The sequence below is a fragment of the Prionailurus bengalensis genome, chromosome B3 (genome assembly GCF_016509475.1).
Source record: "Prionailurus bengalensis isolate Pbe53 chromosome B3, Fcat_Pben_1.1_paternal_pri, whole genome shotgun sequence".
Taxonomy (NCBI): Eukaryota; Metazoa; Chordata; class Mammalia; order Carnivora; family Felidae; genus Prionailurus; species Prionailurus bengalensis.
This window is the reverse complement of record NC_057355.1, coordinates 136,431,282-136,486,752: the sequence shown is the minus strand read 5'-3', so window position 1 is coordinate 136,486,752 and position 55,471 is coordinate 136,431,282. Positions and strand designations below refer to the sequence as shown.

At 47.6% G+C, this 55,471-nt stretch overlaps 1 protein-coding gene across 1 annotated transcript; it reads left to right on the top strand.

The window, feature by feature from the left end:
- Positions 1–10,617: 10,617 nt before the first annotated feature.
- On the top strand, positions 10,618–46,669 carry LGMN (legumain). Its single transcript, XM_043556880.1, has 14 exons — positions 10,618–10,749; positions 20,900–21,065; positions 32,149–32,246; positions 33,498–33,579; positions 35,269–35,354; positions 36,649–36,724; positions 37,421–37,483; positions 38,270–38,336; positions 39,182–39,300; positions 39,387–39,476; positions 41,419–41,619; positions 42,712–42,882; positions 45,794–45,861; positions 46,130–46,669. The coding sequence occupies exons 2-14, from the start codon at positions 20,928–20,930 to the stop codon at positions 46,170–46,172; spliced, it is 1,302 nt and encodes a 433-aa protein (XP_043412815.1). The 5' UTR covers positions 10,618–10,749; positions 20,900–20,927; the 3' UTR covers positions 46,173–46,669.
- The last annotated feature ends 8,802 nt before the right edge of the window (positions 46,670–55,471 follow it).

Genomic DNA, 55,471 nt, shown 5'->3' with positions numbered 1-55,471 from the left:
GTGAAAATAATGCGTCAGCATAGGTTCTCTGATTGTCGTAAATGGACCAAGATGTTGATAGTTGGGGAGGCTCTGTGCACGTGGGTGATAGGGGACATATATGGAAACTCCCTGTACTTTCTGCTCAATTTTGCTGTGAATCTAAAACTGCTCTAAAAGGGGCGCCTGGGTGCCTCAGTCGTTTGAGCCTCCGGCTCTTGATTTTGGCTCAGGACTTGATCCCAGGGTCGTGGGATCAAGCCCTCTGTTGGGCTCCATGCTGAGCATGGAGCCTGCTTGGGATTCTCTCTCTCTCCCTCTGCCCCTCTACCTGGCTCACACTCTACCTCTCTAAAATAAAACAAAGCAAAATAAAAACCTGCTCTAAAAAAAAGAAAGTCTATCAAAAACAAATAACGAGAAAACTATCATATACACCTGACTTGAGCGTCACATGTAAGTTGTGATGGTTTCAGTATAAGGAATGTTCTTGGTGCCCTGCTCAGTTCCCACCCTGCCAATGGGCTAAAGGAAGCTGTCCCCTGCCAGGAGATGCCTGGGAAGTAACACTCTCTCTTCATGGCCAGTGACTGGCTGATGTGGGAATTGACAGCTCAGCCCTCTTGCCTCTGGGTAGAAACACCTCTATGGTAAAACTGTACTTCAGAGTCTTCATGGGATCGGACTGAGGCCCACTTCTTCCTGACCCTTTTCCCTTGCCCTGTCCCCTTCCAACACTCCCCTCCAGGTCTGTACCACGAGCAAGCCCTCTGCAGCTCACTAGCGCTAGAATCATCTCTCAGGCTTTGCTTCTAGGGACCTGATCTATGACAATTCCTAGAGGACATCTGGCACTGTCTGGAGACATTTGAAGTGTCACAGCTGGGGGAGGGGAGGCTGCTAAACATCCTGTAATACACACATGCAACAGTCTCCTACACAAAGAATTATCCAGCTGAAGATGTCAATAGTGCTGAGGCTACGTAGCCTGGCTTAGCCTTCATCGAGGAAGCACTCTAAGGCAATATGATTTGCAGGGAATGAGAACTAGATTTAATCATCTCTCCACTACAATTCTCTTTTTTTGTTGTTTAATTTTTTAATGTTTATTTATTTAATTGTTTTTATTAACTTTTGAAAAATGTTTATTTATTTTCGAGAGACAGAGAGACAGAGCATGAGCGGGAGAGGAGCAGAGTGAGAGGGAGACAGAGAATCCAAAGCAGGCTCCAGGCTCCCAGCTGTCCGCACAGAGCCTGACGTGGGGCTCGAACTCATGGACCACAAGATCATGGCCCAAGCTGAAGTTGGATGCCTAACTGACTGAGCCACCCAGCTGCCCCTAATGTTTATTATTTTTGAGAGAGAGAGAGAGAGAGAGAGAGAGAGAGAGAGAGAAGGTGAGTGGGGGAGGGGCAGAGAGAGACAGGGAGGCACAGAATCTGAATGAAGCAGGATCCAGACTCCGAGCTGATGCGGGGCTCCAACCCACAAGCTGTGAGATCACAACCTGAGCTGAAGTCGGCCTCCACTACAATTCTGAAGATCAATCTCAGATACCACATCCAGCCTTTAAAAAGAACTTAGAGCAGGGCTTTTCCAAGGCTAGTCAACAAGCACATATTGAGCACTTCCTGTTTACCAGGCATTATCTGAGCACCAGTGGTACTAAGATAAGCAAAACGTGCACAGCTTTTGTCTTTCTGGAGCTCACATTCTAGAGGAGAACCATACAAAAGCCAGGGAACCCCTGCATTATTGCCTGGCTCTGCCACTTATTGCTGTGTGACCTTCGGCATGTTAGTTAATCTCTCCAGCCTCAGTCTCTTCATCTATAGAATGGGCTAATAATAGTATCTGCCATATAGGACTGCTCCTCATGGGATTATTGTAAGGATTAAAAGAATATATGCAAAAAAAAAAAAAAAAAAAAAAAGAATGCATGCAAAGCCTTTAGACCACAGCTGGTATCTGTTAAGAAGAGAAATATCACTCAACCAAATAAATATCACATACAGTGTCAGAAGAAAAATAAATACAGAATACAATGTTGGAAGTTAAGAAAAAGAAAACTAGGGGCACCTGGGTGGCTCAGTCAGTTAAGCGTCCAACCTCGGCTCAGGTCATGATCTCACAGTTTGTGAGTTCAAGCCCCACATCAGGCTCTGTGCTGACAGCTCAGAGCCTGGAGCCGGCTTCAGATTCTGTGTCTCCCTCTCTCTCTGCCCCTCCCCTGCTCATGCTCTGTTTCTCTCTGTCTCTCAAAAACAAAAAACATTAAAATAAAAAAACAAAGAAAAGAAAACCAGGGGCTCCTGGGTGGCCCAGTTGGTTAAAGCATCTGACTTTGGCTCCAGTTATGATCTCACGGTTTGTGGTTCAAGCCCCCTTTGGGCTCTCTGCTGTCAGTGTGGAGCCTGCTTTGGATCCTCTCTCTCCCTCTCTCTCTGCCCCTCCCCTGTGCTAGCTCTCTCTCAAAAATAAATAAGCATTAAAATAAATACATACATACATACATAAAATCTTAAAAAAAAAGAAAAAAGAAAAAGAAAACCAGGTAAGAGGATGGTGAGTGATAGATGGAAGGAACCCTAGAGGGAGGGTGCGGGGTAGGGGTAGGGATGTCTATGTTATTTAATATTTGGGAAGGCCTTTCTGAGAAAATGACATTTGAAACTGAATTAAGTGAGGAAATACCTCGATCAATATACAAAAATCAGTTCCAAGTGGATTAAAGATCCCAAACGAAGTGCCATCATAAACCTACGAGATTGGTAAAAAGTCTGACAGTACTAAGTGTGGGTGGGGTCGTGGAGGAAATGAGAATTGCATACATGGCTAGTGGGAATGTGAAGTGGGACAACCCACTTGGAAACAGGTTTGGGTTTGTGAAGAAAAGTTGAAATGTCACTTATCCCTCGTACTCCTAAGAGAAACTCACGCATAGTGTGCACCAGGACACGGAAATAATAATATTCATGTCAGCATCGCTCCGACTTGGAACCAGCCCAGATGTTCACTGACAGCAGAAAGATGATTCCTCGTGAAATGATACTGGGTAAGATGCTGCCATGAGAACGAACGGGCTACTTCTATAAGCGGCCACGGGGAAGACTGTCCTCCACGTAACATTTACCAAAAGAAGTAAGTCATTGCAAAAGTGAAATAAGTCAGACGGAGGGAGACAAGTACCATATGATTTTGCTTATGTGTGGAATCTAAAAAACAAAACAAATGAACAACGAAACAAAAACAACAACAAAAAACCCAAAGAGACTCTTAAAATACGAGGGATGGTTCCCAGAAGGCAGGGGAGTGGAGGGCTGGGCCCGATAGATACAGGGGATTCAGAGGTACAAACTTTCAGTTATAAAATAAATAAATCACAGAGACGAAAAGTACGGCATAGGGAATATGGTCACTATTATTGTAATAACGTACAGTGATGACATTTATCATGGTGAGCACTGAATAATGTGGAGAATTGTTGATTCAATGTGCTGTATACCTGAAACTAACATAAAATTGTATGTTAATTATACTTCAATAAAAAAAGTTAGAGCATTATGTACCGTACAGAATTGTCGAACCTCTGTGTTGTATACCTGAAGCTAATATAACATTTTATTTCAACTGTACTTCAATAATAAACATTAAAAAATTTTTTTAATGTTTATTTTTGAGAGAGAGAGACAGAGACAGAGTGTGAGTGGGGGAGGAGCATAGAGGGAGGGAGATAGAGAATCCGAAGTAGGCTCCAGGACCTGAGCTGTCCGCACAGAGCCTGACGTGGGGCTTGAACTCATGAAACGCGAGATCATGACTTGAGCTGAAGTTGGATGCTTAACCGACTGAGCCACCCAGATGCCCCAGTAATAAAAATTTTTAAATAAAGGGGCGCCTGGGTGGCTCAGTCAGTTAAGCGTCTGACTCTTGGTTTTGGCTCAGGTCATGATCTCACGGTTCATGAGATTGAGCCCCGCATTGGGCTCTGTGCTGGCAGTGCAGGGCTTGCTTTGGATTCTCTCTCTCTCCCTCTCTCTCTTCTCAAACAAACATTAAAAGTATTTTTAAATAAAGAAACAAGGCATAAAAGAACAGTATGATCCCAATTGTGTAAATTCAACGACTCACCTCTCTTGGAGGGCAAGGAGGTGAAATCAAATTATATTGTTTAAAGTTACAAACTTAGATATTAACTGTAAAAAGAAATGCAAAGAAATAATGGTCATCACTGATGAGAGAGCATAAGGCAAGCTGACACCCCAGAAATGTGCCCTCCTCCCTGCAGGTGGGAAATGTATAAAATTCTTCAGGCTCTCCCAGCTGCCCAAGAACAAAGAAAAGGACAGAAAACAAATGGTTAAACTGATCGAGTCTCCATCAGTTTACAAATATCTTAGTAATATTAGGAGAAAAGGGCAATCTTATGAATAGCCTATTCTCCAGGACCTCCCTACTGTCTTAATGCTAATGCTTTGCTAGAGAGAAAAACAACCTTAGCTTGACAATAGCTAAGCCTCCAGTATTCTATGAGTCTTCTTTCGCATATGGAAATCACTTTAAGAAATTTCCTCTTGACTTTACCTCCCCCAACTCCACACTATATAACCAGTCACTCTTTGCAACCCCAGTGCAGCTCTTTCTGCCCACGGGTCCTGTCCCTGTGCCTTAATAAAATCATCTTTTTGCACCAAAAATGTCTTCAAGAATTCTTTCTTGGCTGTCAGCTCTGAGCCCCATCACTCCAAAACCCCATCCATAATGACAGGATCAGTCTCTGGAGGGTGGGGAAGGAATTTTGGCCAGGTTGGGGCATACGGTGGCGGTGGGGGGGGGGGGCTACTGAGGTGCTGGTGACGTTTTATTTCTTGACCTGGGTGGTGCATGGGTGATTTTGTTTTACAATTATTCATTCAACTACATTTTATGCACTTTTCTGTGCACTTGCTATATTTCACAATACAAATAAAAAAATAAATAAGTCTTGGAAATTCAGTGGGAAGAGCCCTTCAGGCAGAGGAAAAAGCCAATGGAAGAGTCTGTGGTAGGAATGAAATGGGCATGTCTCAGGGTCACCAAGAGGCCAATGTGGCTGGGAAGGAGGGAGGGAGGGGGCAGGTGGTAAGTTGAGGTCAGAGAGGGAGCAGGGGAGCCAGGTCACGGAGGGCCTTGTAGGCCACAGTAAGGTTTGGTTAGGACAGAGAAGAGATCTTCTTTCTAGAAGTGTAAGATCTAAAAGTGTCAGTTGTCAGGCTGCTGTGTAGGGGGCAGGTTGCAAAATGGTGGTAAGACTCATCTAGAAAGTGCAGTGGGGATGAATGAAGATGAAAATGAACAACTATTGAGTAATTACTATGATGTGGCTTCATCTCTATCAGCAATGAATCTTTACCACCAACCGGAGGCAATTGCTTTTGAAGGGCTCTCATGATTAGAGTAGGCTCACCTGCCCAGATAATCTCCCTTTGCCACATAACATAATCATGGGAGCGATATGTAATCTGTTAAAAAGGCAAAAATTCAACTGTATAAATTTGAAGATCAAATTGGCTTTATTCAACGATTCACGAATCAGACAGCACCCCGTTAGCAAGTAGAAAGAGGCTCAGAAGAGCTGTATAAAATGGAAGACTTACAGGCAGAAATGGGTGGGACAAGGAAGTTATCGGTAAAAGACAAGACAGGACTGTTTCAGGCAAGGTCGCTTTTCCTGGAGGGCAGGAGGCCATGGGGGTGGGAAGGGTAGGCATCTATCATGCAGATTATCTCCTTAGTGTAGATCAGGAAATTCCAGGCTGATTGATTTAGAATTCCACTCTTGGGAAAGGCTGAAACTGCAATTAGGTTAGGCACGAAGCCTTGGTTTGGTACGTGGGGCTTAGCATAAGCGACTCCATTTTGGATCTGCCATTTCTTTTTTAACACATCATATTGAGAGGTTTCACCCACCCTGAAGGAGGAGGAGATTATACCTGAGTAAGGGTTACTTGGGCAGGCCATTCTAAGAACACTGTCTACCACAGAGTTAAATAAATGTTTACTGATTGCTTGGAAGTCTTTCAAAAACAACCAGGAATAGACGGCACCCCCCACCCCCATGTGTTCAGGACCACAGCAACCTGCATGTGCCTTTATCTTGCCATTTAATTCAACTGATATTTATTGACCGACATGGCAGCTACTATTTGGGGCACTGGGGTATAGAAATAAATAAGAGGGACTCGGCCTCTGCTCTTCAATTTTATTGGGGCACTAGGGTAGGAAATTAAGAAACGTATAAAGAGAGATGGTAAAGCAGGGTGAAAGGCTATAGAGTAAACGGGCTTTTCTGTGCTATCTTAGGTCAGCTGGCCCAGGATGTCATCTCTCAGGAGCAGGAGCCAGCTGTGTGACTGGAAGGGGAAGGGCATTCCAGGAAGAGGGAACTGCATAGGCAAAGACCGGACTCACTCACCGGAGTGAGTCCGGTGGCAAGAAACGAGGTCATGGGAATAAGCAGGAGTCAGATGATATTAGCCAGGTAGGATTTTATTCAAGGAAGAGGGGGACAGTTTTTAAGCTGATGAAAAGTTTCAGAAGTGGATAGGCCACACGGCCATGTGAATGTGACTAATGCCACTGAACTGTACGTGTAAGAATGGTTTAAATGGCAAATTTTATGTTATATACATTTTACTAGGTCAGGGAGCAAGAATTCTGGCCCCCTCAAAGGTCCTTCTAGCTGGACTAAGAATCAAATTGACATAAGACAAGTTGACAGGAGAAAATCAAGTTTCATGGTGTATTATGTACTGGGAATCCACACGGACATGGAAATTCTAAACACAAGCAAAACGTAAGTCATGCTGAACTAAGGAAAAGGGATAGGGGTCTGGAATTCAGAGAAACCTATGCACTTCACGTAGCGCCTGGGTGGCTCAGTTGGTTGAGCGACCGACTTCGGCTCAGGTCATGATCTCGCGGTTTGTGGGTTTGAGCCCCGCGTTGGGCTCTGGGCTGACAGCTCAGAGCCTGGAGCCTACTTCAGATTCTGTGTCTCCCTCTCTCTCTTTCCGTCTCCCACTCCCACTCTGTCTCTCTCTCTCTCAAAAATAAGTAAACGTTAAAAAAAAAAAAGTGGCACATTCTGGGAGGGTGGGGGCTGTCCTGAACCCCTTCATTTTCAAAACTGGTCTCCATTTGAGTTTGATTCTAATTAACTTCTAGCTGAACTTTCCCCTGCCCCCAAATACAACCTACCCCAAACCCTCAATGGACTCCCCTGTAGCTTGGGACAGTTTGCTTGTCTCAAATTGCAATTCCTCTGCTATTCCCAAATAAACTCATCTTTTTTGCACTTGCCTCCGTTTACCCCTTTATTTAGATCAACAATATTACATACTTCAGTTGAAATAGTTACATTTAAAAAAAGGTCAGTCTTGGGGCGCCTGGGTGGCGCAGTCGGTTAAGCGTCCGACTTCGGCTCAGGTCACCATCTCGCGGTCCGTGAGTTCGAGCCCCGTGTCAGGCTCTGGGCTGATGGCTCAGAGCCTGGAGCCTGTTTCCGATTCTGTGTCTCCCTCTCTCTCTGCCCCTCCCCCGTTCATGCTCTGTCTCTCTCTGTCCCAAAAATAAATAAATGTTGAAAAAAAAAATTAAAAAAAAAAAAAAGGTCAGTCTCTCTGCAGTGGGGACAATTGACTGTAGGAATCCTCAGGGCTCAGGCTAATGCCTGACACTTTACCATGCACTCAATAAATAGCTGGCACTTGGCTAGACTCTGTTCTGAGTTTTTTTCACTTTGCGTATCAAGTCACTTGAACTTAACGACAACCCTACAAAACACAGAGAAGTGAAGGGATGGTCCAGGACCCCCCCCCCCCCCCCCCCCCCCCCCCCCCCCCCCCCCCCCCCCCCCCCCCCCCCCCCCCCCCCCCCCCCCCCCCCCGGCCAGGAGAAACCCAGGAAGTCTGGATCCAGAGTCCATGCCTTTAACCTTCACATCGAACAGAATGACTGACTGACTGAGTGACTGACTGACTGAATGGTATGTTGAGCCCTCTCTCTCTCTGAACCAGTGGTTCTCAAGGTGGAGGGAGGTGTGTGTGCACAGATTTTGCCCCTCCCCTCCCCGCCCCCTCCCCGGGGAGACTTTAGGCAACCTCTGGAGATGTTTTTGGTTCTCACAACTTGAAGGGAGGGTGCTCCGGATCGCCGATGCTGCTGAACATCATTCAAGGCGCGGGACAGCCCCCCAACCTCCCCCACAGGGCAGAGAATTACCCGGCCCCAACGTCAGTCGTGCTCAGGTGAAGGAACCTTCCTCTAAACTTAACCAATTTCTTTCATGCTCTCTCCAACTCTTATTGCTTTATAATCTTAATCTTGCACATAGTCTCCCACTAGTAGATTAAAAAAAAAAAAGGACCGAATGTGAAATGGCTCCTCAATGCTCTTATCTCTGGTGACTGGGTTATCTGCCGCATTCTTGCGGTATCACATATTTATATCTGGTTTGAGCCTCGCTAAGCCCTGAGTTTCACACTGTGACTTTCCTTGTGAGAATTCTTCTGGGGACATTTGAGGGGGTGTCCCCATGCCTATATGTTTACAGGAAGCCTGCCACCCTCCTGCCACCCTGGAATTGTTTTGCGCCTCCCTCTTCCCTCCTGGTGCACCCCACTGGTGCTGCCCTTCCCACACCATCCGCTAATGCACGTACAGGTATCAGAGCACACGCGGTGCCCAAGGTCAGAGATTCCCATCTTCTTGTTCTCATCATGCTCTTCACCCGGCGGGGGGGGGGGGGGAGCTAATATTCGTGGGGCATGTAATTTACAAAGAGACCTTACAAAGTAGGTGCTGTTCTTCCATTTTACAGTTGAGGAAACCCAGGCACCGAGAAGCTAAGTAACTTGCTCATGTCACACGGCTCTTAAGTGCTGGAGTTGGGATTGGAATCCAGGTAGCTGGACGGCCGAGCGTGAACCCGGTTCTCACTCCAGGCCCCTCTCCTCTCAGCCTCCTCGCTGCGACTGGGCTCAGCTGGCCGCCTTGCAGTCTCTTCTGAGGTTCGCCCGGCCGTTACCATGGCAAACCCCGGCAGCTCATGAGTCCTCCCTCAACTTTCAGCCATCTTCTCTTGTCCCACACTCTGAGCTCAGAGTTGCTGAGGGAGACGGAGGGGACTCTCCCTGGCCCCTCATTTGCCTAAACATGTCTGGCATCAGGCCACCACTTCTTTTCCCTTTCACCTGTGAAAACCTAACCGGCCAAATGTCACCATTTATTCTGGGTGACTTGAGGGAGTGGTTGAGGACACGCTCTTCCTCTTTTACTAGACAGTGAATTTCCAAGGGGGAAGGCACAGACTCCCATTTCTCTCAAGGCTCAGCTACACTTGGCACATAAGGGAAATCCACTAAATGTGCCCTTGAATAAATGATTGAATGACCTCCCAACACTCCCCTCGGAGGAAGACTGTGAAAGCATAGCGGTCTTGAGAATTGGTTTTGGACTCGGACAGAGCCAGGCTTAAAGATCACGGTCACTTTGAAGCTATGAGTGTGGAGGAGTACTTAACTCAGGGTAGGCAAACTTTTTCCGTAAATGGTCAGACAGCAAATATTTTTGATTTTGTGGGGCACGTGGTCTCTTGGGTAACTACTCAACTCTGCAGTGTTTGCAAAACCAGCCAGAGATAATACCTAAGCCAGTAGGAGTGGCTCCGTTCTCACAGACCTTTATTTACAAAAATAGGGAGCAGGCCCAGGGCCTGCTGACACAGGACTTACAGTAAGAAAAGATTAAAAAATAAGATCAAATGAGGCAACCCATGAGTGTGGCCCTAGATCTTACACTTGATGTCCTTGGGTAGGACTGCACTTATTCCCTCCCATCAATTCCATTCAGTTCAATTTACTGTGCCACATGGCACTGGCATGCATAGTATTTCTTCTTTTTCCCATTTCCTTGTGAGATAATACCAAACATTTGAGAAACAGCATTGCATAGGGATTAAGAGGATAGGAGTCTGGAACTTAGACTGCCTGGGTGTGAGTTCTGGCCCCACCACTTCACAGCTATGTGATCACAAGATTAACTTACCTTCCGTGAGTGACCGAACCTCCCTCAGTCGTCCTACCTGCAAAGCCAGGGCCACAATAACAGTGCCTATCGCTCATAGGGTTGTCTCGAGGATTAAACGGATCTGCATATCCGAATCTCCGGGGGATCTTTAAAGATTCCAAAACCCAGGACACGTGCAGACCAAGGAACTCACAACATGTCTGGGGTGACACAGGGCCATTCAGTACTTTTGAAACTTCCCTAGATGATTCCAAAGTGCGACGAGTTTGGAAGCCACTGGGTTAAAGTGCTCCGCGCGCTGGTTTTGATCCTTTGGTGGACACTTCTGGAATTACTGCATCACCAGGAGGTCCCGCGCACCCCGGGACCCCCCAACCCTACTTCGTTGCTAACCCTGTTCCCCAGGCTTAGCGAGACCCTGGCTTAGAAGCCCCGGCCGGTGCATGCTGGGACTTGTAGTCCCTTTGGTTTGCCGGCCCCGCCTCGCCCCGCCTTTTATTGGCTTTCTCAGACGCCCACCCCGAAGTTCCACCAATCACCGCAGCGCGGCTGGCCATTAAAGTCTGGAGCCGGCGGTCGCTCCGCAATCACTGCAGGGCGGACATCACGAGGCGGCTCGTCTGAGGCTGCGCGCCGCGAGGAGTTCCCACGGTCCTGCCGCCCGCCGCTGCCGCCGCCTCCGCGGTCGGTCTGCTGCAGGTAATTACAAGCCCCATCCGGGGACCCGGGCTAGGCCGCACGTCCCGGGCCAGGGTTGCGTCTCTGCTCACGTCCCGGGTCAGGGTTGCTTCTCTGCCGCGGCTCTGGGTCTCATGGCCGCGATTTTCAGTTTCCCCGACCCTTTTTGAATAATCCTTTTCTCACCCCGGGAAAGAGGATTTCGGGAAGCGGTGAATCCCAAGGGAAATGCGGCGACCTCTCAGCCCGCCCTCCCGGAGGGTGGTCGTGGGCTGATGGGGGCCCTCTGTTGCTCGAGCTCTGGCTGGAAGCCCAGGCTCTTCCCAGGCGCAGGGAGAAGCGGGCGCGCGGAGAGAGTATTTTGCTCTGGTCCCACAGGCAGGGCGTGCCGGGCAGGGTCTGGGGCTTGGTTCCGACCTTCAGGATCTAGGAGCAGTTCAGCTTCTTGGTGCCTTTTTTTTTTTTTTTTTTTTTAATGTTTATTTTTTGAGAGAGAGATTGAGCGAGCGCGCACGAGCGGGGGAGGGGCGGTGAGAGAGGGAGACGCAGGATCCCCAGCAGGCTTCGGGCTCTGAGCTGTCAGCACCCAGCCGGAGGGCGGCTGGAACTCACCAACGGTGAGATCGTGACCTGAGCCGAAGTCGGACACTGAACCGACTGGGCCACCCAGGCGCCCCAGCTTCTTGGTGTTTTTAATGCGGAGGGTTGCATCCATTTCCACCCACTTAATTACCACAACAGAAATACCCAAACGTGTAAAAACATCCCTTCCCAGAAGTTAGAGGTGCCCTAGTTCCCAGAGGCTTGAGCTGGTGGGACTCATAGGATGATTCACTTCAAGCATGAAAGTGAAAGCTTGGTTTGGTCCCCTGCCCCTAACTATTAGAGGTGAGGTTGTACCGACGTGGGTCATTCCAGGCCAAGAATTGTAGGATCCGGGAGTTGGAAAAAGGAACTTTTACCACGTGCTTCGTTTTGTAGATGCAAATAAATGCCTGGGTTTGAGACTTGCACTGTGTACGTGGTGAGTGGCGTAGCTCAGCTCTTTTACTGTAGGGTTCCATTAGTTAGCAAACGTTTATTGAGCCTTACTAAGCTCTTTGAGCAGGGGGCATTTGTAAAGGGGAGAGGCAGCCTATAGAGAACCAGTCCGGTGTTAAAAGGGTTTGCCCAGGGGCAGCCCATTGGCAAATCGAGCCCAAATCTAGATTTGTGGGAAGAGGTAGAACTTAGTTTGAGGGATGCGCAAGAGCTACTGTGATGGAGAAGAACGTTTCACCTGATAAACAGTGGGTGAAGGCATAGAGCAAGGATTTTGGACTCGAATCTTGAAGCCTGGTTGGAACAAGGGATTTCATGCGGGTGGTGGATTTCATGAGCTCTGTTTCCTGAGAAGATAGCGGTATATCTTGCAAGGCGTCCTGTGCTGCTGTAAGAGGTTTAGATCTTGGCCTGGAAGCTTGGGAAGCTGAATTCAGTAGGTGTGTACGTTAGGTAGTCTGTAGTGTGGACAAACATTGGAGAGAGGTCGCAGCAGGGAGCACAGGCAGTAATTCCCAGGAGAATTGGTGAGGCTTTTTGAAAAACAGTTGCAGTTGGGAAGGAGAAGAAAAGGGAAAATGTTCTGAACTGTTAAGGAGGTGAAATACACCATACCCAATATTGTTCAGTAAAAGTATATTGAAGTGAGTGCTGTTTCTTGAGTTTTCCAACCTATACACTATCTCGAGAAGAACCACCCAGCACTTCTTTTTTTAACTGCAGAAGTTGCTTTGTAGACCATAATTCACATCCCAGTTAATGATGGGGAAATTGTCACATGTATCAAAGATGTTGAAATCTGAAAGGGTAAGCTGATGATAACACTTACATTTTCTTGTAATCCAGAAAATGCAAATTAAACCTATAATGAGATCACTTTATGTCCATCAGATTAGGAATTATAAAGCTCAGTGCAGTTAAGAAATGATAGGTATTTAAAAAAAAAAGAAATGATAGGTATTTGAGGGAAAGATTCACTACTGATAGAAGGGTATCTTAGAACAGTATAACTACTAGCGAAATGAGTATACCTGAAGACCTAGTGGTTCCACTTCTGGAAAGTAGCCTAAAGAAATATACATTTGTATGCAAGGAGAGGAGTATTAGGATGTTTGTTGCAACTTTGTTTATAGTGATAATGTTTTGAAACTGCCTAAAAGTCCTTTAGAAGGGAATGTTTATAAAGCGCACATATGTGTTTTTATTTTATTTTATTTATTTTATTTTTTTTCAACGTTTATTTATTTTTGGGACAGAGAGAGACAAAGCATGAACGGGGGAGGGGCAGAGAGAGAGGGAGACACAGAATCGGAAACAGGCTCCAGGCTCTGAGCCATCAGCCCAGAGCCCGACGCGGGGCTCGAACTCACAGACCGCGAGATCGTGACCTGGCTGAAGTCGGACGCTTAACCGACTGCGCCACCCAGGCACCCCACATATGTGTTTTTAAAGGTATAATAAAGTGAATGAAAAGAAATGCTGACTTACGATTGTGGCTATCTTGTGGTGTGGGAAGAATAGAACAGGATATGGAAACAAATTTCATCTGTAACATTTTATTAGTTTTATGGGGAAAGACTCTTCACAGATTTGCAAAATATTAACAGTTCATGGGCTTAATGATAAGTTAACAGTTCTTTTACATTATACTTTGTACATTTCTGTAATTTAACGTTTACCCTTCAGTTTCTTTTTTTACAGTTTATTTATTTGAGAGAGAGAAAGAGAGAGAGCAAGCAAGGGAGGGGGAAGATAGAAAGAGAGAATCCCAAGCAGCCTCCTCACTGCCAGTGCAGAACGCAATGAGGGGCTTGAACTCATGAACCGAAAGATCATGACCTGAGCCGAAACTAAGAGTCAGACACTTAACTGAATGAACCAGCCAGGTGCCCCTACCCTTCAATTTCTTGAAGTATAAATTAACAAAATTTAAGTTAAGAATTAACATCTAACTGTAAAAGTCTTTCAGTCATTTTGGTAAAATTCTACAAACTAAACTGATATCAGGTTTCAAAAATAGTAATTTTGGTAAAAGGAATTCAAGTGTCAGATGGCTGTGAAAATAAAAATTTGGATAAACTTAACCATTGGGCAAATTTTACTTTGCTAAATTCCAAAATTATTCTAACCGTTAGGAGATTTTAAAAGTGTTTATCGACTGTCCATTTTGAAATGTGTTTCAATTGCTCAGACTTTTTGTAATGTTAAAAAATAATTTTTAAAAAGATAAAGTCGTCACTCTATAGATACAAGGGTGAACAAGTAGTAAAGATTACATTTAGCTTATATTGAGGAAACTTAGTGTGATGGTTACAACCAGTTCAAAGGCGACTCCATGGTATGGATATATTTGTAGATCAGAAATAATGAAAGAAATATGCAAATGGCAGGCAAAACTGGCTTCTTTCTACAACCAGAAATCAACTGAACCTCAGCTTGATAGAATTCATTTGTATATCTTTAGGTAAGAATTGTTTGGGGTGCCTGGGTGGCTCAGTCAGTTAAGGGGCTGACTTTGGCTCAGGTCGTGATCTCACGGCTCAAGAGTTGGAGCCCTGCATCAGGCTCTGTACTAACAGCTCAGAGCCTGGATCCTGCTTCAGATTCTGTGTCTTCCTCTCTCTCTGCCCCTTCCCCGCTTGTGCTCGCTCGCTCGCTCTCTCTCTCTCTCTCTCCCTCCCTCCCTCTCTCTCTCTCTCTCAAAAGTAAAGTAAACATTAAAAAAAAGAATTGTTTGCATTGCTGTTAATCCAGTTTACAGAGATGTGAAGAAAAAGTTCCATAGAGTCAGAATTAGGTAACCTTGAAGGACGTACTCTAATCTAGAATCCAGTTTGCCATGGACTCAGAAATTTTCCCTATAGGAAAAATATTGATTACCCTGAATAAGATACAGTTTTCAATTGAGATTTAAGATACGATCCAGTTGGGTTTGTTTTAATCTCACTCTTCAGACAGGAAGTTTAAAGGTTTGAGAGCTGAATCTGCCCTAAATAATTTAGTTCTACTATCATTGTACAGATAGACAATTCCCTAGAGACGGAAGCTTCTCCTGTGAGTTAGTAGCTGTGTGTCCTATGTTAGAACTTGGCACTACACGCTTGTTAAAAACAGCAAGACAGGTTTTATTCCAGCAGTTTTATTAGGGACAGGTGCTTGAGTGTAGATCTGAGCTCAACTCAGAATACAGCAAGGATAGCTAGGATTTATAGGTGGACGGGGTCAGTGGACGGAAAATTACTAAGTCGAACTTGATTAGATATCAAAGGGGGGGCTTTGATTCTTGCTAAACTGAGCTCACCAGGCCAAGACCTAGTGAGAAGGGGGCTCAGAGGGACTTGACTCCAGTTCGGTCAAGGATGGGTCCTTATCATCTCTCCCTGTGTCTTGCATACTGTCAGTCAGGGTCCACTGATGTTGATCTTATTGTAAGCCCCAGGAGAGTAGCGAGCAGGATCAAAGACCTTCAGGATCGGAAGGTTCTTTTCAGATGTCCTTGACTAGCTAGCTGCTTTGCTTGGCTTTGATGGTTCCCTGTTTCTAAAGAGTCAGTGGCAAATTGGGGACTGGCATTGAGGTCACACCCAGTGGTGGTTAAGGTGTGGGCTTTGGTGTCAGACGTTGGTTTGAACTTGACTGTGCTACTTGGGGTAGTTCTGTGATTGGGGCCTCCTCATTACTTGTATTGCTGGTGACAGTTTATCTAGAATGGGCACTCTGTCCCACACCTAGCAAATGAATGGAACCTTACTTGCTAGTATACTTCAAGTCAAGTGGAGTCCTTTGATGGAATTACTGACCTTGTGTAACCCTGTAGCCTGAGAGAGACGCAGGGCTAGTGGGAACAGCAGAGGACTTGTCATTGGAGGCGGGTAATATTCATTCGTAAAGGTTTGACCGATGGTCTTGACTTTGTGTGGTTCAGGTTCTCCTTTGGTAGGTTCTTTTAAGAGAAGAGCTCCTTGTACAGATGGCCCACAAGTGCCTTAAAATAGTAAGGTGGTGAGGAGCACCGGGGACGACCTGCTGGTGGAGGGGTTGGGCCCTGGGTAGGGGGTGCTGTGCATCCACCTGTGGTTACCCGGTTTCACAGACATCCACATAAACAGCTCTTTTTTTGTGACCAGCAAGGTGACACAGCGAAAAAAAGCAGTCTCTGGACCAGATCTGTGTGTCGGCCCCAGGCTTGCCGCTTACCAGCTCATTTGTCTCCCTGTCCGGCCTCGCTTTTCTCAGCTCTGAATAGAGCGATGAGACTGGCTCACAGGCTTTCGCGAGGATTGGGTGGAGTGAACATGGCGTGGCTCATTGCAGAGACCCGCAAGCATCCCACTCTGCCGCCCTGTGCAGCATGTGAACACGTGTCTCTGTAGGGGAGACCTTCTCTCCTCTGGTAGGGGTAACACGCGTCTGTGTCATTTTCTCCCCACAGATGGTTAGCAGACTAAACACATCCCCACTACAGTCCCCTTGGAGATCTTTCCACTGTTTTAAAACAGGTTAAAACAGTGCCCCATCGCAAGCGTGTGCCGTGGCTGATTTAACTCAACAGCCCTCTGTAGAGGACACATTTTGCCATTAGAATGGCTGGGCTTCCTCACTTCCTTAAAGTCTTTCCCTTTTGATGAGATCGGGTGCATTTAGGATGGTGTGGCCGTAGACAAGTCTTTCCCTTTTGAAAAATAATGCCTCCCACTTCTACTGGACTCTGCCTCCTGCCTTATATTTGCTCCTGATGGTCATCCCCCCTGACAACGTGTGGATTTCAGTCGTGTGTCTTCCCACTAGAATGTCAGCTCAGTGAAGGATTCTGTCATTTGGTTCGCTGTTCTGTGCTGTGTTTGTTGGATGGATGGGTGGGTGGGTCGGACTGTAAAAATAGCCATCATGGGGGTGCCTGGGCAGCTCAATCACTTAAGTGTCTGACTCTTGGTATCGGCTCAGGTCATCATCTCACGGTTCATGAGTTCAAGCCCTGCATTGGGCCCCGTGCTGGCAGTGTGGAGCCTGCTCGGGATTCTCTCTCTCTCTCTCTCTCTCTCTCTCTCTCTCTCTGCCCCTCCCCAACTCACTTTCTATCTCTTTCTCAAAATAAATAAATAAACTAAAAAAATATAGCCATCCTGAAGAGCTAGTTCAGTAGGGATCATTTACTTTGCCTTCGTGAACTTTTCTCTTTGACAGAACAAGAATCACAGGCATGTTGCGAGATTATTGTGACTTTTGCCTGATGCTTGGACTTTGTCAAGAGTATTGCTGATCAGGAAATGGCCGGGTGAGGCTGGCTGCTTTGAGACGTGTTCTTGCTGAAGGCAGTGGAAAGCTTATGTTACTCATCTTCATTCTAGACCCCAATATGTTTCCCCAAATGGTATTAACACGTGTTTTTTTAAGTGACACTTTCCATCAGTGTCATACTGTGAGGCCTTTAACTTGCCATTCTGTTCAAGGAACCGTACTGCGTGTTTATAAGAAACAGCAACAACAAAAAATCGCAGACAGGAACCATTGCCAAATGTTAGCTATGAAAATGCCACTTGCATATTAATAAAGCACTTTTCCCCACTGAGGGGTAGCATGCTAGTGTATTAGTAGAAGAATGACAAATGAATTTGAATTTGTAAAAATAACCTGGCGGTGCTTTTTCGGTGCCTGCTGTGTTGTTTGCCAATATAGGCAGTTAAGCTGGTGGTGTCCCTTCTAGGGTTCAGAGTCAGGGCAACTTCTTGATTCTGGGTTGTTGTTTTTTTTTTTTTTAATGTATTTTGAGAGAGAGAGAGAGGGAGGGGCAGAGAGGGAGCAAGAGAGAGAACCCCAAGCAGGCTCCATGCTGTCCTCATAGTGCCCGACACAGGGGCTCCATCTCACAAACCATGAGCTCATGGCCTGAGCCAAGATCAAGAGTCGGATGCTTAACCTACTGAGCCACCCAGGCGTCCCTTTATATATTCTTTTTGTCCCTAAACATGAAGGGAAAAAGTCACATGGCAGGGCCTCCAGAGGAATGAGCCTCCTTGTGATTAAGTCACGTGAACCAAACTTGGAAGAGACTGGTGTGCCCACCAGAGAGCCTGCTTAATGACTGCCGATGGAAGATGATAAGAACCAGCCGCTGTGCCCGTCATGTCATGTGGGCTGGCTGGGAGTATATTCTCGCTCCCTGGGGCGGGTCAGAGAGACCTGGCCCTGGTTTTATTGGAACATCACCACGCCCACTGGTTTATGTATGGTTTCTGGCTGTGCGCACAGGACAGCGACAGAGCCGGACAGTTTTGAGGGAGATGGTGCGATCTGCAAGGTAAAATAGTTCTGTCCAGCTTTTTAGAGAAGAAAGGTGCCAGCTGCTGGCCCGGGGAAGGCTTCCCAGGGAGGCTTAACTGCAGTGAGGAGGCCGCCTGGCAAGCTTGGGGTCAAAGAGCTCCTGGGGGGGTCATCTCCGTCATCACTGTCACCTCTGCCGTTACCTCCCAGCCCTGTGGCGAGCCCCCATCAGGTCCAGAGGACTTGGGAGAGTGTCCTCATGTGCACATTAATACATTAATAGGCCAGCTGGTTTGGGTACCAGGATGGCCGCCTGGGCAGTCTGCTGCCCTCATCTGTTCTCTGACTTCATCTGTCATATACCATCCTAAAACCCAGACCAACTATGGCATCTGGGTGGCTCGGTCAGTTGAACATCCGACTCTTGATTTCAGCTCGGTCATGATCCCAGGGTCGTGGGATTGAGCCCTACATTAGGCTCTACAGTGAGCATGGAACCTGCTTGAGATTCTCTCTCCCTCCCTCTCACTCTCTCTCTCTCTCCCTCCCCCCGCCGTTCCCCTCCTCTGCTCCTGCCCTCTCTCACTCTAAAACAAGCACAAACAAAAAGCATGGCCATTTCTGAATAAGCTTAAACACAAATCTGGGGCACCTTATCGTGGTTCCCCGTTCATCTGTGGAAGACCTTGCATGGTGCTAAAGAAATGCGGATCTAGCACCAACTCGGGTTACACGTTAAGAATTGAGTTCCTGGAGGGGCTATCACCCTGGAGGGGGTGGCGGGGAAAGAGTAGCCTCAGGTCATGAGGCTTTGGGCCAGAGGTGAACTAGAGCCCGCCAAGGTTAATGAAGAACGCCGTTGCATCAAAATATAGTCCTAGACATCACCTGTAGCTCGTTAGAAATGCAGAGGCTCAGGTCCAGCCCAGGCCTCCTGCATCAGAATTTGCATCCTAACAAGATCTCCAGAGGATGTGGGTCACGGTCAGGTTGGAGAAGTACTGGACTAAGACAGTTAGGTTTTTAAACTTTTATTGGATTCAGGGCTTCCTGTTTCCTCACTTTGGGGGGGAAAATCCACTACTCAATCCATTTTTGAGTTTTAGCAGTGTTAGGTACAGCATACTAAGGGTGGTTTCTTAGGCTTTTAGGTGGTTCATCCCTTAGCCGGCAGCATGCTCACCAAGGATAGAGGCTTTGTCCTGTCCTGCTGCGTTCAGAGCATCCAGCATGTTTTCTGCCAGAGTGGGTGTCCAGGAGACTCTGGCCAACTGGGTGAATGAATGAATGAGTAAGTGAATGGGTGAGTGAGCCCTATTTGACAAATGGCATAAGTGTCAGAGGTCAGCTTTGCAGACTGTTCTCCCCAATCCCTAATCTCAGAGACTGGTTTTCCTCTTCTCTCAGTGTGACAGGCTTGGTATCTGTCACAGGAAGGCTGTTATTTTAGAATAACATTCAGGACATAGGGCAGTGTCTGATCTGAGTAAGGCAAAGTGGCCGGGACTCGGCCTGGGTACTGCCTCTTATGCGTTAAAACTTTAAAGTTTTGGCCGTGCAGTATAAAATTGGGCATGTACTTCATTAAGAATAAAGTCTCAGGGCACCTGGGTGGCTCAGTTGGTTAAGTGTCCGACTTCAGCTCAGGTCATGATCTCACAGTTCGTGAGTTCGAGCCCCGCATTGGGCTCTGTGCTGGCAGCTCAGAGCCTGGAGCCTGCTTCAGATTCTGTGTCTCCCCTTCTCTCTGCTCCTCTCATGTTCATGCTCTATCTCTGTCTCTCAATAATAAATAAACGTTAAAAATTAAAAAAAAAAAAAAAAGAATAAAGTCTCAATGTAGAACTGTGTGGCAGAAAGCCTGAACCAGGAATTCAGAAGGCATGGGTTCTGGTCTCTGGCCAGAGCTGGCTGACTGGATATTGGACAAGTCATTTCTCTTGCTTTAATCTCCCCTTCTTATAACAAGGAATAAAATATTTGCTCTGCCTGCTTTACTGAATTCGTGTATGGTTGTAAATATTGTACAAAGGCATTGAGCTGAGCTGCCAATGTTTGACTATAGCTTATCCAGGTAACTCCCTCAAACTTATAAATTGCCCCTCAGTGTTTGAATTTTTACGAACTTTATTGCATAATAATATCTGTTAATTGTAGTAAAAAGAGAGCTAGGAGGAAGTCATCCTGAATTCTACCTGCCGCCAGTCACTATCTACTGTTAAATTTCTATGTCTGCCCTCCACATTTTTCTACGCACACATTACGTATGTATTCTTTCCTTGCAAACATTTCATACAGTGTGGTAGACATTCTTCTAATACAGTGAGTTTTGTTGGTGGTGGTGGTGAGTTTTATCTGCTGTATTCCAAGTTGTGATAAAAACTTTTTAAGTTTTTTTAATGTTTATTTATTTTTGAGAGAGAGAGAGAGAGAGAGAGAGAGAGAGAGAGACAGAGCGAGAGCAGGGGAAGAGCAGAGAGAGAGGGAGACACAGAATCCGAAGCAGGCTCCAGGCTCTGAGCTGTCAGCACAGAGCCCGACACGGGGCTCGAACTCATGAACCGCGAGATCATGACCTGAGCTGAAGTCAAATGCCTAACCGACTGAGCCACCCAGGCGCCCATGACAAAAACTTTTTAAAGAGTTTTCACAGTATTCTTTGGTTTATACCCATAACTTCAACCTGTGGTGAGGGAGATAGGAGTAGACCTTTTTCCCCTTAGGGAAAGGGGCCACAGAGCTAAAGATAAAATTCTGCTCAGTTCAGTCATCATTTTTGACCCATTTGCTGTGATATTTCCTCAGGGGCCAACAATATTCTGTTTTTGTCATTCCTTTTTTGCTTGACTCTCTGCTTTTTTCTCCCTAGTTCCTGCCGTTGAACTCTGAGGCACAGAATGATTTGGGAAGGAGCTGTGTTGCTCAGCGTGGTCCTGGGAATCGGTGCTGTTCCCATGGATGATCCCGAGGACGGGGGCAAGCACTGGGTGGTGATTGTCGCAGGTTCAAATGGCTGGTATAATTATAGGCACCAGGTAAGACCATGACTAATGCTTTTCTTTATGACCCTGGTATTCTGTAAACAATCCTGCACATTGTCAATAGAACAGACTTTTTAAAAAGTCATTCACACTCCCAAAGGCTGGCTAAAGGGTGTGTGTTGGCAAGGATGTGGAGACATGGGGGGCTCGTAAAATGGTGCAGCCATTTTGGATCACTGGCAGTTCCCCAAAAGGTGAGACACTGAGTCACCACATGACACAGCAGTTCCATTCCTAGGTATGCATCCAGAGAAATGAACACATATGTCCACACAGATGCCTGTACATGAATGTTCATGGCAGTATTGTTCATGCTGGTGAAAAAGTGGGAACAGTCCAAATGTCCATCAACTGACGAGTGGATAAACAAATGGTGGTACGTCCATACAAGGGGTATTATTTGGCCACAAAAAGGAATGAAGTACTGAAGCAGGCTTCAGCGTGGATGAACCGTAAAAACATGCTGAGTGAAAGAAGCCAGTCATAAAGGACCACATAGGATCCCTCTGATATGAAAGGCCAGCATAGGGAAATCTGTAGAGATGGAAAGTTGATCGGTGGTTGCCAAGGTCTGGGTGGAGGGGGGAATGGGGAGTGACTCTGGGGTAACAAGAATGTTCTGGAATTAGAGAGGGTGATGGTTACACAACTTTGTGAGTATCCTGGATACCACTGGGTTGTATATATATATATATTTTTAATGTTTATTTATTTTTGAGAGGGAGAGATAGAACATGATCAGGGGAGGGGCAGAGAGAGAGGGAGACACAGAATCCGAAGCAGGCTCCAGGCTCTGAACTGTGAGCACAGAGCCCAACCGCGGGGCTTGAACTGGTGAACCAGGAGATCATGACCTGAGCCCAAGTCAGATGCTTAACCGACTGTGGCTCACCATGGGTTGTGTACTTTATAAAGCTGACTTTTATGTGAATTAGAGTTCGGTAAAGTTGTTGCTTAAACCATCAGTTAATCTGTCAATTCTCAGAAACAGGATGCAGGGTGTGCTGGCTTCTCATCTAAGAGAGCTTCCACAAGTAAACTCATCTCACCCCGTCGTTGTGGAGCAATGCACAGTAGGCCCAGTTCTTGTTTCCTCTTTGTGAACGAGAGGACTGAGGCATAGAAAGTGTCAGTCCTCCACCCAGTCCCAGTGAGGCACTGATGGCAGGTGGTTGAGCCTGGATCAAACCTGGGCTGACTAGCTCTGAACAGCGCTGTCTAGTAGGAGGGCCACGTGTGTTGTGGTAAAATTTCTAGTAGCCACATTTTTTTTTTAACATTTATTTTTGAGAGAGAGAGAGAGCATGTGCATGCTGGAGGGCTAGAGAGACAGGGGGACAGAGGCTCAGACACGGGCCTTACACAGACAGCAGAGAGCCGATGTGGGGCTTGAACTCACGAACCGTGAGATCATGACCTGAGCCGAAGTCAGATGCTTAACCGACTGAGCCACCCGAGTGCCCCAACCACATTTTTGAGAAATAAAAAGAAACAGATGAAAGTAACTTTGCTACATCTTATTTATCCCAATATATGCAAACTATCATTTCACTGTAATAATATAAAAAGTTAACGATGAGATATTTTACCTTTTTTTTTTTTTTTTTTTTTTTTTTTTTTTTTTTTTTTACGCTATATCATCAAAATCTGGTATGCATTTACATTCACGATCTATGCAGTTTGGACGGGCCGTACTTGAAGTGTTCGGTTGCCCCGGGAGTTGCTGTATGGGACAGCGCAGGCCTGGAGTCTGTGCACCCACGGCCTGGGCAGTGCTGCTCGCGCGTTACCCTCTGGGGCTGTTTTCGTATCTGTTAGGCAGGGCGTTGGTTTAGAAGACCTCCCTACCCGCTCCGGAACGTGATGATTATTGAATGACCTGTTTCGTGAATGTTTTTGTGTGTTTGCTGAACAAGAAATTTGGCTTGACTGAAACGTTGTTGTCATGGCAAGATGATCCCTTTTAACATCTTAGTACTTAACCACAGACCTGACCTATTTACGGAGGAGCAACCTGAGTACATGGCTGATCCGTCTCTCAATTTTCTCCTCCCTCTCCCAGGCAGGAGAAAGATACGGTGTTAAATACAGGTCACCGATGGTGAACAGGCTGATTCATCAGTCAGCCTTTTTTTTTTTTAATTTATTTATTTTGAGAGAGAGAGAGCGCGCACACACATGTGGGGAAGGGACAGAGAGAGAGAGAGGGAGAGAGAATCCCAGGCTCGAACTCATGCACCTTGAGATCATGACCAGAGCCGAAGTCAGACACTTAACCGACTGAGCCACCCAGGCGCCCCTTAAATGTTACTTATTTAATTTTGAGAGAGAGAAAGAGAGAGACGGAGAGGGAAATCAGAGGGAATCCCAAGCAGGCTGCATGCTATGGAGCCTGATGAGGGCCTTGAACTCCTGAACCATGAGATCATAACCTGAATCAAAATCAAGAGTCAGATGTTTAAAACCGACGGAACCACCCAAGCACCCCTTGCCACGCTGGTTTTTGTACAACCCACTTAGAAAGAATATTATTGGTTAAACATTATTAAGTATAGGGTTCCAATGACCCTTTCCTCTGAGAAAACCCTTTCTGCTTTTTGTTGTTGTTGTTGTTGAAGGGTGCTAGTTTCCCCTGGTAAAATAATATCGAAACAGAATGAAGGGAAGCGCTCGCTTCCCAAAAGAAAGAGTGAAAAACACTCATCCTTGAGTAAAGAGGACAGAGGCCGAGCGGAGGAAACCCGAGCGCTGAGTCATCGCTGAACTCAGCACTTAGCACTACTGGCCTGGTTCTGTCCTCAGCCGCTGCCAACATTGTCCTTCTTGGCTTTGGAGACTAATCATTAAAAGAGCATTTGAAAGAACTTTGCTCCTAGAACCTACACAGACTTTTCAACCTATGTTTTGATGGAGGTTCACCTTCTTGGATTGACACAGCTCTGGTTCCCGCGAATTCCTTTTGTTGCCGAAGGACGGGGACACCAGGCACAATTTAAATAACTGCTGAGTGCTTTGCTGTGTGCGTGATGATGGTTATTTAAATCATATTTTGTCTTGACAAACTGGGTTTCTCTGGTTTCCATTTTGGGGTGGGATTACTGGATGGCCTCGAGGGTGTTGGTCTGAGGCGAGGTGGGTGGAAGGTCTGCATCTGGTGCCCTCAGCCAGTTGTGGGGGAGAGCGGGGAGGTAAGGCCTCGCCAGGGCAAGTGCCTGCAGTGTCCGGGCGGAGGAGAGAGGGAGAGGTCCGGAAGTGCAAACAGCACTCGGGGACAGGCTTGTCAAGGGGAATGGAATGGGCCACTACAGGAGGAACTGGGGTTGGAGGAGGGTTTCTTTCAGGACAGGTCTGAGTATGTGGAGGAGGAAGACCTCAGGTGGAACCGTGGGGGTGGCTGTTGAAATAGATTGCTGGCAAAGTTCACGGCCCCCTGGGGACTTTGGGGGTGACAGGAATTGAGAGGCACATGTGACCATGTGTCACTCAAAGGATGGGGGTTGGGAGGGTTTGAGGCCATTGCTGGCAGTGGGGCTCCAAGGTTTGCCATGTGTTGGCAGACGCCCCCCCACTCCGCTGGTCTGGTCTGGAGTTGGGTGGCGGCGGAGAGAAAGGGGGCCGCCACCTCCTCCTGGAAGCTTTAAGAGCATCTGTCCCAGGAGCTGGGAGGCAGATAGGCGGGTTTCAGTTGAGGCAGAGAGGGAGAAGGAGAAGCCTAGAACTCACTCTTCTTGTTGGAACTGGGAGAAAGACGTGTGATAGAGGGCCAAGCGACAGAGTCATCACGTTTCTAAAAGACCACCTTTAGGGGCACCTGGGTAGCTCAGTTGGTTAAGCATCGACTTCGGCTCAGATCACGATTTTGCGGTTTGTGAGTTCGAGCCCCACATCGGGCTCGGTGCTGACAGCTCAGAGATTGGAGCCTGCTTCAGATTCTGTGTCTCCTCTCTCTGCCTTTCCCCTGCTCATGCTCTGGCTCTCAAAAATAAATAAACATTAAAAAGTTAAAAAAAAAAAAAGACCAGTTTTCATTTTATAGATTTTAAAAAATGTTTTTATTACTTTTGAGAGAGAGAGCAAGCTCCACACTGTCAGCACAGAGCCCGACACAGGGCTCAAACCCACGAGCCGTAAGATCATGACCTGAGCCGAAATCAGTTGGATGCTTAACTGACTGAGCCATGCAGGAGCACTTGATTTTATAGATTTTTAAAAAAATGGGTGCAATCACCACTTTTTAAAACAGCTCTATGGAGGCATACCTTTACATGGCCTACAGTTCATCTGTTATAATTGTATACTTTCTGTGAGTTTCAGCAAATTTATACAGCCCTGCGAGCATGGCCACAGTCCATTTTTAGGACACTTTCATTATTCTAGAAAGTTCCCTCATGCCGGTTTGCTGTCAGTCCCTGCTCCCATCCCAGCCCCATGCAACCATTGCTCTCTGTCTCTATTTTCTTTTTTTTTTTTTTTTTCAACTTTACCACCCACTCCCCTGCCATCTCATTTTAAACCTCTGATTCTCCTCTGGAAAGTTCGAGTTGGTGGTGGGCTCAGTGAGGCAACTCTGCAAAGTCCCTGACCCAGGGACTGCCTCACCCAGGCAGCACACAGTATGTACCAGGAAGTGATAATATGCATACATCCGGCAATGAGCAGACCAGGAGGCGCCTCTCTCAGATCCTTACCTGGCTCGCAAGTGGACCCCTTTACACTGACCATGACTGGAATGTGCCAATTGAGTTTAACCTTTGTTCTAAAGCGGTGGTTCTCATTTGGCTCACAGCTGGCCTGAGGTGGCAGCATCACAGGCAGGCATTGTCGGACAGTGGCTTGCATCAGGGAATCACGGGATGCTTTACAGGCCTGTCGTCAGAACTCCTAACACAAGCTGTGAACCAGGCTGAGTCATGGCAGTGTCTGCTCAGTAGCCCAGAGGGCCTTGCCTTCTTTAGAGAATCTTGCTCAATACCGTCCTCACATACTGCTTTGTAGGCTTTTCTGGTTTTCAGGGGAAAATAACATATGGGCCAGATAGTGCAAAGGAAGTAATTCAAGTGGCTTTTAGCACCATTTCTCAAGTATTTGACTTGGTTGAACCCTACTCTTACTTGTTTTGAGTAGCAGTCAATACCGAGTCTAACAAGGAGCCCCTTTAGGTTAACAAAGTTAGAGGCAACCAAGTACCTCTGGACCTCGGAGAGACCCGTGACCTGACTGTGAGACTGCTTCTTGTGGAAGAAGGGCACAAGGCATGGTCGGGGTCAAGGAGACTCGAATTGCCGAGTCTGTGCTGAGTCTGTCCCCATTTGCAAAATATGGATGAAAGCATGTGCCTGCCAAGGTGGTGGTGAGGAGTCCAAATCGTGTAGGAGAAGTGCCAAAACAGGACACGCTGAAGCTGCCCTTTCTAAAATATGTAGCTTTAGGGGCGCCTGGGTGGCGCAGTCGGTTAAGCGTCCGACTTCAGCCAGGTCACGATCTCGCGGTCCGTGAGTTCGAGCCCCGCGTCGGGCTCTGGGCTGATGGCTCAGAGCCTGGAGCCTGTTTCCGATTCTGTGTCTCCCTCTCTCTCTGCCCCTCCCCCGTTCATGCTCTGTCTCTCTCTGTCCCAAAAATAAATAAACGTTGAAAAAAATTTTTTTTAAATATGTAGCTTTATTGAGGCATGTTGTACATATCACATGTGATTCACCCATTTCAAGTATATAATTCAATGATTTTTTACAGTAAATTTACCAAGTTGTGCACACATCACCATAAATCAGTTTTCGAACATTTCCATCTACCCAGTTAGATTCCCTCCAGCCCATTTGCAGCCCCAGCCCCCAGCCTCAGGCAACCACTGAAAATATACCTTCTGTCTCTATAAATTTGCCATTTCTGGACGTTTCATATCAGTGGAGCCATTTGACATGTAGTCTTCTGTTTCTGTTAACATAATGTTTTTGAGATGTATCTGTGTTGTAGCATGGCAGTAATTTGTTCCTTTTTATTGGCAAGGAATATTAAATAGTATGTATAGACCACGTTTTATCTGTCGTCTTACCAGTTGGTGGACATTTGAGTTGTTCCCATTTTTTGCCTATTACGTGCAGTGTTGCTAAGAACATTGGTCTGTAAATCTTGGCTGGATAAATGTTTTTGTTTCTCTTGGGCAGAAAGAATTGTTCGGTCATGTGGTAACTTTAAGTTCAACCTTTGAGAAACTGTTGAATCACTTTCCAAAATGGCGGCACCATTTTACATTCCCACAAGCAGTGAATGGAGGAGGTTCCTGGTTCCCACATCCTCACCAACACTTGTTATTGTCTGTCTAGCTGTGAATTGGTGTCTTGTGCTTTCAATTTACATTTCCCTAATAATTAATGATATTGAGCATCTTTTTATGTGCTTTTTAGCCATTTGTGTATCTTAGGTGAAATGTTAATTCAAATCCTTTATCCACTTTTGATTGGGTTGATTGTCTTATCAATGTTCTTTGCATATTCTAGATGCAAATTCTCTATCAGATACGTGTTTTGTATATATTTTCTCTTACCCTGTTGCTTATCTTTTCATTTTCTTAATGGTGTCTTTTGAAGCATTCAAGTATTTAATTTTGCTGATGTCCAGCGTATCAATTTTTTTGGCTTATGGACCTTACTTTAGGTGTCATATCTACAACATCTTTGCAGTTATAGCTCAAGGTCCTGAAGATTTTGTCCTAAGTTATCTTCCAAAAGTCTTATTGTTGTAGCCCTTACATTTAAGCCTATGACCCATTTTGAGTTAATTTTTGTGAGTGGTGTGAAATGAAGGCCCAAGTTCATCTTCTTGTGTGGATTTCCATATGGTCCCAGCACCATTTGTTGAAAAGACTGTTCTGTCCCTGATGTACATTTGATCCTTGGAACAACATAGGTTTGAACGGCACAGATCCATTTATATGCAGATCTTTTTCAATAAATATGATATAGTACTATACAGGCATTTTCTCTTCCTTATGATTTTCTCAGTAACATTTTCTTTTCTGTAGCTTACTTTCTTGTAGGAATACAGTACATAATACATATAGTATGCAAAAGGAAGTAAAAGTCCTTCAACTTTTTCAAAATTGTTTTGGCTGTTCTTAGGTTTTTGCAATTTCCTATAAATTTTAGGATCATCTTGTTCACTTCTGCAAAAAAGCCTGCTGGTCATTTAAAAACATTTTTTAAATAGAATTAACTAAGTCTTCTCAGCCATGAACATGAGGTGTTTCTCTGTTTATTTTGATCTTCTTTAATTTCCCTCAACATTTTCAGATTTTCAGTGTACCAGTCTGACACTTTTGTTAGAGTTATTCTTAAGTGTTTTTATTTTTATTTTTTTTAAATGAACCTGGCTTCTGACAAAAGGAATAAATAATAGGATGGTTGTCACCAAGGGGAATGGGTGGGTATACCTGGTCACTTTCACTTTCATCATAAGAATAAGTTAAATCTGACATAATATTGGTTTGATTTTTTTTTTAATGAAAAGGAAAGCAAAGAACTATCTATGACCTGTGTGTGCAATTTAAAGAATATTAATAATAATAATAATAATGAATACCTGTATCAGACTAAAAAAACCAAAAAACAAAAAACATTTCTAAGACCCTATGCCCTGTCTGATTCAGTCCCCCTCCCTTCCTGCCTGATGGCAAGCTCCTGAATTTTTTGTCAATCATTCCTTCACTTTGCTTTCTGGTTTTACCATATGTGTATTTAACTATAAACAACAAAATGTTTACTTTCGCCTGTTTTGGCCTTTATATAACTGTAATCATAGTGAATGCATTTTTGTGTGACTTATTCTTGTTTGCATTATGTTCCTGAGATTCATCTATTTGAAACATGGGTTGTATTCCTTCCTTCCATCCACCCACCCATCCATCCATTCATCCATCCATCAGAGCTTTATGGTATTCCATTATATGAGCATATGACAGTTTATTTTTTCCAGCTACTGATGGTCCTTTGGGTTATTTCTTTTTCCCTTTCTTTCTTTCTTCCTTTTTTTTTTTTTCTTTTGCTATGAATAATCCTCTACTGCACAGGTTAGAGTTTTTTTAGGGTCTCGCTAGGAGCAGAATCCCTGGGTTGGAGGGAATGTGCTTCAAGTTGATTGGGTAATGGCAAGATATTCTCCCAAGTAGAATGCCAATCACACTAAACTTCCACCATCAGTGGATTAGTTTTCTAATGTTGCTATAACAAATCACTACGAGCTTAGTGGCTTAAAACAATGCACATTTATTATGTTACAGTTCTGGAGGTGAGAAACTTGAATGGGGGGGGGTCTTACTACATTAAATCAAGACGTCAAAAGGGCTGTGTTCCTCTCTCGTGACTCTGAAGGAGGTGCCATGTTCTTACCTTTTCCAGCTTTTACGGGCTGTCCTCATTCTTTGGCTCATGGCCCCTTCCTCCATGTTCAAAGCCAGCAATGGCGCAATTGAGTCTTTTCTGACATTGTATCCCTGCAACACTGATTCACTGCCTCCTTCTACACACAAGGACCCTGTGACCACACTGGGCCCACTGGAATAATGCAGGATAACCTCCCTGTTTTAAGGTCAGCTGATGAGCCATCTTAAATCCGTCTGTTTTAATTCCCCTTTCTTAGGTAGTGCAACATGGTCACCAGTTCTGGGGATTAGGAGGTGGACATCTGTGGGGGCTATTTTCTTTCCTACGACTGTTAGTATTGAAGGTCTTCCCTGTTCCACAGAAACGGGGATTTAAACATTTTAGCAATTTGTATATGTATAAAATACTTATCTTAGTAACTATCTTAAAACAATCTGTTCAGATTTTCAGCTCCTCCCCCTCTCTGGGCTTCTCTAATTTTTCCGATTTCTCTGTTGTCCCTGCATGAAGCACCGTCAAGTTCTGGAGGCAGAGTGCCTGGGATATCTCGGTATGAGCTGGGTGGCTTGAGTAGGTCACCTTACCTCCTTAAGCTCCAGATTCCTCTCCTATAAAGTAGGGATCATTACCTTAGTCACGCAGCATTGCTATGAGAGTCACATGAGGTGGCGCCTAGAAAGTCTCAGCACGGTGCCTGACACGTACTAGAAAGTCAGTAAATGTATGAGCTTTTGTTATGTATTGATTCAGTCACCCATTCATGAAACAGCTCCGGAGTGCCAGACCCTGGGCTCACTCGCCCAACGTTCAGAACTGTGTATTTAACACCCATCGCTAGCTGTGAAGTCCATTTGTTGTGAGGCATTTACACCGCCGGGTTTAATGCTCGATAAGCTTTATTGCCGTGCTACGTACTGTGTAGAATGTGATGTGTACTGAAGGTCCAGTTCCTAGAGCTCCCTTCCTCAGAGAGGCAGAGAGCTGGGCTCACTGTGCTCTTCATGTGTGTCTATTTGTTCGTGAAAGACACACAGGAGCAGAAAGTGAGAGAAGTTTTTCCTCACTGGCCTCAAATGATTCCCAGGTTCCGGAGTGGACCACGTGTCATCTGAAAAAGGAAGCAAAGAATGTCTTCACCCTTTTATGGACAAGGAATCACGTTAACAGAGTTTTTCTTTAAGCCCTAATGTTGTCACTCTTGCTATTTTTTTTTTTTTTAACTAAAGAGTACATTTCCTCCTTTCAATACCTGAGCTGACCTTCTGAGTTTTCAATTCCCTGAACAGCGACGATGGCAGCCAAAATTACTTGAATTGGAAGAATCCTGTCTGATACAAAACTAAGTTTTTAATCTGTGGTTCATCATTCTGTTTTTCAGAGCTAATTCTTTGCTTTCGGGAGACTTTTATGTGGTGTGGAAAAATGAAAGTAAATTCTTCAAGACTTTTTAAGGCCCTTGTTATCCATAGTGGTGGTGCTGTGCGTGCGTGTGTGTGTGTGTGTGTGTGTGTGTGTGTAACCCACATATATGCCAGCTACCAGGTGAATGAGAGTTTGGATAATGGGTGTGAGGTAGGGAGTTAAAGAAAAAAAATTTAAAAAAAAATTTTTTTTTTTCAACGTTTATTTATTTTTGGGACAGAGAGAGACAGAGCATGAACGGGGGAGGGGCAGAGAGAGAGGGAGACACAGAATCGGAAACAGGCTCCAGGCTCTGAGCTATCAGCCCAGAGCCTGACGCGGGGCTTGAACTCACGGACCGCGAGATCGTGACCTGGCTGATGTCGGACGCTTAACCGACTGCGCCACCCAGGCGCCCCGAAATTAATGTTTATTTATTTTTGGGAGAGAGACAGAGACAGAGACAGAGCATGGGCAGGGGAGGGGCAGAAAGAGAGGGAGTCACAGAATCTGAGGCAGGCTCCAGGCTCTGAGCTGTGAGCACAGAGCCCAACACAGGGCTTGAACCCACAGACCGCAAGATCATGACCTGAGCCAAAGTTGGACGCTTAATGGATTGAGCCACCCAGGTGTCACCTCCCTTAAAAAAAAGTTTTTTTTTTTTAATGTTTGAGGTGGGGAGTTTTAAAAATTGAGTTAAGGGGTGCCTGGGTGGCTCAATCGGTTAAGCATCTGACTTCAGCTCAGGTCATGATCTCATGGTTTGTGGGTTCAAGTCCCACAGTGGGCTCTGTGCTGACAGCTGGGAGCCTGGAGCCTGCTTCAGATTCTGTGTCTCCCTCTCTCTCTGCCCCTCCCCTGCTCACGCTCTGTCTCTCTCAAAAATAAAAACATTTCAAAAAATTAAAAATTGAATTGAAAAAAGACTAATGTATATGGTTTAAAATAATTTATTTTTAATTTTTTGATTTTATTTATTTTTTGAAAGAGACACAGTGTGCGAGCAGGGAAGGGGCAGAGAGAGAGGGAGAGAATCCCAAGCAGGCTCTGTACTGTCAGCGCAGAGCCTGACCTGGGGCTCTAACTCATGAACCATAAGATCCTGGCCTGAACCAAAACCAAGAGTCAGATACTTAACCGACTGAGCTACCCAGGCTCCCCTAAAATAAGTTAAATACTCAAACAATAAGGAGTGATTTATAACACGTGTTCCATGAGAAAGAACCGTGTTGCTCCTTAGAACTCCAAAATTGACCTCCTTCTGGGCAGAATCTAAAACTTGACAAAATCCTTTCTCCCAGGCGGATGCATGCCACGCCTACCAGATTGTTCACAGAAACGGGATTCCTGATGAACAGATCATTGTGATGATGTATGATGACATTGCCAACTCTGAAGAGTAAGTAGGGAGTGTTTTTGAACTTGGTGATGAATTCGGGATTTTTTTTTTTTTTAAATGCATACCCGCTCAAAGGAATCTTTAGAATTAATATTAGAATATAAACGTTAGAACGTGCACAGACTGGCAGATGAAATCCCACAGGGCTGCTTCACGTAGAGCTTTGAACACAACTGTGCGGGGGGGGGGGGGGGGCACCCCGGCAGTGTCAGTTGGCATAGGAGCTGCTGAAGGGTGTTTGGGGCTGGTGGCTTTGGGAGAGTTTAAAGTGTAAGTTCCTTCTTGGGACACCTGGGTGGCTCTGTCGATTAAGCGTCTGACTTCAGCCCAGGTCATGATCTCACGGTTTGTGGGTTCGAGCCCCATGTCGGGCGCTGTGCTGACAGCTTGGAGTCCGGAGCCTGCTTCTGATTCTGTGTCTCCCTCTCTCTCTGCCCCTCCCCCGCTTGCACTTTTCTCTCTCTCTCTCTCTTTCTCTCTCAAATAAAACGTCAAGAAAAGAATTAAAAAAAAAAAAGTGTAGGTTCCTTCTCAGCTTGGAGAACTCACCACTGGGCTCTGCAGTGCTCATTCCCGACCTCCGAGCAGGGGCAGGCAGCACAGAGGGGTTGCCTCGGTGGCCCTGTGCGCAGGAGACTCTTACTTGTAGGCTGGATCCTACTGCCCTTCTTTCCATGCTAATTTGCTTTTATTGTTTGTTGAATTCAGCTTTACAAATAGCCGTCTCATGCCTGCTTATCTGCCGTCTTGAGATCAGGAGCAGCACTATGGCTACTAAGCTGCACCGGTGCTAGTCTCCCCCACTCCTTGTTTTCCCTGCTGTGGCCAAGGACGGCTGATCACACGACAGCACAGAGTCCATTCTGAGCTTTCTCGCCTGAACTCTTGTATTAAAGTCTTGTCTTCCGTCCCATCTTTTTCTGTAAAGAGTTTTGCTCTGAGAGATCTCTCGCTCGGGCCTTGCCCCCAGAAGGCCGTACGGTTCCCGCAGGAGGCCGGCCACACCTGTCATTTTCAGGGCAGCCCTTCACTGCTCCCACCAAGAACCGGAGAACTGTGGGCTGCCTGAGATCCCCAGGCTCTAAAGTCACTAGCACGTTGGCAGCTGTGCGGGTGATGAGAAAGGTCTCTGACAAACGTGGTCACTCACTGTTTTTGTACGTAACGGGGGCATAGTTTTGAAGAGAGATTTCAGAGCCATATCACACCACGCGCTTCAAATGTGTCCCTCGGTTTCTTTGTTTTCTTCAGCAACCCCACGCCAGGAATCGTGATCAACAGACCCAATGGCTCGGACGTGTATGCGGGGGTCCTGAAGGACTACACCGGTGAGGTGAGGGGTGCGAGGTTGGAGCTAGCAGGGCTTGTGTTCATTTCAGTGACAGTACGCCCCTCGTTCTCGCATTTCCGGGATCAGAACCTCGCGACACTGATTTCTGGGCGGTGCTTCGTGTTGGTATTAAGATTTGCACTTGAGTAATTTCTGAGAGTTTTGAAAGAAAGCTGAGGAAAGGAAAGGAAAAAAGCTAGAAGTAAGTTGTAGTCTACTGATCTTTAGTTTCTAGTCTTTTTTTTTTTTGTAAGTTTATTTTGAGAGAGAAAGAGAGCGTGCGTGCGTGAGTGGGGGAGGGGCCGAGAGAGAGGGAGAGAGAGAGAGAATCGCAAAGCAGACTCCACGCTGTCAGCACAGAGCCTGACGTGGGGTTTGAACTTACAAACCTTGAGATCGTGACCTGAGCCGAAATCAAGAATCAGGCGTTTAACCAACTGAGCCACCCAGGTGCCCCATCTAGTCTTCTCCTTTAAGCCTGATAATGGATTTCCTTCAACAATACCTGATTTTCTTGTGATCTTAGCAGAGATCCTTGCTGCTAATCTGATTATAGAGCTGTGCTCTTTTCTGAAAATCGGATTTTCTCAGCACCAGCCCTGGTGCAAAGAAAGCATCACTGGATTTTGCTGAAATAGTTTTTCATTAATTGTAATTGTGTATCACTTATGAATTATATCGCTCCCAATTGAATTCTGTCCCTCCCAACTGATTGAGGCTTTATCAATTGACACATTTTTGAAGATACCATAATGACTGCCACCTCATGGTTTTCCAGATCGTAGAGGGATCTCTTAGGAACTAATATTCTTGGTAATAAAGGAACATCTTATCTGAAATTCAGCAATTCTTTCAATTTTTTTTTTTTTAATTCCAGCACAGTTGAATTGAACACATCATGCTTGTAACATAGATGGTCTCATTTTTATGAAATTGTTTTTATATAGTGTGATAAAGAAATACCTGGAATCTTAGTGGTAGGGGGTAGGGTTTTTGGTGGTTTTTTTTTCCCCTTTGTACTTTTCTGTATTGCTTTATTTTTATTTTTATCTTTTATTTTAGAGAGAGCATGTACAGGAGAGGGGGGCAGAGGGAGAGAGAAAGAATCTTGAGCAGGCTCCACATTCAGCACAGAGCCCGACTTGGGGCTTGATCCCATATCATGACCTGAGCTGAAATCAGAAGTCAGATGCTTAACCGACTGAGCCACCCAGGTGCCCCTGTATTGCTTTTTTTAAACAATCAGGCATCAGCATTATAAAATCTTTAAGGACATCAAGTGTCCTTGGGATTTGACCTCCTAGGCAACAAGCTGGATGCAAAGGGAGGCCCAGTGCTGGTGCTTCTCCCTTTCTGCTGTGCCTCTGAGGTGCTTTGCTCTTCCCTGGCTGTGTGTCCCTACCTACCAGCATCTTTGGGTTTCCGCACATGGACTCTGGGATGTTTAGGAAGGAAAGGCGGGCTCGCTGAGTTGCCATCAGCCAAAGGCAAGATGATATTTGAGAAGAGGTCATGCACAGGCCCCAGAAACACTGGCCTTGCTTTGGGTCTACCTTGGTTCCAAAGTGTTTGCTCTTAAACCTTGAGCCTCGGAGATCTGTGGACCGCAGGCTCAGGTCAGCTACAGACTCAGCAAATGCTCTGATTGAGAATGACACCTATGTCTGATTTTGACTTCCAAATTCTCTGTAGGATGTGACCCCAGAAAATTTCCTTGCTGTGTTAAGAGGTGATGAAGAAGCAGTGAAGGGCAAAGGATCTGGAAAGGTCTTGAAGAGGTAATGTCTATTTTATAAAGGCTCCCACACTATCCTAATGACTTGGCCCCCAAATAGGTGTTGTTCTTTGCTCCCGTCCTGTTTACTCATGAGAAGTAACAGAGCGGGAGCTTTGTCCTGACTTACAACAGGCCGCACGGAAGTGATGGCTTCACTGGGGAGTGTATTTCTGTACTGAATTAACCCTAGGAGCCAGGGTCCTTCATTATCATTAATGAAATGTTCTCTGTCACTTGAAGCGACTGCTTTTTGTTGTCCACGATCCTAGGGCTGGTATTTTTCACTGCCAGCACAAAACACTGAGACAGGCGGGAAGCCCTGCAGCCGGTCAGGTTGTAGGGTCTGGCCTTCCAGTTCTGTGCTGTGTTCGAGGTCAGCCCAGTGGGGGGAGAGGCATACATGCGTGTACACAGCTCTCACCTTCGTCCTGGGGAAAACCACCCCACTGCTTGCTGCCGGCTCTGGGTGACCGTGACCGATGGCTTGTTAGCATCTCTTGATGTAGCACTTTAAGTGATGTCAGGGACTTCAGTAACATGCCCTCAGACTCTCTCAGATCCTTGGCAAATGGTGCTGTTCCTTTCATGCCAGAAGGGAACAGTGGGCACAAGGATGGGCAGGTGGGCCGGGCACACAGTGGGCAGACTGCGTGCAGGCTGAGGGGCCTGGAAGGGAAGAAGTCTGAGCTGAAGGACTGTGTTCAGCTGTGTGTGCTGACCTCCTTCCCTCATCTTAGGGCAATCTGGTTGGAGAGCATGGCCGCTGGCATGAGGCCCGATTGCCAAAGGACTTCAGTGTTTGAAAAAAAAATTTTTTTTTAATATTTATTTATTTTTGAGAGAGACACAACACACACACACACTGAGTATGAGCGGGAAAGGCACAGAGAAAGAGGGAGACACAGAATCCGAAGCAGGCTCCAGGCTCTGAGCTGTCAGCACAGAGCCTGATGTGGGGCTTGAACCCACAAACCTTGAGATCATGACTTGAGCCAAAGTCAGACGCTCAACTGACTGAGCCGCCAGGCACCCCAAGGACCTCACTGTTTGAATCATGCCTGGTCCATAAGCCAAGCCACCCGGCAGATGTCTCCTCCCGGACTGTAACTCACAGCTCTGAGGCTCTGGGATGTGCCTTGTGGTTCAGGATCACCCTCAGCAGGAGCAGAGGGCACCACCCAACAGTAGACCGTAGTCCTGGAGCATCTTCTTACTTTTTTGATGGAGCAACTTTTCAGAGAAGTCGAAGTGAAATAGTGGAAATTTTGACCTTGTGTGTCCCGCTCTCTCGGCAGCGGCCCCCGGGATCACGTGTTCGTTTACTTCACCGATCATGGAGCTACTGGAATACTGGTGTTTCCTAATGACGATGTGAGTTTTCCTTAAAATTATAAATACAAAGTAGGAGACTCGCAAACAAAACCTTGGCATTGACATGAAACCTGGGATGTGTGTTTCTCATGTCCTACCAGGGTTGGTTTCTGTGTGTGGCAGGTGAGTGTGGGGGACACGCGTAGCGGCTTGAAATCTGTCTGGCAAGTTTTGCCTACATTTGTCTTTGTATCTGAGCCTTAGTAAAAGGTCTCAGACCTGGGTGCATTGCAGTAGAGGCAGTAATAGAACACGGTCTCTGAACGCTTCAGACGAAGTGATGGAGGAGAGGGCACATTCTTGGCCCCTTTTTATTTTTTTTCTTTTAATATTTATTTATTTTTGAGAGAGACAGACAGCATGAGCGGGGGAGGGGCAGAGACAGAGGGAGACACAGAATCCGAAGCAGGCTCCGAGCTGTCAGCACAGAGCCCAACACGGGGCTCGAACCCACGAAGTGTGAGATCATGACCTGAGCTGAAGTCGGATGCTTAACCGACTGAGCCACCCAGGCGCCCTTCTCTTCCCCTTTTTAAATATTTGAATAAAACACATGAGATGCCACTTTGGGATAGTGCTGTTCACCGTGATTCTTTCTAAGGACCGGTAAATAACAATTTACAAAGCATCATTAGGACTTTTTTAGGGGGGTTCTCTGGAGATGTTGGTCTGAATGTCCGTATTCTTATGTTTCAGCTTCACGTAAAGGATCTGAATAAGACCATCCAGTACATGTACAAACACAAAATGTACCAAAAGGTAACGTCAGCGCTTGGGGCAGCCTGCGGGGAGGAATACGAGGAAGGCAGTAGACACAGAGCCCACCGTATACCGTGACTGCCCCAGCCCCAAATGGCTGTTACCTGGGGAGTCTCCTTGGGATCGGTCTTGACCGCTGGTTTCCCGGGATTAAACTGTTGTAATTCTAGGGCTTTAGCTGTTAGATCAGGATCACTGGAGCTCTTGTTAAAACAAAGTGTGGACCCCACCTCCAGAGTCTGACTTGGAGGCCTGGGGAGAGGCTTGAGAACTTGCCTTTCTGAGTTGAGATGGATACTGATGGTCCAGGGACCACTTTGAAGACCACTGTTCTAGCACTGACCTCAGCTGGGAGCAGCCGGGGAGGAAAACGCCATCGTCTTATTTTCACGTTGGCCGTCGCTCGCCCTTGTAGCACCCTTTATAGAAACTGACCAGCTCGAGCATGCACGTGATAGAAATGTGGAAAGAGGGCCTGCCGCACCGTCTCCCTGAACTGGACGGTGAAACAGTTTTCCTGGCATTATCTATGGCACCATTCGCTCTGCACCATTTCAACTAATGGATCGTTTTCGTCTGTTAGCGATGAATAGGTTTGAGTCCTTCCGGTTTGCATGACAGCAGGTTCTGTAGCCTCCAGCAGCAGCCTCTCACGGCAGAGATCTCACCCAGAAGCAAGAGTTAAAAGACCCTTAAGGATGGGACAGGAATGTGAGCAGAGCCCGCATTTGTGAGAGGTCCGTGCCTGGCCAGGGTGTGAGGTCATGTGTCTCTTTCACCTCACAGATGGTGTTCTACATCGAAGCCTGTGAGTCTGGGTCCATGATGCGCCACCTGCCCTCCGACATCAATGGTACGTGGTGGTCGTGCTGGCCTCTGAGCCAGGCTGGGTGGGCAGGTTGCTCAGTGGCGCAGTCGGTCATTGATTCTGCCGACGTGAAGAACCGGGCGGTGTGTATAAGCAGGGGCTTAGGGCAGCCTGGTGCACAGAAGCGGGGGTGAGGGGTTTACTGTGGGCAGGAATAAAGAATAAATAAAGAATGTGATGTGAGCTTCATGGTGCTCTTCCAGGTTCTAGTAAAGCTACTTAAGTCCAAGATCACATAGCCTTTGGACCAGCTTCCGTCCCTTTGTGATGCACTGCTTGCTGGCCATCTGATCTTGGGCAGTTGACTTACCCTCTTTGGCCCTCAGTTACCCCCGTCTGTGAAATGGGGATGAAGATGCTGTCTGTTGGGAGAGTTGCATTTTAAGTGATACCACTTGCCCAGCACAATTTTGAGCCCATAGCAGCTGGGTAGTAAACGGTAGCTATTGTGTATATTCAAAGTGTTCGTTTGTTTGGTAAATGTTAGCTTTCTCCAGAAATGAAATTAGGTACATGTTCTTCAAGTTTCCAGAGCTATTGAAATGGTTCAGATTATTCTAGAATCACTCAATATCCTAACAAGCACGCGGGCTGCTTATTACCGCCGGCCGCGTCCGTCAGCCAGCTTCTCTGTCTTCCCCATTTCATCTTAGGCAGTTGCTGTAAACAAGTGAGCAGGGCTGGGTACGGCCGTGTCTCTCTGTCCTGCCCGTGCTGTTGGCAGGTGGCGAGCTCTGATCACATCAGACGGGAGGGAGAGGCTCACGCATCGGGTGGGAGCCACGGCAGAGAGGAGAACATAATCAAAAGATGTCTTTAACTCCTACTAGTTTACGCGACCACGGCTGCCAACCCCACCGAGTCGTCCTATGCCTGTTACTATGACGAGAAGAGGTCCACGTACCTGGGGGATTGGTACAGCGTCAACTGGATGGAGGACTCGGATGTGGTGAGTCCCTAGGGTCCGGCCGTCCAGCTGAGGCTGAGCCGTCAGCTCTGACTTGTCAGAGGACTTCAACATTTGCATCTTTGCAGGAGGACTTGACCAAAGAGACCCTCCACAAGCAGTACCAGCTGGTGAAATCCCACACCAACACCAGCCACGTCATGCAGTATGGAAACAAGGTGAGAAGGGCAGCCTGGCCCCCCTGTGGATTCCCGAGCCTCAGGCTGACTCGCCTGGAACGTCGATCTCTTGGCGAAGAGACATGGGGACCCAGGGGAGAAATGGCCGAGGCGGCGATGTCCCTGCCTCTCAGAGCCAACTGCATCCTGGGCCCCGTGCCCGGGCTCTGGAGTCGGACCTTACCAGGCTCAAACTCGCAGAGTTGTGAGATTCGGGGCGAGCTCCTTAGCTTCGCCGAATCTCCCTTTCCTCCTTGGTCAGAGCCTCAGTGTACAATTAAAGAAGGTCATGCACCCAAAGCACTGAACAGGGCTGGCACACACTAAGAGGTCTCTGGATTGAAAGCTTCTGCCTCCTAGGACCCCACATCCTGCATGTTGCACTTGTTACTTTTCACCCTTTGGCTAGAACTTAGGGACTTCCGCTCCCCCCCCCCCCCCCCCCCCCCCCCGCCACTGCCCAGAAGGGACCTAGGTGGTTAAATGGGTAAGATGATCAGGGCTGCCTAGACAGAGGTCACAGCAGGTGTCTGCTGAAGGCTTGGGCCTTACGTGCCACCACGGGCGGGCGTGGGGGAGGGGGGGCAGCCCTTGGGATGCGCAGAGGAGGAGGTGGTCTGTGTACTTCTCCATGTGACCAGACACCACTCCCCAAGTGGCCTGCCGCCATCTGAGTGCTCGCCGGCTGAGACCCGTTCCTGTGATGCAAGCATGGGCCTTCTAGAAAAAACTGGTGAGCTGGTCAGGCCAGCTGCCTTCAGCTCGTCCCTGACAGAGTGTGGACTGGGGCCTGGAGGCCACGAGACAGGCCTTCAGGATGCCACGGGCCTGGCCGGGCTTCTGAGTGGGGGTTCCGGAGCGGGGAGCAGAGAGAAGGCAAGGGGGGAGGTGACTTGGACGAGGCAGGGTCAGACGTGGCACCGCCCTGGCCGTGTGGGGGGTTCACGGGGGAGAGGGCACCCAGCCACAGCTCCTTGTCCCTGGCTTCCTGTTCACTTTGTGATTTCCTCGGCGCTGGCCTTTCCTGGTCTTGGTCGAAGAGGTATGATGGATCTTTGCCAAATGTTACATGTTTCTGTATATTTATTTTTTTGTCTTAGAACTTTTTTCGAGTATTGTTGCTTGGTTTAGGAACAAGAATACTTGTAGCATTTCTCTCCCTCTGATTGGGATCCAGTCTGGAGTGACCTGTGCAGGCAAACAGAGTCTGGCCATCGTGCTTGTTTGGCCCCGACTGTCAGCCGGACCCTCTGTGGCTTTAGCTCTGTCTCTCTCAGTGGACCCAGGCCTCAGCTGCAACCTGAATGGACGCTTTGCACTTTCCTATTCCTGGTCTCTAGGGACAGGCAGGTTAACATGGATAGGGGAGCACAACCCAGGTCGTCACTGGTTGAAACGACTCTGGCCCCAGCTCTGCATGACTGTGGAGTAAGGATTGTCTATATATGAAATAATTAGCAGTTCTCCTCCAAAGGATGCTGGATATTTATTTTATTTTATTTATTTATTTATTTTTTAATGTTTATTTTTGAGAGAGAGAGTGAAAATGGGGGAGGGGCAGAGAGAGAGAGGGAGACACAGAATCCGAAGCAGGCTCTAGGCTCCGAGCTGTCAGCACAGAGCCCGACGCGGGGCTCAAACCCACAAGGCACGAGATCATGACCTGAGCCAAAGTCGGACGCTTAGCTGACTGAGCCACTCAGGTGCCCCTAGATGCTGGGTATTTTTGAAGTTCATCATCGGTGGATTTCAGGAGCTCAAATGTGTTGCGTTGCTCACTGCTGAGGGCCAAGCCTCTGTTTTCTGGCTGTGACTGTGGCTGTTCGGTGGTCCTAAAACCACGTGGTGTGAACTGTGAGCCTCCCGCGAAGAGGCAGGACCCAGGGTATGTGTGGCACATCCACTCTTCCCACTCAGACTGGTTCTCTCCCTCTCTCCTCAGTCGATCTCTTCCATGAAGGTGATGCAGTTTCAGGGTATGAAACACAAAGCCAGTTCTCCCATCTCCCTGCCTCCGGTCAAGGACCTTGACCTCACCCCAAGCCCTGAGGTGCCCCTCACCATCATGAAAAGGAAGCTGATGAGCACCAATGATCTTCAGGAGTCCAGGAAGCTCGTGGAGAAGATCCACAGGCATCTGGACGTAAGTAGTGGTTAAAGGAACCATCTCCGGATACTGCTCCCAGCCTCACCGGGCAGCATGTATGAACTTGGTCTCTGCCTCCTGACAGTTATCCAGCATTGTTGGAGCCAGGTGACAGCACTCTGGGGCCACTCCGCCTGGCACATGGGGGTATGTGGGAAAGGAGACTAGTCTGTGCTCTGTGTAACAGAGGAGTGAGCAGCGGCTGTCCTCATCTTCATTGTTCATTAGTAAGCTGACCTTGACCTCTTTTTCTGTCCTGTATCCTGCCAAGAAGTCATGGCATGTGGGTGTTTCCCTTTTATACCTAGTTGCTTAGAAGACATTTTTATTTTGCTACTTGAACACTAGATTAAAAATTGTTTTTTAATGTTTATTTATTTTTGAGAGAGAGAGAGAGAGAGAGAGAGCGCGCGCAGGGGAGGGGCAGAGAGAGAGGCAGACACAGAATCCAAAGCAGGCTCTGGGCTCCGAGCTGTCAGCACAGAGCCTGATATGGGACTCGAACTCCCGGACCATGAGATCATGACCCGAGCCAAAGTCGGATGCTCAATCCACTGAGCCACCCAGGAGCCCCTGAACACTGAGATTTTAAAAATATTAACCGATTTAGAAATAGCAGTAATAAACTCATTTCGCGCGAAGGTATTTTTTTTTATTCATTATTTGGGAAGGAAACGATGCCCCGCTCTGTGCGCCTCTATCTGTCTGGTGGTTTCTGGAAGAGGCAAAGTGCCTGTGAACACACTGCGCCGTTTGTGGGACAACAGTCTACTTTGGCACAATTTCTACGTCCCCCTCCTTTTCTCAGAGTGGGCCATGCCTGCTCTTCAGGTATTTAGATTTAAATGTTAACGTTGTGCGAGAAGACATCGGAAAGGCAGGTATTTCTAAAGGCTTCTAGCTGTTCCAGAAGCCTCGCGTGCACAACCTCTTGCCTTCTGTAGGACGCCTCTGTTGGCATCTCTTTCGACATCCTGGGTTAGAAGTTGCACAAAGAGAAGCCTTTAAATGGGCTCCTAACCTGATCCAGGGTTCCAAGAGAGACTGCGTTAAGTACGGTACATTTTGAAAAGGTGTGTTTCTTCACAGGCTAGGCATGTCATCGAGAAGTCAGTGCAAAAGATCGTCTCCTTGATTGCGAGGTCTGGTGCTGAGGCGGAGGGGCTGCTGTCTGAGAGGGCCGAGCTCACGGCGCACGACTGCTACCAGGCAGCCGTGTCTCACTTCCGCACACACTGCTTCAACTGGCACTCACCCACGGTAAGCCCGGACCCCCGGGGGCCGCTGGCTGCTGCACCCTGCCTCCCCTGGGTCAACTTAGCCTTTCCCTGTGTCTTCAACCCCGAAAGCTAAATTAAGGTTGTCCACTAGAAATCACGTGGGATGCGTTGCCTTGTAGAAGGTTCCATCCAGGCTGAGGAAACAATGGACTCATTCAGAGGCCTTTGATGGGGACAAGAGGAGGAAGTTCAGCCAGATTCACTGACCATAAATCCTGGCCCCAGACACACTCAGTTGTTTTGTGGGTAGGAGCTTACCAGTCATGACTCAACTCCCATTTATATTTGACTGAAGGCGCATTCCTTCTCTGTACACTCGTGCTGTCCCGGCCAAACGCTGGTCACATAGGCTTTCTCCCTTTCGGGTCTGTTCTGACCCCTCCCCAAGCCTTATTGTTGGAGTCGGGTGCTGGCCCGTGGAGGACAAGGTAACAAGCCTCTGCAGGTTGTAGAACGTCAGGTGGGAAGGCGCCTGTGGTCAGCGCTACGTGATGCCGGGATCCTCCTACGGAAGGGGGTCAGCAAACCGGCCCACGGGCCAGATCCTACCCGCAGCCCGCTTTTATAAATGGTTATATTGGAACACAGCCCTGCTCTGATTGTGGCATCGTGTCTATGGCTGCATTCACACTGCAGCAGAATCGAGTAGTTCATACGGCCCACAAAGCCTGAAATATTTCCAATCCGGCCCTTTACAGAAAAAGTTCGCCGACTTCTGCTTTAGAGCTGTGCTCTCTGGTACGGTAATTGCCAGCCTCGTATGGCTACTTACATTTCAACTTAAATGAATTAAATTAATTCAAACGCAGTAAGATGTAACGCTTAGTTTCTCAGTGGCATCGGCCACATTTCAGTTGTACAGTTGCCACAGGCGGCCAGCGGCTGCCGAACTGGAGAATTTTGTAGAACGTTTCTGTCCTCGTAGAAAGCTTTGTCGGGCCGCGACGGGCACACCTGGGCATGCTTGAATGCTTCCAGAGATAGAGTCCTTGGCACTTCGGATGTAGCTCTCCATTACTTGGAAGCTCTCGATTTTATTTTTTCATTTATTTACCTTTGTAAGGGAAGTATTTTTCTTACCTATTAAATAATTTAAAAAATGTCCCCCTCATTTAATAAATGCACTGTCTCCTGGTGGTGTCACTCTTTTTAAAAAAATTTTTTTTATAGACGTATTTTTAATGCTAATGAATTTTTATGAAAAACACAAACACGGCCAGGTGAGAAATGAGCAAAGGAGCTAAATAAAAACTTCACAAAGAAAGATACCCAAATAGCCACACACACAACAAAACAGGCGCAGTCCCTCATTATTCATCAGGGAAATGCAAACAAACAAACAAAACAAAACACGAAAAAGGCAAATCTAACAGAATGGCTAAAATGAAAAAGACAGAAAACGATGACTCCGGGTCATGACGAGGTGCGAATGGAAGTCTCATTCATTGCTGTTGGGAGTGGAAATTGGTCACCGTCTGCGGAAAACTGGTACCATTTATGGTAGATTTGCAGTTAGGCCTGCTCCATAACCCAGCAGTCCCACTCCTGAGTGTATGCTGAACAGAAGTGTCCACACTTCTGTACTACGAGTCAAGTACAAGTACATTCCTAATAGCACTATTCGAAATAGCCAAATACTAGAACAGACATGTCCCTCAATTGTAGCACTGATTAAAAAAAACAAACAAACAAACAAACCAGCACTGACAAATGCGGTCTATTCATATAATGAAATACTGTACAACCGTGAAAATGAATAAGCTCCTGCAACATACCACATGGATGAACCTCACAAATACAATACTGAGCAAAAGACACGGACCCAAAAATGTATATACAGCATTACTCCATTTACATAAAATTCAAAAACAGGCAAAATGAATCTTTGGTGTTGGTAATTACTGCTTACCTTTGGGGAAGAGTACAATTAATGACTGGGAAGGACCTTCTAGGAGGTTCTGGGGTTCCTAGGATGATGGACCATCTGTGGTGGTTATACACATATATTCACTTTTTCAAATTTCACTGAGCTATGCCCTTGATTTGTACACCTTCCTGCTTACATGTAATATTTTTTAACTTTACTAAAAATAAATGTATTACAAATTTGTAGAAATTTTACTTCTCAAGATCCATTCTTAATTTTTTTTTTTTAACGTTTATTCATTATTGAGAGACAGAGAGAGACAGAGTGTGAGCAGGGGAGGGGCAGAGAGAGAGGGAGACATAGAATGTGAAACAGGCTCCAGGCTCCCAGCTGTCAGCACAGCTGTTCAGCGGGGCCTGAACCCACGAACTGTGAGATCATGACCTGAGCCGAAGTCGGACGCTTAACCAACTGAGCCCTGGCGGCGTTACTCTTTTGCGCTCTGGAATCACACAAAATGAATCTGCTCCTTCTTCCCCATGAGAGTTCTCAGATTCTCCTGGAGGTTTTTCAAGATAAACATCCCGGTTATTTCAGTCTTACCTGTTGCGTGCCATCCAGTTTGGCCACTCCCCATCCATCTCTCATCAGTGTGTCCCTCCCAGAATGAGGTTCCCAGAACCAAAAGCCAGGTGGGCGGGGGGGGGGGGGGGGGTCCTAGGTAATAGAAGGGAGCAGGGCCATGTGGACTCTTCAGTCAGGAGGCCTGGCCCGGCACCGAGAACGCTCCGGGAGGCTCGCCAGCCCTCAGGCAGGGCTGCATTTTTCACAGGAGAGGGAGCCCATGAATCTTCTCCAGATTACCGAAAAGTGGAGGGGGGGATCCATGAGCTGAAGAAGCTCAAGAGGCACAGATCGAGGTGCTTTCCCCCCAAAACCACAACAGTGGGATATTCCCAGGTTAGAAGTTGCTTCTGTGGTGGTGATGGTGTTTGATGATGTCTTTTTTGGTGTTTTCCTCTAGTACGAGTATGCTTTGAGACATCTGTACGTGCTGGTCAACCTTTGTGAAAAACCTTATCCGATTGACAGGTGAGCCAGCCCTGGGCCTTGTGGGGTCAGTGTCAGTCCGAAAGCAGAAGCAAGCAGCATTGCTAAACCTTTTCTGCAAGTGGACACTTTGACTTCTGCCAGCCACCCCCTCTCACAGTAGAGGAATCCAAAACTGATGCATCCTCCGTGAGATAATTGTTGGGTGGGTCCGTCATAAAGGATGACCTGTTCCAGGTTGGATTAGGTTTGTGTTAATTTTCTTCAGAGTTGACATGGGTCACCAACTTCTTCTTCCTGTTTTGCACAGAATAAAATTGTCCATGGACAAGGTGTGCCTTCATTACTACTGAAACACTGCCTTCCTGACGGGTTTCCACGTGGGAACACTGCCGCTCAGAATGCGTGCTAATCCGGGCAGAAGAGGTAGAACAAGAGGGAGGCGAGCCTCCCAGGCCCTCCTGGGGAGCGCGGACATTCCCGGGCCACCCTCTAGGCCTTGCACAGAGACCTGCTCACCGCTGCCTACTTCCCCAGCCTCCTGCAGGTCCCGTGTGATGCTCCGATAAAACCACAGATTGGTGTGGGGAAAGCTCTGTGTTGAGTATAATTGCTTCTTGGGAGGTGTTTGTGCTCGTTGGTTTGAAGGAGCAGAAAGTTCACTGGAGCCTCTGTAGCCAGTGAAAGTCTCTGTTCTGCGGAATTTGAAGCAGATAGGGTGATTTTATCGAAGAGGGATGTATGCCCCAAATGGAAAACTATTTTTAGGAAATCTCATGATTTTTGATTGCTTTTGTATCTTATTTATCAATAATGGGCAAATCTCAAAAAATAAAATTTTATAATGGAATCTGAGTTTAATTTCAGGCCCCTGACTTGGTTAGTGTATCCTCTGGGCCTCAGCTCCCTCACCCCTTCCCACGGCTCTGCCCTTCCTGTCCCTCTGTACTTCTCGGATTTCTCAGCCTCCTGTGCCTTTGCTACTTACTGGTCCTCTCGCCCCAGAGTGCCTTTTCCTGCGTGCGGTAGGTTCTCTAGGTGTATCTGAAGTGCCATGTCTCCCTTGAACCTTCTTCCACTTCCTCCTGGCCCCCTGACCCCCTCATCGAAAGTCCCCTCCCCTTTCTGTGTTGATTTGTATCTCTTACAGCACCTGTCAAGATCTGCCTTTACTGGGGAGGGGGTGTCTCAGCTCCTGGAGGGCAGAGACTGCCCAACTTACTGTTGTTTTCTTGGCCTGGTGCCCCACACTGGGAGGTACTCAACACCGGGCTCGCTAAAGACACGTAAGTAACACTAACCATATCCACGCAGCGGAATATCACAGAGCATTAAAACGGAACGAAGCTCTTTATGTGGGAACGTTAAACCAAGTTATCAGTCACCAGAGACCACGTGCTACACGATTTCATTTGTATCTATTTGTCCAGAATAAGCAAGTCTATAGAAGCAGAAAGTGGGTGAATGGCGCCAGGCAGTGGGGCGAGCAGGGAACGGGGAAGGAGCTGTAGCTGATCGCTATGCAGATTTCTTTTTAGCGGTGACTGAAAATATTTTATATTTGCACAACTCTGAAAATACAAAAAGCCCCAGAATTGTACACATTCAGTGGAATTATGCAGTTTACTCGTTACATTTCAGTGATGCTGTTTTTAAAAACAAGCCATATAGCCAGATGCTGTGTAGCTAGCTAGCTAGAGAGAAAGCAAATGCGAAACACTAAGTAAACCCCGATATTCATGACCACCTGTCTTTATGAAGTGAGACCTGTCTTATTTAACAGGGATTGATGCCCTTAAAAAATTTTTTTAATGTTTATTTTTGAGGGAGACAGAATGTGAGCAGGGCAGGGGCAGAGAGAGAGGGAGACACAGAATCTGAAGCAGGTTCCAGGCTCTGAGCTGTCAGCATAGAGCCCAACGTGGGGTTTGAACCCACGAGCCATGAGACCTGAACCAAAATCGGACGCTTAACTGACTGAGCCCCCCGGGCGCCCCTGATGGATGCCTTTAAAGTTTGGAGTTATGGATCGGACGTTGGGACACTGGCCAGAAGGGTTATGTCCGTGACAAATTCCAGGTGTTAACTTTGTTTCTAATGGGCCCACTTTCTATCAGCACAGATTACCCTTTCTCAGCGAGGTTGTCCTCCGGCTAATCAAAGGACCTCAGGATAAAGAACACTTACCATCCTACAGATTTGGGGGAGCTCTAGGGTGTTAGGTAACAAGTACACGAAGCATACTGTGTGTGTCGTCACTAATGGTCAATGATGGGTGAAACGGAGGGCTGGCTGATGTTCAAAGAAACCTGAGCACTGAAAAGGAGAACTTTTAAAAGGAGTACTTTAAAAAGGTCTCAAGATACAGGTGGGAAGAAGCTCTGTTCTTCTATTTCCACGAACTGTGATACTCTTGTTCTCCATTTGTCCTCTGGAGAATGAAAATATGTTTTATCTACTGAATAAATACAGAAACTCCAACAGCATTCATGGTCCTAAGGGTTAAGAACAGCTATATTTTGTTCCTGAAATAAATGGCAATTGCATAATTCACAGTGCTTTGGTTTCTTTTTTCTCCCTTCCTCTTGTGGTTCCACAGGCCCCCAGTAGATACGGGCTCTCTGTGCCTCATATTGTAATTTTCTGTTCGCTTTCTAATGAGGTTGAACTTCCCGTGTGTGTCACAACTAAGATCAGCCTTTTTTATTTATTTATTTTTTTTTGTAATTATAGCCAAAACGTAGAGACATGTTCTGGCATAAGAGTCATATAATGCAAAAAAAATTCAGAGCAAATTGTGGCCATCTCTTTTCCTCCCCATAAATCCCAAAGAGCAGTTTGATATTCATCAAGAATCCCCTTCCTTTCTATTAACATACCTATATGCAAATTAGACTTTTTTTTTTAACCTTTTCATTATAAAAATATATAGGAGACCATGCAAAACAAATATGTTGCTTAGTGAATTATAAGGTGACCATCCTTGTAACTATCACCAAAGTCAAGAAACTGAGGGGCGCCTGGGTGGCGCAGTCTGTTAAGCGTCCGACTTCAGCCAGGTCACGATCTCGCGGTCTGTGAGTTCGAGCCCCGCGTCAGGCTCTGGGCTGATGGCTCAGAGCCTGGAGCCTGTTTCCAATTCTGTGTCTCCCTCTCTCTCTGCCCCTCCCCCATTCATGCTCTGTCTCTCTCTGTCCCAAAAATAAATAAATGTTGAAAAAAAAAAAAAAAGAAACTGAACTTTACCAGCTGTAGTAGTCAAGGTCGTCTGCGGAAACAGAACCGATAGCAGACTGGAGACCCGGAGGGGGGGGAGGGGGTTGCAGCATAAGTACAAAAGCTGTCTGCAGGCAGATTCCTTCTTGCTCCAGACTTCGCTCCAGGCAGGCCTTCCACTGATTGGATGGGACCCACCCACATTACAGAGGACGATCCCCTTTGCTCAAAGTCTTACCAATTTCCCTGTTGGTCATTACATCCAAAGAACACCTTGGCAACAAACAACCAGAATCACGTCTGACCAGATATCTGGGCGCTGTGGCTCACTCCACGTCGACGCATAAACCACACCAGCCATCCAGAAGCCCCTCCTGTTCCATCCCGGTCACGGCATTGTCCCCCCCCCCCCCCCCATGACCACTCTCCTGTGTTCTTTGTGGCGTTCACGCATGTGCATCCCCACTGTTCGCTCTTGCCCACTTAACAAAAACGGTAAATGTCTTTTCAGCTCCTTTAACCTACAGATTTCCTCCCCATCTCTTTCCAGCTTCTGTTGAGGAACCCAGGCTATTGAGTGGTGGAGTTTCTCAGCCTGGGTTTTGATGACTGCATGCTATGGTGTTAAGCATGTTCCCGGCTCACTCCTCCGTGTCCCCTACAAATCAGCAGCTCAAGCATGCTCAGGTTGGCTCCTTTTGGCAAAGGATGAAAGCAGGGTGTGCTCTTTGCTCAGGAGGCACACCGGCTGAGGTTTGTTCCTTTAAAAAAAAATTAAGTTTACAGACAGCAAGCAGGGGAGGGGCAGAGAGAAAGGGAGAGAGAATCCCAAGCAGACTCCTCACTGCCAGCATGGAGCCCGATGTGGGGCTCGAACCCACAAACTGTGAGATCATGACCTGAGCCGAAACCAAGAGTCGAACACTTAACCGACTGAGCCACCCAGGCGCCCCTACTCCTTTCTGATAGTAGTTGATGCTCAGTGCCTGTATCCATTAATTCATCAGAGGATTGCAAACTGGTAAAATTCTATCATTTTCTTCTCCTTTATTAGCTGCAATAACTTCTCTGCTATGTATTTGTGTTTGAATTGGTTCCCTCTCCCCCTCAAAAGGTGACCCAGTAAACTTTCTAAATATTTTGAACTCATGGATGTAAACACATCTAATGGGTTTCAATCCTCTGTACTCTGTTGAAGCTGGGGCAGTCGGGTCCCCCCTCAAGCCTGCATGCCCCTCGAGCTCAGTGGAGAGCACATCCCTCCACCGCTGCATGCAAGCCGGGAATCCAGAGGCCCACCTAGGACCCTTCCTCTCCCTCACACCCTCCAGCGCATCCTGCTGCCGCTGCCTCCTCAATGCTTCTCAGGTTTAACCTGCCCGTCCCCAACCCCCTCCCAGTCCAGACCTCACCTCTGCCCTAGGTTCCTGCGGCCGGCTTCTGTAGACCCCCTGCCTCCTGCCTGGCCCCCTTCCAATGCCGCTCCAGGAGAGTGGAGACTTCCCACACTCCTTGTGATGCCAACCAGGATTACTCAGGGCTCGGCCCCGCTCCATCTCTCACTTCCCCTGGCCTCAGGCCACCTTGAAATGACCGGTTACCCTACATACAGCATTCTTCAGTCTCGTTTTTTTCTGAGGTTTTTAATTTTTTTTTTTAATTTTTTTTTTCAACGTTTATTTATTTTTGGGACAGAGAGAGACAGAGCATGAATGGGGGAGGGGCAGAGAGAGAGAGGGAGACACAGAATCGGAAACAGGCTCCAGGCTCCGAGCCATCAGCCCAGAGCCTGACGCGGGGCTCGAACTCACGGACCGCGAGATCGTGACCTGAGCCGAAGTCGGTCGCTTAACCGACTGAGCCACCCAGGCGCCCCGGTTTTTAATTTTCTTATCTTTGTCAAGAACTGTCTGGGTTGGGTCACCTCAGTCTGACTTCAGCTCAGGTCATGATCTCACAGTTGGTAGGTTCGAGCCCCACATCAGGCTCTCTGGTGTTAGCACAGAGCCTGCTTCAGATCCTCTATCCCCCTCTCTCTCTGCCCCTGCCCTGCTCACATTCTCTCTCGCTCTCAATAAATAAAATACAGGGGCGCCTGGGTGGCTCAGTCGGTTAAGCATCCGACTTCAGCTCAGGTCACGATCTCGCGGTCCATGAGTTCGAGCCCTGCATCGGGCTCTGGGCTGATGGCTCAGAGCCTGGAGCCTGCTTCCGATTCTGTGTCTCCCTCTCTCTCTGCCCCTCCCCCGTTCATGCTCTCTGTCTCAAAAATAAATAAAATGTTAAAAAAAAAATTAAAAAAAAAAATAAATAAATAAAATACATTAAAAGGAAAAAGAACTGTAGGTCTGAGATTTTACCCCACTTGCAAGCTAACAAGGTCACTTGCTGCAGTTTCATAGGTGCTGGCAGAAGATAGGAGACCCCTGGGGCAGAGACAAAGGACTTTATGTTACTCCCCACACTCAGGTTGCATGAGCTTCACATTTGCTTCCATCCTCCCTTCCCACCATATGTACGGAGGCCGAGGTGGGCCCAGGAGGATGCTGTGTACACAGCGGGGTCTGGGTCATGGCTGAGAAATCTTGAGCTTAGGAAAACTCCCTGGTCTTTTCAAAATGCTGCTAGCAAACCTGTGCAACTCTTGCCCTGGAGGGTGACACTGTCTTCCAAGGTGAGAGAATTTCATTTTCCTGGTCAGGAAAAAAAAAAAAAAAAAAAAAAAAGACTGCCTTCTTCCCCAGAGGGAGAAACTATATAATTCAAGGCTATTCAAATACTCTTAAAAAGATGACTAGAATAAAAGCTGGCAATGACCCGTCACTAGACATGTGGAAATGCAAGGGACATACAGACTGTCTCCTGGTGGTGTTGCAGGAGTTCTAGTCCCTCCTGCCCTCGGCCAGCTCCTTATCCTTCAAGACCCAGCTCAGATGTCCCTGTCTCCAGGGAGCCCTCTTTGCCTCTGTGCTTACTGCTGTCATCAAACTGGTCACACTAAGCTGAAAATCGGTGCATGGCTCAGCAACCCCCAGATTTGAGCTCACCTCTACCCTATAGACCATAGAGTGCCTTCGTATAGATTTGGAAAAGGCATCTCTTCTTCTGAGTGGACATGGTGCTGTTCCAAGGAGTAGCCAATCTTGGAGTCCAGATTGAATTTCAGTACACTTAATCACCTCAGCTGTGCAACCTTGGCCGTGAATGACCTCCAGGCCCATATATGCAAGCCCTCAATTTACCTTTTCAAAAAGATCTGAGGCTTCCCTTGTCCCCCCCGGTAGGAGTTTGTGTGGTCCCTGCAACAAGCCTGGGAAATCGGGATATAAACACTCATTTTAAGAGCAGGGAAGGGTGCCTGGGTGGCTCAGTCAGTTAAGCCTCCGACTTCAGCTCAGGTCATGATCTCGCAGTTCGTGAGTTCGAGCCCCGTGTCCGGCTCTGTGCTGACGGCTCGGAGCCTGGAGCCTGCTTTGGATTCTGTGTCTCCCTCTCTCTCTGTCCCTCCCCTGCTTGTGCCCTGTCTCTATCTCTCAAAAGTAAATAAACATTAAAAAAAAAAAAAAGGGAGCTGGAGATGTTCCGTGACTTGCTGAGGGCTCCCAGCTGGGCTGGAGCCCAGGTCTCCTGGCTGCTGCCGAGGTTCTTCCCACCCTTACTGCTCAGCAGGTTTTTCTGACTTTGAAAGCAAACAGATGTTGGAGTTTCCTTTTGGCTTAGGGTTGCGTGGGCTGAAAGGATTCCTGGAGAGCCTTCCTCAGAAAAGAATGTTTCCCGGCAAATCGCGTGACGGCTGGGGAAGAGGGGAAGCCACCCCTGTGAGCTGGCACTCCCGTCCCCAGAGCCCAGCTCTATATAGCCTTCCTGCGAAGGAAGGGCCTGGTTCCTGCCACAGCTGCTGCCCACTTCCTCCCAGATGACACTGCCCAGCAGGAGGCAGCTCCGGTCCCGGAATCCAGGCCAACTGAGGGCATACACAGCAATCGCGTCTGCAAATGTGTGCCAAGACTTCTGGACACAGCCTCGGCCTGCCAAGTGGGAAGATGGGTGTGTCTGTAGTAGGGGACCGGGGGGGGGGGGGTGTCTGCTGCAGCCAGACGGCTCTCTCCCCCTCTCTCTGCCCCTCTTCCCTCTCAGGGCCTCTGTTCTCTGCGCATCTCTCCTGCAGGCCCGCCCCTCGTCCCTCCAGCTCATAGTTGGGCAAATCGGATACGCCACCTTAAGGTGTTGTGAGGCCATCACGGGCCAGGCATCTTCAGGGCCTGTTTGCGATTTTTTCTCGATGGGCAGGACTTTGTACCCAGCTGTCACTGGGAGGCCTGGGAGAAGTTGGAGTAGCAGGGCCCGGGCGTGACTCAGTCTCTCTGCAGAAAGCTGGGTCTCTGCAGAAAGCAGAAAGCTGCTTTCTCCAAGGCTGGCCCCAGCTCCAGCCTCAGGCTGAAGGCCAGTGAAAGCAGAAGAGGGAGCCAGCCTGCCAAGGGGAGAGGGGACACATGCCAGGGAGGAGACAGATGAGCCCCTGTCACATTCTTTGTCCCTGTCACCCTTGGACACACACACACACACACACACTGATGCACAGCTCTGGACTCCTGACCGCTTGCTCGGGGCCACCCTGTGACACTCACCATGGCTGGCTGTCTAGGCAAGTTCACCCAGAGCTGGGACCTAACAGGCAAGGTTTGATGACTGGTTTTCTACCAACAAGACACTTGTGATGCTGTGTGGGTCAGGAAGAAGAGCCTTAGATTTTGGGGTAGGTCAGCCCTGAGTTCAAACCTCTGCACAAGCTTGGGTACAACACCCTGTTATCAGCTGAATTGTGTCCTCCCAAAGTTCCTATGTGGAAGCCCTAACCCCGAGTATCTCAGAAAGTGACTGTATTTGGACACAGGGCCTTTAAGGAGGAGAGTAAGGTTGGGGCGCCTGGATGGCTCTGTCGGTTGAGCGTCCAACTTTGGCTCAGATCCTGATCTCACGGTTTGTGAGTTCGAGCCCCGCATCGGACTCACTGCTGTCAGCCTGTCGGCACAGAGCCCACTTCGGATCCTCTGTCCCCATCTCCCTGCCCCGCCCTGCTTGTGCTCTCCTAAAATATAAATATATATATACAAAAAGAGGGCATTAATGTAAATTAGGTCAGAAGGGTGGGGCCCTAATCTAATAGGACTGGTGTCCTTAGAGGAAGAGACAGAGGGGGGCTCATGCAAGAGAAAAAAGGCCACATGAGGACACGGCGAGACGCAGCCATCTGTGAGCCAAGAACTCAATCCTGCTGACCCCTCGGTCTCAGACTTACGGCCCCCAGAACTGCGAGAAAACAAATGTGTTGTTTACGCCCCCCAGTCTGTGGTATTTTGCTATGCAGCCCAAGCAGACTCATATGCCCCCTTCTTCGAGCCTCGATGTCCTCATTTGCAAATACCTCCCTGCAGGGGCTGTTTGCAGATTAAATAAAAGAATGCTGGGGAATCACTAACCAGTGCCAGGCTTCCCCTGAGGGCTCAGCGTGTGTGACGCCCTGGATGAGGCCCGCACCCCTGTCCTTGTCCGATCACACCTCCCTGTGGGCAGAGACATCTAGACAACAGGGAGTCCGGGCAGCCCCACCCCTCCTGCCTTCTGGTCTCTCCTGGGTGAATCCTGGCATTGGCCTGAGGATGCTGGGCCCTGCACACACCCACACACACACGCGCGCACTGATCTTACAGCGGCCCCGTCAGCCCAACTCTCTGGCTGCTTCTGCCCTTCCTGGGAGCTGGACATAAGACCCCAGGGCTGCGCTAGGACCCAATCCACCCTCTGAATCCCAAACCCACCCCATGTTGAGGCCCCGCCTTGGGCAAAAGGCCCCCTCTACTTTCCCCAACTGCCTCGGGCCTCGTCGGAGGCGGTGGGCGCTTACCTTACAGCTGGGGGTACAAGGCCGCATCGCAAGCTCAGCTCAGGGCTGTGGGGACTGGAACCCCAGGAAGGGGACGGTGTCTGCATCCTGTAGCGGGGGGAGGAGGAGAGGGAGGGGCAACCTGGGACCGTGCCTGGCTACCCTCGGTTTCTGTACATTTGCCCACCTACGCTCACCCCCAGCCTGGAAAGTCCTCCCGGCCAGCAGCGTCCTGAAGCAATCCTGTATCTCACACCGGGCTGGCCTGGAGCCAGAGCCCAGAGCCCAACAGCTGTTTGTTGACTGGCTAAACGAGCTGGCTGATGCCCAGGGGTTTAATTCGGGCGAGTCCAGCCATCCTTCCCTGGGCACACTGCTCATTGCCGTTCACGCTGGGGCTCCGTTCGAACTTGGTCTGTTTTATTCTCTGTTTCCCAAGGCCTAGAAGAGTGCTGACAGTTAACAGGCACTCAACAGATACATATTTTTAATCAGCGTGGACGACAAAGATGTGAATGGTTGGAATCTGGAGGACAGAGCAGAAGTATCAAC

Bases quoted from the DNA above. Each gene is read 5' to 3' on its own strand.
- LGMN (XM_043556880.1), top strand. From the start codon at position 20,928: ATGATTTGGGAAGGAGCTGTGTTGCTCAGCGTGGTCCTGGGAATCGGT. The intron at 39,301-39,386 runs GTGAGTCCCTAG...GCATCTTTGCAG, and splicing joins GGATGGAGGACTCGGATGTG to GAGGACTTGACCAAAGAGAC. The intron at 39,477-41,418 runs GTGAGAAGGGCA...CTCTCTCCTCAG, and splicing joins TCATGCAGTATGGAAACAAG to TCGATCTCTTCCATGAAGGT.